This window comes from Lissotriton helveticus, chromosome 6, assembly GCF_964261635.1.
Source record: "Lissotriton helveticus chromosome 6, aLisHel1.1, whole genome shotgun sequence".
Classification (NCBI taxonomy): Eukaryota; Metazoa; Chordata; class Amphibia; order Caudata; family Salamandridae; genus Lissotriton; species Lissotriton helveticus.
In genome coordinates this window covers 683,244,368-683,316,456 of record NC_136067.1, presented here as the reverse complement: position 1 = coordinate 683,316,456, position 72,089 = coordinate 683,244,368, and positions in this window count along the sequence as shown.

The window sequence follows — 72,089 nt, the reverse complement described above, 5'->3', positions numbered from 1 at the left end:
ATTTTGCAAATATTCTTTTTATAATCATAACTTCTATGAAGCGTAACCTCGCCGCTTACATTTTGTTGAAAACATCTGAAAAATCTTAATAGTTACACATTTCGAAGCTCCTGCACAATAGAGGAACAAGGCTGGCCCTTTTTCTTGGCATGATAATTCTTTGCCAAAATATTTTCTTTACAGAATTCTGACTTCATTATTATACTCCTGGCACTCCAATCAATTGTAGTATTGTGCTTGGTTAACCATGGTAATCCTAATATCAGCTGAAATTGTGCGGGATCAGTAAGATTGAACTGTATGATTTCCTTAAGCCCTTCAACAGATATGAGTTCAACTGGTTCTTTATAACTAACTTTTGGACCAGATGACACGTTTGTCCAGTCCACAGCTTGAACAAGCTCACTTTTCATCTTTCTTCTAGCCTTTAGTCCTATCTTTTGAACAAATTTCAAATCACAAAAGTTTCCGGTAGCCCCAGAATCGATCATCACGGAAATTTCAGATAAGGTGTTTTCCTGAAACTTAAGTGTTATCATTAATATTAAATGAGGAGAAGAACCCTACAAAGTGTTAGACAATTGATGGGTCTCTGGAGTTGTTTTCTTGGTTGCACTCATCAGTCCAACTCCTCCTGGTGATGGTGCTACATGTTTTCCTTCTGGGACTGTTTTAGGCTTCTTCAGACATGCCTTTACGAAATGACCACTGGCACCCCAAAACATACATTGGTTATTTTTCCTCCTATTTTCTTTTTATCTTTTGATAAGGGACCTCTTATGGTTTTTAACTGCATTGTCTTGGATTATATGATCCTTTAGAACTTCCTGTTTTAGCTCTGTCATATCTTTGCACATTAAAACAGAACTCCTTCTTTGTCCTCTTCTTTCATGTAGCTGAAAATCAATTTTTAAAACTAGATCTATTAATTCTGATACTTTTATTGGACAGTTTGGTATCTGGGCCAATGCATCCTTTAATGCATCATTCTGATCCCTATAATATACAGCTGCTCTTTTGCTCTCCGGCCACATGGTTTTCACCACCACTTTATTGAACTGTGCCAGATAGGTGATTAGCTCTATAGTTCCCTGTCTAAGCTCTAATAGTTCATTATCTGTGGCTTGTGAAATAATTTGTCTATCAAATATCTGAAGAAGTTCTCTCTTGAAATCCCCAAAATAATATAGAATTGGAACGTCTCTAGTAACCAGTGGCATAGACTAGCCTGCTGCATCACCACTAAGATATAATAGAATGAAAGCCACCCGAGAGTGTGCGTCCGCAAAAATTGATGGTGAACATATAAAATGCAAGGAACATTAGGTCAAAAAAATGGACTTCTGGGGGTCTCCGCTAAAACGTTCTGGAGGCGCCAATGGTATGACGGTAAACAAGGGATGTTCTACATGTGTGGTAATCCTAGAGGCTTGACTAGATGCTGAACTGACCCTCTGTTCTCAGATTGAGGACACCTAAATCTTCCTTCCTGAAGTATCTCACTCAATTTATTGGCTAGGTCTGAGGGTTCTCTTCTAGATATTACTAATTCTTGTTTTAGGGTTTTGTTCTCATCTCTAACAGCCACTAACTTTTTGGGCTAGCCTCTAAAACTTCTCCCAAACTATTTAAATCTAAACCCTCTGTCTTTCTGCTCGGGTGAATGACCAATGTGGACACTTCACTCTGTCAGGACCCCGAAAACCTTCACAGGAGCAGAATGGCGAACATTCCCAATGCCCCTCCCAATCTGCTCCACCAATCGATAACGCCAATTGGCAGTAGGGCACCAAGAGGGGAAAGTAGGGGGGGATAAGAAAAGACTGCCTGTTCCACCCTGGCCTTCTTTCTTCTGGTTGTTGCTCCCCCTCTTCTGACTGGCTATGCTGCCTGTATGCTCAATTCGGTTGTTGTGGTCAGTAGACTAAAAGGGAAAATAACATATATATATATATATATATATATATATATATATATATATAATATATATATATATATATATATATATATATATATATATATATATATATATATATATATATATTCTTTACCACACCATGCTTCGAATAAAAGACGGTGCTGACTCCGTGAATCTGAATCCAAAACGATTTATTACATGATCAGTTGCTGCTTATATATATATATATAAATCCGAAACGCGTTTGTCCTAAATAAACTGCTGCTGAGCTACAGAATCCTCGTGAGTGCTTTTTCTTTCCTGAAGAAGAAAAGGGAAATTGTTGAGCTTGGATTTATATCGCGGTACGCCACCGCGTTTTTGCACCCGACCACGAAGTGCCCCGCCCATGGCGTTTGGAGGAGCTAGATGTTAACAGCGGAGGCACCACTCTAATCTGGATCCAGGGAAGGACTGAATCTTTTCGGCGGAAAGGAACACAGAGACGACCAAGGCGAGCCGCAAGAAACACGGTAAGCCGAATGGTGTGTACTAACCCCTGAAGGAATCCAGTGACAGAGTGGGTCGAGAGGCTCTAGTCTCGCAGCAGTTGTTTGAAAATCGGTTACGTCCTCCGGGCTCGGAGAGAACGTGCCGAATAACTAAAACGCACTAACCATGTACAGTGAAAATGAAAGAAATGAGGCGGCTGCCAATATGTTCAAGAAAAAAGGTACAACAGACCGCACAAATACAAAAGCGAACGTTGCAGACAATGTCTCTAAGGATTTAGTGACACAATTCAACAAACTGGAGAAATTATGTGAACGCGAGGTGCGAAAGTGGTGGGAGGCCACCTCCCTATAAAACTATATAGAGGTATCCAGAGTTCCTAGGGGGTTGAGAATTTATACGGTCCCGGCGTACCAGAACCCAGACCCGAAACTCTTAGAAGCATGGGCAACTCACACGGCAGCGTCCTGTAAAGGAATGTTGGAAATTTTGGTCCAGTTTGCCTGGAGTGATCGTGAGGCAGCTCTAAAAGAGATTGAACTCCTTGAGGAGCAATTAAAGAAAAATACCGATGTTACAACTATGGAGAAACTAAGAGACGGGATGAAAAACAGATTAGCGAAATACGAAACTAAGATTCGCCAACGCAAAGAAGAAAAGTTTGACCGTGATGAGAGAGATTACGCTCTGGGTCGTATTCTCACATTTTCTAAAAAATATGACCAACCTCGCAAAGAAATGGCAAAAAACAAGAATGCCCTAAAAAGAGGGACAACACGAGTGGAAACCTCCGAATCGGAGTTGACAGATGCAGATCAGTCAGGAGATGAGATACCAGGAACCTCATCAGATATTGAGGAAACTCCTTTTCAGCAGGAATTTCAGCTAAGGCAACAGACATGGCTGCGAGGGGGAAAGACCAGACCCCCAGAAAAACAAGAAGAACAAGGCGAGGGGGCAGGAAGAGGAAGAGGTCGAGGAAAAACACCCCAACCAACGACCAGAGTTACAAGAAGCCGGAGAGGCAATCGATGGTAGAGACTGATGATAACCTAACCATCGTCAACCTAACTAATAAAGTGCTGACAAAAACTGAAGAATCAGTACTGAAGTTAGGGTTAACTTTCTGCCCACAAACAAGTTTTGAGTTCACGCAGACCAAAATAGACTTGTTTAAATTTACTCGCGGACTTAAACTTCATAAATTTTTCAAATTGCGACCCACCACAAAGGAAGCAAAACTTCTAAAATCACAGAAACAAGACATGGATCTGTTGCAAATAAATGATCTAATGACTTTGGAAATTTTGGAAAACCTGCGCAGGGATGAGGATCCGACTCAATTAGACACTGAGGAAACTTTGAGTCAGAGGATAAGAACTGTGGGAATAGATCAAGATGCACCCACTAGCGGACTAAAATCCCCCTCCCAATTTTTTCCTATAATGCCACATGATGCCATCGACACCTTTACAGAAGCAGTCACAAAGGACCTACTGAAATTAAAGATGACATCTAAGTCGACCAAAAATTATAAAAATGAAAATCTTAACAAAGACCAAAAAAAAGCATTGAAGACTTTGAAAGGAGACAAAGACATTATATATAAACCTTCAGATAAGGGAGGAAATGTAGTCCTCTTGACACGAAAGTACTATGAAGAAGAAGCGTACAGACAATTGAAAAACTCAGATTGCTATGAGATGTGCACACAAATGACTTACCAAGAAAGCATTAGAAAGTTTCATGCTCTAATTAAACTATGGCACGATAAACAGATGCTGGATGGTGATGAATATTTGTTTTTAAGCACTCCTGAGCCCACCCTACCCACCTTCTACCACCTACCCAAGATTCATAAAAATGAGAGGGAACCACCGGGTAGACCCATAGTGTCTTCACTGGGTAGTCTGACTGAAAATTTCTCTAAATTCCTTGACCATTTTTTGTTTGATGCCGTGGTAAAACTAAAATCTTATGTACGAGATACCACCGATTTTATTTGTCACATTGAACAAATCACATGGCAACCAACTTATTGTATGATGGTATTCGACATAACGAGTTTGTATACCTGCATTAATCATACTATAGGCCTGACAGCCATTAAATACTTCCTAGATAAGAAATCTATGAGATTTGCCACTCACAACTCTATGTTGTTGGAATTTATAGAATTTTGTCTGTACAACAACATATTTACCTTTAATGGGGATTTGTTTAGACAAACATCAGGGACCGCGATGGGCACCTGCTTCGCCCCCAGCTACGCGAACTTGTTCGTGGGCTGGTGGGAGGAGCAGGTGGCCTGGTCGAGGGTGAACCAAGAATGGACCAACAAGACAGTGGCATGGTACAGATACATTGATGATCTGTTTTTAATCTGGGATGGCACCGTGGCCGAGGCAGATGAGTATATAGGAATTTTGAATGATAATGAAGTCAATCTTCAATTTTCTGGAGAAATCAGTACAACTGCAGTTCACTATCTAGATTTGAAACTAACTGTCAAAGATGGGAAGATTAATACCTCCTTGTACAGAAAGCCCACAGCTGGGAACAGTATTCTGCACGCGGACAGTGGACACCCTCAAAAACTCAAAGACAGTATCCCTTATGGGGAGTTTTTGAGGTTAAAAAGAAACTGTTCGGGTGAGGAAGACTTCAATAAAGCTCTTAAGGGCAGTATAGAACGTTTCCAGGCTAGGGGCTATCAGACGACACTATTAGAGAGTACCCGTAGAAAGGTCCTAAGTCTCAATAGAGAAGATTTGTTGAAGAAAAAAGAAAAGACTACTAAAGACACAGGAAAGTTCAGAATGATCACTACCTTTTCTAATGAGTCCAACACTATTAGGAATATTCTGAGAAGAAACTGGCACATATTAAAAACGGATGCCGTTATAGCTACAGATATTCCTACTCATCCCCTCGTGACTTTCAGGAAAGCCCGTTCCCTCAAAGATAACTTGGTCTCCAGTCACCTAGAGAAATCCTCACCTAAAACCCAAACCACCCTCAAAGAAATGAAAGGATTTTTCCCCTGCGGGAAATGCAAAGCTTGTGTAGCAAGTAAAAGAGTGAGATCATACAAGATAGAGGGCATGAAACAAAACAAACAGATTAACAAATTCATGACCTGCCAAACCAGCTTTGCAGTGTATTGTCTTGTGTGCCCCTGCGGACTGAGATACGTGGGGAGCACCATCAATATGGTAAAATTGAGGGTATTAGAGCACATGCGTGCTATCAAAAATAAGGATTTTAGCTATCCAGTAGCACGACACTTCTCAGTACAACATAATAGCAATAGGGATCTGTTGCAGTATTATTGTTTGGACTATTTACCACCAAATATTAGAGGTGGAGATCGTTTGCTCAGATTGAGGAGGCTGGAGTCCCGTTATATTATCGATTTGGGAACTAAAATACCTAAAGGGCTGAACGGTGGGGAAGAGTTGGCTGTTCATTTGAATAAGTGAAGTACTGTGACATATGAGAATGATTTGTGAAACATTGTCTGCAACCATTTCCCTTTTTTAACATGTCACTTAAAGCCGATACACGGCATAATTCTTAGTGGGCAAATAGGACTAGCAGCCTTTTTAGTAAGAAGGCTGCATTGCCGATCCACGGCGAAATTATAATTCAATGAATAGCATTAAAATTGATGATTTTCGATGATGTTGAAATGTAACATAACCTTGGTATCAAAATGGTATTTAAAACCGGGTGTTGTTGTGAAAATTTGCAGAGTTAGCCAGTATATACTGTGCTAAAATGGCGCCCATACTAATCACTGGGACGCCAAGTCCGTCCTTCATATTCCCACCATTGACACGTGACATGTAATGTTTTAATAAAATATGGCCGCCAGTATTTTGATAGAGATTACGACACTGACGAAGGATGTAAATCCGAAATGCGTTTGTCCTAAATAAACTGCTGCTGAGCTACAGAATCCTCGTGAGTGCTTTGTCTTTCCTGAAGAAGAAAAGGGAAATTGTTGAGCTTGGATATATATATATATATATATATATATATATATATATATATATTACCTACTGGCGGTCGCCAGTAGGTAGTTATAGTTAGGACCTAGTTTCCATAGGAAATCCGCAACATTCTATTGGGAATAACTTTGGCCCTGGTGGACGAATGTTTGCGAATTTCTCAAAGAAGATGGGTCGGTCCGCTGCGCTCATTCTGTGAAAGTTTTGGGGGGATTCGTCAAGTGAGGGCTGAGATAAAAGGGGGGGTCCCAAAACATGTTTTTCCCATGTTATTTTCCATAGGACGTTTAGACACGGCTACAGCTCGAACGGCTGAATGGATTTATAAGACATTTGGTAGAAAGGTAGAGTGTGGGTCGCAGATCACGCATTTGTTTAAATGGTGTAAATCCGTTCAGTAGTTGCTGATAAAATTAAAGTTGAAATCAGTTATATATCTGTAAGCGCGCACGGGTGCGCGCACCTATGCGGGTGTGCGCGAGCGGCATTGTGATTTGCTGTTTAACGTCTGTCAACATTCGATTCGGAGGAAATCAGGAAGTGTTGTCCGCCATTTTGTTAGTGCGAGTGAATATATAATACAGAACAAAGGGTTAGTACATGGAAAGGGGAGAAGGTAGAGATTCTCTGGCCGGGTAGGTTTTCTCAGGGGGTGCAGTATGGACCCTGAACGCGAAAAGAACATTTTTTGTTTGTGAAAAAAGTTGCGGGGTGCGCGCACTCGGTCGCGTACCCCTATTTACAAGACTGTGAAAAACTATAGTGGAGAGAATGGAAAGGGAGCAGGGTGGAGACTGTTTGATTTCGTAGGTTTCTTGAGGGGTTTATTAAGGATGCCGAAAGTCTAAAAGTAGCTTTTTTTTTGCAAAAAAGTTACGTGGTTGTCAGGATCCCTCTTCCTAGCAAGTTTGATGCTGATTCAATGTGCTTTAACACAAGAAAATGGAGCGCCAGCCGAGACTGCACGTGGTCCCGTTTGTGGAATGCGAGGAATGCTAGGTTGGCAGTCTAGACTTTTTCCAGCGTGTGATTGGAGTCCAGGTGCAGCGCGCGTCCCTTCGGAACTGCGCACTTCACTGAGAATTCCGGTCGTAGAGGTCGCGCCTGAGAGAGTCTTCGAAATTTAAGGTAGAAGAAAGAAACGTTTTCAGTCAGAGTAGTGTTTATTTAAAACTTCACTGCCTTGACCTTGGAGAGTCACGAGTCAAAGAGGCTGCAGAGCGTTCAAGGCAGAGTTCGTCTTCCAAGTAGAAAACTGAGTTCTGTAAACTGCGTGTCAACGAAGAATCATTTCCCAGAGCAGAGAGTTCCTGTCATTATTCCACAGAAGGACAGAGAGAGAGCGAGAGAATCATTTGGAGTGGCGGAGAATTACAGAGCTAAGTGGAAGTACCCTGTTATCTGTTCGAATTCCAGTGACTTGTATATTTTGTTTAAGCAACATTTCCAATGCAAGAAAAGGTTCATGAACTGTTAAAATGAGTTAAAGGCTGCTCACCCAAAATTAAATTTCATCTGCTGAGTCAGTGTTAGACAGAAGACTTCGAGTATAACCTAGAAAGAGATAGGGACAGTGTTAGAGAGGTTTTTCAGCACAGTCTGAGGAATTTACAAGGAGAAGAAAACACAACTTACCTGGAGAGTGAATGGGGTTAATTCATCTATTCAGGATAAAGAACCCTGTGTTAAAGAACAATAAATATAAAGAAAAAATTATAAGGACAACGTTTAGACAATACTGGTAGGTAGAGAAAACAAGTAGTATAAATAGCACTAACACAGAGCATAGAGCAGGAAAGAAAAAGAATAACACATTTATTATTTTACAGGAGTAAGTGGTAGACCTGTCATCTGAAAACACAGAATAGGCAGATCATTTCAAAACTACACTTCAGAATAGAAGAGCAGCAGGTCGTTACAGATTCCTGGGTAGGTGTTACTAGATAGGGTAATAGAGAAGCCAGAGTAGTCCATAGGTACAGTGAAATTATTATCTTGTATGTGTTTAGTATTCCTAGGGTTCTTCGAGAAGCTGATTGGCTAACTGATTGAAGATTCCTACGGAACTCCAGAGGATCAGGACCAGTCTCTTCTGTTTTATTTCTTTCGTTATTTTATCCAATTTTCCCCTTCCCCCTATCTAATCAGTTAGAGTCATGATATATTTCTGATTCTGATTGGTTGGAAGTGGGAGTCGGAAAGCAAGCATCTTCTGTTCCTGTGCAAGTCTTCAAGAGAATAGAGTTGGTAAGCAAGTGGTCTCTGACAGAGTGAAGTGCCCACGTTGTAAACTTGCACCCGAACAGAATGGTTGAAGGAATTAATTTGCAGACACTGGGGGCGGTTTTAGATAGAATACAAAAGGGGTTGGTAGCGGTAAAAGAAGAAAACCAAAGGTTGAGACAAGAGGTGATAAATTCCAGAAAAGAAACTGCAGAGTTAGCGCAGAATGTTGGGCCATCACTTTTAAGAAAAAGGGAGACTCTCATAACATCTACGGGGGAAACCAGTAAATCAACTACACAGGTAATACATTCCTTGTCTCCGGTCATACCCCTAGCGGCACCAGAGAGGTTTAATGGGGATCCCCAAAAGGCACAGGTGTTCATCACACAATGTTCCTGGCACTTTATGTGTCGCCCTTCTATCTTCCCTGACGCACAATCTAAAGTGGCATTCATCTTAGCATATTTGAGTGGAGATGCGGCCGCATGGTCTATGCCTATGGTATCAAGAGATGACCCTCTTCTACAGAATTATGATGAGTTTAAGAAAGAATTTTTGCGAATATTCGACCGAAGAAGAATATCACAGGTAGTGGACAATGAGTTGTTGGATCTGAAACAGGGCAATAGAGACTTAGTTGCGTATTTGGCCCAATTTAACAAGTTAATTATGGAGACTGATTGGCCCAAATGTAAAAGAACTGCAATATTCTATCGTGGCCTACGAGATGAATTAAAAGATGGACTGGCACAAATACCAAATCGACCCACTGAGATATCTGCCCTAATAGATCTAGTATTGGAATTGGATTTTCGTCAAGGAGAACGAAAGGGTGAAAGACGGCGTGAGTTTTGAAGTACTGTACCCCGTTTTGATAGAGCAAGGTTAGAACCAGGAAAAGGTGCAGAAGGATGCAACAGCTCTGAACCAATGCAAATCGGAACGATAAGGGGACCGCTTACTAAGGAAGAAAAAGAGAAAAGACGAGCCAGCAATCTATGCATGTATTGCGGTTCAAGTGGACATTTTGTGAGAAATTGTCCAAAGAAACCCAAAGGATCTTATAAGCCGAAGGAAAAATAGCTGCACCACCTGTAGAAGGAGTTGCACAGGTGGATGCGAGTCAAGAATCAACTCCACAAGAACACCAATTGGCTAACACCCTGCAGTCGTCTTCCCCACATCTCATATTATCAACGACCATTAAGTTTCGTCAAGAAGTGCGAGAAGGCATAACAGTTATGGTTGACTCAGGTGCAACAGGGAACTTTTGTGATCTGAAATTCGCAAGCAAGATTGGATTGAGAGCCATAGCTAAAAACAAGAGTGAATCAGTCAGAGCCATTGATGGGATGAATTTATCTTCTGGGCCTATAGTAAGTCACACGGAATTGGTGCAGTTAATTCAAGAGGATGGCCATCGAGAAGACATTCATTGTAATTTGATCGACGCACCTCCGTTTCAGTTAATTCTTGGGCTTCCTTGGCTCACTGAGCACAATCCAACTATAGATTGGACTGCCAGAACCATAGAAATGACTTCAGATTACTGTAGGAACAATTGTTTTGGAAACCAGACGGAAAACCCCAAGGAAAATCAGGCTCAAGCTTTATGTTCAGCCGATGCAAGGGTGTGTGTGATCAATACCCAGTCAATACCCCCGGAATATCAAGATTTTAAAGATGTGTTTGATGAGCAGGAAGCGGAACAGTTACCACCGCATCGTGTCTATGATTGTAAAATAGACCTGGAACCAGGGGCGAATATGCCGTGCAGTCGGGTTTATGCTCTGACCGAAAAGGAGCATGATCATTTAAAAGAGTACCTCAACAAGTATTTAGCAAATGGATTCATTCGTCCTTCTCAATCCCCAGTCTCCTCGCCTCTTTTCTTTGTGCCGAAGAAGGAAGAAGGAGAGTTGAGGACTTGCATTGATTATCGTGCAATCAACCGAATAACCAAGAAGAATAGATATCCACTTCCCCTCATTTCCGTCTTGTTAGACCAGGTGAAAGGGGCACAGATATTCACAAAGCTGGATCTAAGAGGGGCATACCACCTCGTCCGAGTAAGAGCTGGAGATGAATGGAAAACGGCGTTTAGAACCCGTTTTGGATTGTTCGAGTACCAGGTGATGCCCTATGGGCTGTGCAATGCCCCGGCTGCCTTTCAGCATTTCATAAACGATGTTCTCAGTGAATACATAGATCAATGTGCAATAGTTTACATTGACGATATTTTGATTTATTCTGTTGATGTACAAGAACATCGGAATCAAGTACAGAAGATTCTACAGAAGCTGAGAGAAAACAAGTTATTTGTCAAACTGGAAAAATGTGCTTTTAACGTCACAGAAGTTGAGTTCCTGGGCTTTGTGATCTCGCAGTCGGGTATTCACATGGACAAGCGGAAAATTCAGGCAGTGCTGGAATGGAAGTCTCCGACTAGTGTAAAGGAAGTGCAAGCATACATCGGTTTTGCAAACTTCTATCGTAGGTTCATTAGTGAGTTCTCCCGGCGAATCCTTCCTCTCACTAAACTGCTGAGGAAGGGAGTACAATTTGAATGGTCCGAGGAAGCAGAGTCAGCATTCAAGGCCTTAAAAGATGAATTTACTTCGGCTCCGATCCTTCTTCATGCAGACCCGTCTGAGCCCTTCTATGTTGAAACGGATGCTTCAGATTTGGCGGTGGGAGGTGTACTTTCCCAAAGGAATAAGGAAACTGGTCAACTACACCCCGTGGCCTACCGTTCACGGAAATTGACACCAGCAGAGATCAACTATACAATAACCGAGAAGGAACTGTTAGCAATAAAGGACGCCTTCAAAGAATGGAGGCACTACTTAATGGGAGCCCATCACGTAGTCACAGTTTACACTGACCATCGTAATTTGAAATTTTTAAAGTCAGCCAGAACCTTAACGCCTCGGCAATTTCGTTGGTCATTGTATTTCGCCGACTACGACTTCGTCATTACCTATAGACCGGGAGCTCAAAACGGAAAGGCGGACGCCTTGTCCCGAATGGGTACAGGAGAGGAAAAAGGGGAAATTAAGACACAAGCAATCATTCCCACTTCTAAAATCATCGGCACAGTAGATTCTCTGAGTGTAAAAGAACAAATTATCCAAGTCATGTCGCCTGAGAAAATGCTGGAGTGGGTGCAACAAGGAGGTGGAAGAGAAATGATTGACGGTTTACCTTATCAGACTGAAGCCTTGTACTTACCTACTTCCACACTACAGAGACAAGCCATGAATGAATGCCATGACCATCTGTTGGCAGGCCACAAGGGAGAACTAAAGACTGTGGACTTAGTTAAAAGGAAGTATTGGTGGCCACACATGAACAAGGACATTGAACTATATGTAAAGACATGTGAGATTTGTGCGCAGGGAAAATCAGAACGGCAAGCACCTAAGGGATTACTACAACCCTTGCCCAATCCTCCTTCTCCCTGGCACACAGTTACCTTAGATTTGATAACTGATCTTCCCACTTGTCAAGGGTTTAACACCATCTTAGTGGTAGTGGATGCATACACCAAAATGGCGCATTTTGTAGCTTTAAAAGGAACTCCAACCGCTAGGCAGTTAGCAGCTCATTTCAGTGCTCAGGTGGTGAGATTACATGGAATTCCTGAGGTCGTGATATCGGACCGAGGAACTCAATTTGTGTCTCATTTTTGGAAGGCCTTTATGAAGAGACTTGGGGTTGAGACACGTTTTTCCACCAGTTTTAACCCAGAGACTGATGGACAAACGGAACGAGTGAACCAGGAAGTAGAGCAGTATTTAAGGTTATTCACGTTGAAACAGGGTGGGGAATGGCTGGACTATTTATGGACTGCAGAATTTGCCTACAATAACGCAAAGAATGTGTCCACGGGTTATTCTCCATTCTATTTAAATTATGGCAAACATCCGAATTCCACCGTGCAAAATGTTCACATCTCAGTCCCAGCAGTTCAGGATTTTGTAACTCACTTACAGCAGGAACATGAAGATGCATCTAAGAACTTAGAGCAGGCTAAAAGCAAGTATAAGAAGTATGCTGATAAAAAGAGAAGAGATTCCCCAGATTTGAAAGTAGGCGATGAGGTGTGGTTAAATACTAAGAATCTTCGACTAAAGGGCAGTCGAAAGTTTCAGCCTAGATTCATAGGACCATATCCAATTGCAGAACAGATCAATCCAGTAACCTTTAAACTGACTTTGCCCTCGAAATTAAAAATTCACCCAGTTTTCCATGTCTCCTTATTAAAGAAATCAGCTGAAGGGTTGCGGAAAGAAGGAGTTCCACCTCCAATTCAGTTGGAAACTGGATTAGAATTTGAGGTCAAGGAAATTGTGGATTCCAAAATTGTAAGAGGAAGACTGTACTATCTGGTGGACTGGAAAGGCTATGGGCCAGAGGAAAGGTATTGGGAGTTACAGTCAGATGTTCATGCTCCTAGGTTGGTGCGTCTCTTTCACCAAAGAAATCCTACCAAACCTAGACCGGGGGGATCCTCTTTGGTGGGGGGTACTGTCAGGATCCCTCTTCCTAGCAAGTTTGATGCTGATTCAATGTGCTTTAACACAAGAAAATGGAGCGCCAGCCGAGACTGCACGTGGTCCCGTTTGTGGAATGCGAGGAATGCTTGGTTGGCAGTCTAGACTTTTTCCAGCGCGTGATTGGAGTCCAGGTGCAGCGCGCGTCCCTTTGGAACTGCGCACTTCACTGAGAATTCCGGTCGTAGAGGTCGCGCCTGAGAGAGTCTTCGAAATTTAAGGTAGAAGAAAGAAACGTTTTCAGTCAGAGTAGTGTTTATTTAAAACTTCGCTGCCTTGACCTTGGAGAGTCACGAGTCAAAGAGGCTGCAGAGCGTTCAAGGCAGAGTTCGTCTTTCAAGTAGAAAACTGAGTTCTGGAAACTGCGTGTCAACGAAGAATCATTTCCCAGAGCAGAGAATTCCTGTCATTATTCCACAGAAGGACAGAGAGAGAGCAAGAGAATCATTTGGAGTGGCGGAGAATTACAGAGCTAAGTGGAAGTACCCTGTTATCTGTTCGAATTCCAGTGACTTGTATATTTTGTTTAAGCAACATTTCCAATGCAAGAAAAGGTTCATGAACTGTTAAAATGAGTTAAAGGCTGCTCACCCAAAATTACATTTCGTCTGCTGAGTCAGTGTTAGACAGAAGACTTCGAGTATAACCTAGAAAGAGATAGGGACAGTGTTAGAGAGGTTTTTCAGCACAGTCTGAGGAATTTACAAGGAGAAGAAAACACAACTTACCTGGAGAGTGAATGAGGTTAATTCATCTATTCAGGATAAAGAACCCTGTGTTAAAGAACAAAAAATATAAAGAAAAAATATAAGGACAACGTTTAGACAATACTGGTAGGTAGAGAAAACAAGTAGTATAAATAGCACTAACACAGAGCATGGAGCAGAAAAGAAAAAGAATAACACATTTATTATTTTACAGGAGTAAGTGGTAGACCTGTCATCTGAAAACACAGAATAGGCAGATCATTTCAAAACTACACTTCAGAATAGAAGAGCAGCAGGTCGTTACAGATTCCTGGGTAGGTGTTACTAGATAGGGTAATAGAGAAGCCAGAGTAGTCCATAGGTACAGTGAAATTATTATCTTGTATGTGTTTAGTATTCCTAGGGTTCTTCGAGAAGCTGATTGGCAAGCTGATTGAAGATTCCTACGGAACTCCAGAGGATCAGGACCAGTCTCTTCTGTTTTATTTCTTTCGTTATTTTATCCAATTTTCCCCTTCCCCCTATCTAATCAGTTAGAGTCATGATATATTTCTGATTCTGATTGGTTGAAAGTGGGAGTCGGAAAGCAAGCATCTTCTGTTCCTGTGCAAGTCTTCAAGAGAATAGAGTTGGTAAGCAAGTGGTCTCTGACAGAGGTGCGCGCACCCGGTCGGGCACGGCGAACAAAAAACATAAAGAAAGATGGAGATAAATTACAAGTTTGAGTGTTTAGATCTAAGGTGGCTCTTAAAAGAGCCCTTGTGTTAATTGAGTTTTTTCTGCACTTATAAGTAAGTTCCGATGCAGAGTCTCATGTTACAGAGGAAAATTCTATTTCCCTCATCCGTGAAATGAACACCATCTCTCCGATAGATGCCTTCCATGTTGAAACGCAAGTTGTTGTTGTATATAAAACCCATGTTATATTCTCTGAGGAAAGCAGAAACAGATTTATTTACATGTTTCCTTGCTTTCTCAATCTGTGGACAACGTTGATTGGACCAATTCCATTTTTATCTTTGGCATATATTTGAATACACCAAGACAGTTTGAGGAAAAAGTGACATCAATTGACGAAAGGTGTCTTTTAGAAGCATTTCCAGACCTACCCCTGTTAATGTGCCTAGATCATTCCCACCACAGTGCACAATTATCAGGTTAGGTTCAGGGAGATGCATAAAAGTTTTCACCAATGGTATCAATTGGTGACATCTTAATCCTCTTTGGCCAATCCACGTAATTTTCACATTTGGTAAGTCAAGGTTAGAAATTCGTCTGTTTGCAGCATATTTTTCACTCCAGTGAATATAACTGTGTTCTACAAGCCAAACCTTCATTTTCAAGGCAGATGCAGCAGTACTCCGATGGGTTCTGGAAGTGGAATGGCAAGTAGATGGTGAAAGTCACAATAAAAAAGTGTGTGAGGTTTGGTGTTGATGAAAAACTGAACATGATTGGTTGATTGTTATACCTCAAGATTCAAGACTACGTTGTATGTTACTGTTTTATTAAAACCAAATCTTCTATTGGTCGTGGAAAAAAAAGAAATGTAAAACAACAGTGGATAGGCAGGTGTGTTTGGAGGGAAATTACCCTTTTTGCTTTGATTTAGAACGTTGAGATATGAACTTTTGACCTGTGCCTTCAGCCAGGTGCAGAATGAGCTGTTACCATGGTAACAGCCAGAGAAGGCAGAGGGTGAAGGGTGACCTTTATGTGTCTTTGAAAAAAATGAAAGGGATAACCAACTGAAATGTTAATTTGATTATGAAATTGTGCGGGAACAAATATGATTGGTTGAAGAGACATATATGAGTGTGTATTGACAGAAAATCTATGTCATTATTCCTTGGTTGCAGTGATAGAAGTATTATTGAGAGCTCTGTCAAATGGCTATCGTTTTGCTACTATCATTGTTCTACATCTTATAAAGCATTGGCAAAGGTGAGTGTGTAACTGTTTCTTTTATGATGTACCGTTAAATGTGGTTTGATCACTATATTTGATTATTTGACTTACAGTCTCTAAGCAACCAAATTTTTGACTTTGTCACGGTTTTATATGTTTTCAACTACTGTTCCATTTCATCACATCACTCTTTTTAAACATTGTTTCTTTGTAATTATTAGTTTTAAATTACGATTAATAAATTTGATGAAGGTCAGTGGACTTCAGTCATGTTTTTATGCTATCCACTACTGTTAGGTCTTTTAATTAAATGTCAGTTAGAGACGGGTCTGCAACGAAATTTGGGGGGGGGAGGAAAAAAATGTTTTTTGCTAGGGGGACATGAATGTTTAATAAGTAGGAAGAGTGAAACTGGAGGGGCTGTTAGAATGGGTAGAACAAGTGCAAGGCGTAATTAGCATTCAAATGGTTCTTTATAGAGATGTGAAACGTTCAGGTGCGGCTCTGTGTGTATCTGGGATGTATGTTATCTTGGGCTTCCACAGCAGACGTGAGTGAGGGGGGAGGGGGCTGAAGTTGTGTGAAGCTAATAGGGGTTGTGCGCCGTTTCTTCACTTTCTTTCAAGTGTGAATTATAGTTTGGATGTATTTGTGGTATACTGAATAAATGGAATATAAAATATGATAAAATAGTCAGAAATTAATTGAGATTTGGGAGCGTTTCCACATAATTTGTAAAGTTGGTTACAGATCAAAAAAAGGAATTAGTAGAGACACAGATAATGCAGGTAGAGAGAGAAATGGTAGATTATATGTCATATCGTCGACAAAAAGTACGAATGCTTTAGGTATTATAAACTTTAAGTTTGAAGAAAAAAGTACAGTGTGGTTTGTGGCCGAGGGATGCACTGGTGGGGGTGGGGTGAGAAGGAGAGGTGTCCCAGTACAATTAAATGAAAACTTGTGACCATGAGGTTGTACACAGGTTCGTGGAGTATATGCCTTCATAAATTGATGTAGAAGACCGAATATACATAGAGGTTTCTGTGTTCCGCCGTGTGACTCTATTTTCATCTCACTCCTGCTTTCCGTATCAGTTGCTTTGTGTTATCTTAGTGTGTGTGTGTGTGTGTGTGTGTGTGCGTTCAGTCTGGGCTGAGGAAGTTTGTTCTGCAGGCAGACACAGATAGTCGCATCAGAGTACTTGGCAGGTTTTGAAAATACTATTTATAAAATTGAGATGGTTTTTGGAAGCGTTAGTCAGTGTATGTCGAGTTTCAGAATTAACACTCGGTCGGCTCCACAAAAGAGAGGGTTTGTCGTATTTCACTTCTTAGTCCCTTTGGTTTTTCACTTTGTTCTCTGATGGCTGGCAAAGAAGTGTTTGTTATAGTGGAGATGAAAGGGTGATAAGTAGAGAAATACGACATAGCGTGTGCTCTGTAGATGCGGGGAGCAGTGATTTTCAGTCTGAGTGAACCACAACTGCGGCGGTGCTTGGTTACAGTAATAAATTATTTTTTTCCCAGAGGTACGATTGATGCCATGGTTCACAACCCGCAAAGAAAGGCTTTACTGCCCGTCGCAGGCCAGCTTGTTGCACTATGAATAATTCAGGTTGACAAAAGAAAATATGAACTGAGTTCAGCTGAGATTACGTCAAACACATGAATACAGTTTTAGTATACAATAATTTCAGTTGTGAATATGGATTAAAAGAGGGAACGTATATAGTTGAAGTATTTATTCACTGATGCAGTGCTTTGAAGCGAAGTTTTTTGTCTAATACGAGTAAAGATATTATAAAGAAAGTAATGGGCATAGTTACTAGTCCATACAACACAAATGATGGAAATGTAGTATGAAGCAAAATGAATAACGTTTAAAAAACATATTGTACAGCCTCGTAATCAAATATATTAAATTATATTGCATGTAAGAAGGTGTCTTTTGATTTTAAGTTCAGTAATCATATATGAAAATGCTAGTGGTTAAACATCACCTCATTAACAATTAGTTCTCTGCATATGAAGCACTATCAAGCTTGTTGTATGGTATTGTGTAAGGCAATAAAAAACGCGCCAAAAGCGAGAACTTGGCTGGAGGTGCATGTATGTTATCTGCAGGGACGTTTGAAAATCAGTATTCAGAACAACTACTGTATTGAGATAATTTTTTGAAAGGTTTCCGTACTCGATGTGACATAAAGGTTGATAAGCAAGGGTAATATCAGTGTAATCATATACTTTTCAGTTATGAATGAAAAATATTTCACATATGTGTGTAAGGCGGAAATTGGAGTAGAAAGGGAAAATGGTGATAAACGATATAAAAAGTCATTGTAACTATACACATTTATCAGGGCACATTTAACCATATTTTAACCAGCCTTGCTTCGAGAATATTTCAAATGAGATAAGATAACATAAGCTAGTGATTTGTTGAAATTAGAGCATCATGAAATGTTTTGAACAAAATCGAGTAGGTGAGGAAAAAAAATTAACTCCACATAAAACAAAAAAATCTCACCAGCACGAAATTGCAATGTCCACTGTTAGTAAAGCCAATAGGTCTGTTTATATAAAAAATAAAAATAAAAAAATAATAAGAAAAATAGGGAGGGAAAAAACAGTCAAGACGTCAATGGCTTGCATAACAGTCATCCTTCCATTGAGTAGGCAAAGTAAGTGGCAACCGCTTCTAAAAGCAAGTCATTGTTATCGTCCGAAAATAAGTCAGCCATCCAATTGAAAAGAGGAAATGAACATACATGCTCTTTAATTACCGGAGCCTCTAGTACCATCAGAGGACAATTCGGTGAATTTTCAATGTAGCTGTGTGCCAAGAAATCTTGTGCCGCTGCGAATATATTCCAATGACCCAGAACTCAATGTATCGCTGCAAAGGCCATAATCCCTCCGTCGGCACAAAGCTGTTCGTGATCAATTAACGGATTCATGAGATGATTGTAATTCACTTCAGGAGATACCGAGTTGCAGAGACATAAGTCCAGGGCCCACATGAAATCACAGCTCAGGCAATGAAATACAGGTTGCACACAGGTGAAATAGGAAAATCGAAATGATAATCCATATGATGCACTCAAAGTCGCAAGTGGTAGGATGCCATAGTACTCAAGCACTTTTTGGCGAAACAGTTCTAAGTGCTCCAGCTCGTTTGCGAAGACAGGACGGACCTCCATTTTGTAATAAAGAAAATAGGAGCTGAAAAGTAGCAGTTGCTGGTAGTAGATCTGGAAGTTCAGAAACATAGGTCAGAGAATATGGAGTGAAGAGTAGCAGAATGACTTTAAATAATTTGAATGCAAAAAAATCAGCAAACCATTGGTTAGTAGTTGCAAAAAAAATAGCCCAGATGTGAAGTGGAGGAGCGTTAAAGATTAAGGGAGTCACCTCAGAAAATTATAAAGGAAGGTCACTATTTAATAAGGTATGCCATTTTCTGCGAGTGTTAGCTAAGTCAATGAGATATGTTTGTGAACAGATGCTCGGGTAGCTTGATTTTGTGACAATAAGGCTGTTGTTCAAGTCTTGGGATGGAACAATCCTGTGTCCTCGCCTTCAACTAGCGACCCCTCACCTCTACCTCTAACCGGTCCCACCCCCACAGTTGTAACTGCTATGTATCTCAATACTAGATCGGCAGTTAAACATCAGCTCGATCTCTTCACCCTACTTGAACTTCACAAACCGGACCTGCTATTTCTCACCGAGACTTGGTTCTCAGACAGCTCTCTCCCCTCCCTGTTGGCAATTCTCCCTCCATCTTACTATGCCATTCGAGCCGACCGCTCTCCCGGCCGGCCTGGCGGAGGGGTTGCCCTGATCGCCCGTAAAGAACTCACGTTTCAACCTCTAATCTTCCCTTCCCTGGGAGCATCAGACTGTTTAGTTGCTCGCTCACTTTCTCTGACTCCCCCACTTACGTGTGTCCTTATTTATCGTCCCCCTGCTTCCCCTCAATTGTTTCTCCCTAACTTCCAAGACCTAATGGCGAACCTGGCAGTCAACCACTCTTCCATCATAGTCCTGGGAGACTTTAACTTTTGGCCCTCTGACCCTGCGGAATGTGCAACTTCCAAAGAGTTCTCAGACTCCCTTCAGTCGCTGAATTTTACTTCAGTTGTCCATGCTCCTACACACAGGCTGGGACATATCCTAGACCAAATTTGGCATCGAGACTGCCCAATCACCTCACTCTCTATTTCTCCTTGTCCCTGGTCAGATCATTCTCTGATCACTTTCTCTCTATCCCTGCTCTCACGCCCTAAGTTTACTCCCGCGAAAAACGTCTGGGCACGATCATGGAACAGTGTTGACGTCGAGGCCCTATCTGCTACACTCTCTCTATCCAGCCCCGACCTCTCCGGGCTGCCTTCTTGTTGACAAGCGGAAGCTATCAGCAGCTGGCTGCGGGCGGGCTGCGACACCATCGCCCCTCTAAAGCGCATCTCGTCCAAACGCCCCAAAGATGCTAATCGATGGTTCTCTAATGATCTGAAGACCCAGAAACTCAATCTCCGCCAAGCGGAGCGCCGGTGGAGGCGGAACTACTGTCCTGCTTCTAAAACTCGCTATACCGCCCTCCTAGCACAATACAAGAAATCTATTCTGGAAACCAAAAAGACTTATTTCTCATTTAAAATCCAGCATGCGGAGAACCGGCCAAGAGAAATATTCCATATCGTTCAAGATCTCGCTTATTCCGATAGAGCCTCACTCAAACCCTCCCCATCACAATCACTCTGTGACTCCCTCAATTCCTTTTTTCTCGATAAAATCACCACGATCAAAGCCAAGACCCCCCCCCTTCCCCGGCCTACATTGACCCTTGCTATCCTCCAGTTACAGCACGTCTTGATTCGATCCCCCCCCTCACGACCGAATCATTCTCTTCCATCCTTCCGGCGGTTAAGTCCGGTTCCCCGCTGGATCCCTGCCCTGCCTATATTCTGAAACAGATTTACACACACTGTCCCTCAACGCCCCTTACGTTCCTCAACAGCTCGCTGTCCCAGGGTCTTGTAACTCCAACGCTCAAATCGGCAGTGATCGTTCCAATATTAAAAAAACCTGGGGCGGACCTTTCAGATCCAGCCAATTACCGCCCCATCTCTCTTCTGCCTTTTTTGGCGAAGGTACTGGAACGTCATGTGGTCAGAACCTTGAGTGAGTTTGTGGAGAGAAATAGCGTCCTGGCGCCGAGGCAGGCTGGGTTCCGCCCCGCTCACTCAACTGAGGCAGTAATTATATCTGTCCTGGACAATCTCCGAGAAGGAATGGATACTAGTCAGCCCCAAGCCCTGGTCCTCCTTGATCTTTCCGCCGCATTCGACACGGTGGACCACACCATCCTACTTTCACTTGTCGAGGCGGCGGGAATCGGAGGGACAGCTCTGCTATGGCTATACTCCTTCCTGAGTGGTCGCACTCAGGCAGTTTGCCTGGGTGAGTACTCAGCTGACTCTCGGCCTATCCAATGCGGAGTCCCCCAAGGATCTTCTCTGTCCCCTCTCCTATTCAACCTTTACATTGCCCCTCTTATTTTCGCTCTACAGCAGCTGGAGGTCTCTGTGTACAATTACGCGGACGATCTCCTGCTTATCTTTTCTCTCTTTTCCTCCCCCGAGTCAATATCTAATTTTCAGCTCATCATGACCTTTATCCAGGACTGGATGAACTTCAACCACCTGAGACTCAATCCAGATAAAACGGAATTGGTGTTGACAGGTGGTTGCTCCAGTCCCTGGTCCTCCTCTTTTTGGCCTCCTGCCTTAGGCTCCCCACCCACTCCTGTCCCTTCTGTCAAAACTCTTGGGTTTAACATCAATAATCAACTTTCCCTACACTCTCAAGTCAGTGCTGTCGTATCCGCAGCCTTCCTCTCCCTTAGGACAATACGTAAAGTCTCACGATTTTTCTCATCATCTGCGCTCAAACTAATACTTTTGGCCATGGTAACATCTCGCCTAGATTATGGCAATGCCCTCTAACATGGCATGCCGGCGTACCTCATGAGGCGCCTCCAACTGGTCCAAAACCAAGCCGCCCGGCTGGTTTTTAACCTATCAAAGTCACATCCTGTCACTCCCCTCCTCGCTTCCCTTCACTGGCTTCCTGTCCGGCAGCGTGCCTTATTCAAGCTTGGCTGTACCATCTTTAAAGCCCGGACCGGCACTGCCCCATCTTTCATTAACACAGTCATTCATGATTATATTCCATCGAGAGAACTTCGTTCTTCCTCTCACCATCTTCTTGTGGTCCCCCGCTTCAAACGGAAGAAGTGGGGAGGCTCCAAATTCGCTACCACGGCCCCAGCACTCTGGAATTCGCTCCCACTCCACTTGAGAACCTGCTCCCAGTACCCCCTGTTCCGTAAAGGCCTCAAAACCTTTCTCTTTACCCAAGCCTTTCCCTCTTAAATTGTTACATTCCCATATTTTCCTGCTCCCTGAGTAGCAGTAGTCATATAGCGCCAAGAAACCGATAGGTGTATGAGCGCTCTACAAATACCTTAAACTCAAACTCAAACTTTGAGTTCAAGGCCGGATTTCGCGGCCAGATGGAAACATCAAGGTTCCCATGCGGGGGTGGATAAACTACATTTTTACAGAGGGGTATATGCAGAGTGACTATTACAGAGTAAGGCTTGTCGTTTAAAAACTCATAGTAATTCACATTGCTTGAAAATAAATAATCACTGCTGAGTGTTAAGGTAAAATTCGGCATTATAGGAGGTACCGGTGTACCTTTGAAAACACATGCAACATTACAGCGCTTCCTGTTAAATAAGTCATGCAATTGGTAGTGCCTGGATGTGAACGACTAATTCCATGTTTCAGTACGCTGATATCTATACAAATATATTTTTTTGCCGTCTCTAAGGGATTAGTAAGTAAAAGGGAGCGACTTGGTTTCATGTTACTAAGAGTTACTGAGCTGGTGGTATGTATTTTTGTGAAAAAAATATGTGGAATTTAAACATTGAAAAAGCGCGAAAGATAGAGTAATTAGTTCAAGGATTAGGCATGTTGGAGGTGCAGCTTCTGACTAAAAAGGGTAAAGTGTCTAGGCGTTGAATGTGGAAAACCAAAAAAGAATCGTGTGTGATGGAAAGGAAACACGGTTTGAATATAAAGGTGGAAAGGGACAGGAGACATGAAGATAGTTTCAGGGCTTTAAGTTTGCCGGGTGTTTTCGGGTGTCAGTAGAGGCAGTTTCTTCAAGTTAGGCTGGGTGTGTTTCGAGGTGCACTTTTGTGCTCTGGCATAGGTAGATTGTTTTTTTTGTCGGCCTATCATGACAGCATGGTGTTGCAGTACTTCAAGAAAAACTGGCAGAGTAAAAACATTGAGTGCAGTACAGACACGTTCAGAAAGTACATGTAGATTATGTGCGGTATTGATATTTTTGACACTGTGTACTTATGAGTAGTGGAGAAGTGACGCAATGAGATGATGCTAGGTGAGTGTAGTGTAGTAACGGAACGGAAAACCTTTAAAGAGAGTTACATTTAGTGTGGAATACTTTTTATTTTTTATGAAACTTAGGTATGAGAATATTGTTGTAGTGTCAGCCGGACTGTAAGTTGAAGTTTGATAAACATTATTGAGAGGAGTAAATTAAGGTTTATTTAACTTGTGCAGCTATCAATCTGTGTGAAAGGCAATAGTCCACAGTCTTGTAAATAGGGGTGCGCGACCGAGTGCACGCACCCCGCAACTTTTTTCAAAGAAATACAATTTTGTTTTCGCGTTCAGGGTCTATACTGCACCCCCTGAGAAAACCTACCCGGTTAGACAATCTGTACCTTCTCCCCTTTCCATGTTCTAACCCTTTGTTGTGTACAATATATTCACTCGCACTAACAAAATGGCGGTCAACACTTCCTGATTTCCTCCGATTCGAATGTTGACAGATGTTAAACAGCAAATCACAATTCCGCAAACTGTAAATTTTTGCAATTTTGAAAAATAGGCAAAATTACAAAACTTAAAGTCCTGAAACTATCTTCATGTCTCCTGTCCCTTTCCACCATTACATTTAATTTACAAACCACGTTTCCTTTTCATCACACACGATTGTTTCTCGGTTTTCCATATTCAATGCGTAGACACTTTTCCCTTTTTAGTCACTTATGCGGCTGTGCGCGAGCGGCATTGTGATTTGCTGTTTAACGTCTGTAAAGATTCGATTCGGAGGAAATCAGGAAGTGTTGACCGCCATTTTGTTAGAAAACACCCGGCACATAATCTACATGTATTTGGGTAACAAATATACTAAGTAAGGTTGTGTAGCAGTGCATATCATAAATATTGCATGTAGTATCCTGGCAATGTGTGGTAGATTATACTGTAAATGATGATTGATTTTTAAAAAATTTGGGTGAAAAATTTGGTAATTGAATGTGTTTAATAAAGAAATATTAAACTTAGGCTTTAGGATATATATTGGATAGAAAATTAGGGAATGTATCTGTTAGGCATGATATTTGGCACAATGGGTGTATGTTGTCTAATAAATATGTCTGTAATATGTTAACTAAAATTCAGTTGTTTATTTTTTTTTAAGAGTGTTTGATGCTGAAAAGCAACAACCTGAAGTCAACGTGAGAGTATACAACGACCAAATTCTTTTTTACAGGTGAGTTGAAATTTTTTTAATGACTATTTATTTTTGTGCAGATTACCATAATAAGCAAGATTTTTTAGAATATTTGCACTGCTTCTCTTTTGCAGGAGGATTTTCTTTTCTTTTTTAAACATGTCTGTACCTGCTTTCACTACATGTGTATTATGATATGGCTGTTGGCATGATGGGCATTTTGATGCATTTCTGTGACTGTACTATCTATTTGCACCCTATTATATGCATTTGCACAGGTGTATTATGATGTGGTCAGTCGGAGGCCGTGGAGGGACTTACGGTGGGGCAGGGAGGGAGGGAGGGGGAGGTGTAGGGTGGAGAGATCTAAAATCTGGCATATGGATAATTGCAGGTAAGTATACAATTGAATTAATAAAACAAATTTTGTAGTGTACACAGCATCGCATTTTGCAATGCAGTGCGCACTACAAAATTCATTTCAATAATTAAATTATGTATTTACTAGAAATTATGTATATCCTGGTTTTTAGGTCCCTCCACTCTACACCTCCCCCTCCCCGTCTCCCTGCCCCACCGTAACTCCCTCCACGAGTCGCGGCTGAATGTGGTTTCATATGGTTATGATGAAATGTTGTACATTAGATGAAATTTACATGTTGAGTATGCTGTTTAAAGGTAAAAGCAACTGCCTCTGTGGGAAGTAGCAATCTGTTTAGTGAATGTTTTAATTGGTATATTGTGAGTCACCCCTTCAGTTTGCATACAGTTTGAATCACAGTTTGTAGTGGTGAACTCAGAAAATAGATCCCTACAAATAAATTAGAAAGTGTATAAATAGTTCTACAGCACACAAATCCTGAAAACAAATTTCACACTAAAATGTGTTTTTACAGCACAATTTCAATTAAAAAAAATAAAAGGGATAGTGTTAATGTCTAGGATCATAGTGTCAGTTTCTTTCTAAAATAAAGAGGAAGGTGCTATCTTAATCTATGTAGTTAATGTCTTAAAAAGTATGAAAATGTATGTAGTTTAAAGATTAGTCACGGTAATTTTTGGTTATCTAATCATGAAAAAGATATAATTTAGTCTTTATATTTTCTTAAAAGGACACAGAAGATAGAAAATAAGTACTAAAATGGAACCTTATTCAGAAAATATAAATGTCCATTTTGAAATTGCAAATGAACTTATAGAAGATTTATTAGAAGGAATATTTGAAGAGGAAAATGGAACAGAAAATGTGGACTTTTTGGACCGCAGTTTTGATAGTGCATACTTAGAAATGGTGGAAGGGGAAGAAGAAGAGAATTTGGAAGAAGAAAATAATATTAATGAAGTATCTGATGAAATGATGCTACAAGTGCTTTTAGAATACAAATTATTTAATGAATAAAATTATTTTTGTTTAAAATAAAAATCTTGAAAACATTATTGTTGTATTATTCGTCGGTATTCTCCTTTTTGAGAATGAGAATAAAAGTTTTTATGAGGTGTATAACAGATTAAAGTTAAAAAAATTAAAAGCATTAGGAACACCTACAATGCTTGAAAATTAGTATAGTATTTATATGCCTGAAAAATTAGATTCATAAAATACGTGTATAATGATGACACAGGTATGGAGTGTCATAAATTTAGAAACAATATTCACTATACGATTTCCTACTCTGTCCAGAGACTGTTTCTTTGTCTTTATTCTAGTTATAAAATCAAGCAGTGGTTATAATTTGTATGTTATATGGTAGTAGGGGTCTATAATATTTTTTTAACTTTTTTCCAAACAGATTGTCATTTATATCACAAACAACAATCACTATGCCGACCAGAAATGAAAAAAGAAAGCTGTATAAAAAGACATACCATTTGAAGAGGAAAGAAGGACAAGATTTACATAATCAACAAAGGACGGAGAAAAACAAGAGTGCTTCTGGTAAGAGCAGCAAGGATTTTTTTAAAAAGTTGTGTCAAAGGAAAAGTCAATTGGATAATGTTCAAAAGGAGAAACAGTTTTCAGTATCTACAAGGAGAAATGGAAGAAAAAAGAAAAATGTGTCTGAAATCAGTGGTGAGGAAAGTATGTACAGTAAAAGACGTACTAATCAGTTTGCGGAAATAAGGAAACGTATGTAGTAGTTTTGAATTTATTAAAAAAGGAAAAAGTTTCTAAAAGGAAATCTGCTTTTTATAAGAAGAAAAAATATATAGAGGAAGTTGTGGATCATGCGTTTGAGACCAAAAAAAATTGTTTATTTTAGTACTTAATAGAATAAATACACTAAATAAGGCAATCAGAGTTTTAAAAGCTAGGAGTAAATGGAAGAGACACATAAATAGAACTAACTTTTGTAAAGTCTTTTCTGGTAAATGGATGCATACTTCAAATTCTGAGCCATTTTTTAATGAAGAGAGTTACTTTCAAAGTAACGATTTGTTGCACGCAGTTGACACCAGTGGTCGAGCGTATGAAGTGAAGGATGGCTGTCCTATTGAGAAAGAGAAAATTGAGGTCAGAAATCCAGAAGGGGAAATAGGTGGAGAAGTTTTACAGGGACGTGTTCATGCTCCTGTTTATAGTTGGAATTGTAGCAGTATTTGCAGTGTACGACAGGATTCAATTGATTTCTTTCGCAATTTCTTACGTAAGTACACTAAGGAAAGTCTAAAAAAGAATTTGTAATGTTGCAAGAATTAGATCATTGCAGAGTGAGAGAAAAAACAGGTTTGCAAGGCCATTCTCTGGCTTGTCTTTCTAAAAAAATATGCCAGAGTGTTTTTCATCACTTCAGGATGTTAGCAGTGCATCATACCAAAATGAGAAAATTAGTGAGAAAGTTGTATTATGCAAAAAGTCCAGCACTTAAACTTAAAGAGTTAAATAGTGCTCGTTTGCATGGATGTGCATTAGATGTGAAGAATATTTGTGCAGAAATTGAGGTAGTTATTTTGGTCGAGATGAAGACAATGTAGAAACTGATATAGTTATAGAAGGAAATGTGTTAGAAAATGTTGGACATTTTAATACTGAAGATTTTGAATAGGCAATAACAAAGTTTAAGGTCATTGCAGGTGAAAAACCAAATTTAACTTGTGTGTGTTGTCGACGCATTCATTACAAAAGTCAAACTAGGTTAGTTGATTTATATTTAAAAAGTGAAGATGAAGATAATACTCAGTGGAGAAAGTTTGCGACTTATTTGCTGGTAGAAAACTATTTTGATTTGGGTTTTGAGCAATGTATTTGTAAATATTGTTATAATAAATTAAATGAAAATAGAATGCCTGCTAGAGCTGTATATAATAATCTTGAATTGATAAATATTCCATTGGAACTGAAGGATTTAAATACTTATGAGACTATTCTGATTCAATGTGTACATCCTTTTCAGGCTATTGTTCGTATGGAGCCTAAGACTGGGAAATTAAATCCTTCAGATTTACAAAGAGGATTAAAGGGTAGAGTTGTATATTTGCCACTTGATTTAAAAAAAATATGGAGACAATTGGTATTGAAAATGTAGAAGAGGAACCTCTAGTTATTCTAGTTAATGGTGTACCTACAAAGAGTAAGAAAATCTGGCAAGATTTAGTGGATGTTAGGAAAGTCAAAAAGGCAACGTTGTATTTAGTCAAAAATAATAAATACTATAAAAATGTGTATGTAGAAGAAGAGGATGTAAGTGAAGAAGAGGATAATGATTTGTCTATTGGACAAATTGAAAAAGTCGACTTGTCCAGAACTGAAGAAATTTATGAACATTACAGTGTTCATCCACTGCATTCGAAAGAAGAAATGGGGAATGCTATTGAGTTATTTCAGATGAAAAAAGCAGAAGGAAGTCCTATTAGTGTATGGGAAGAAAGTTTGGAAGGTCGTTGTTTCCCACAGTTATTCCCAACAGGTGAAGGTGCGCGATATGATGATCGACCTATGCAGATGCCTGCATCTGAGTACCGGACAACAAGATTATATGCAGAAGATCCCAGATGTTGTCAATGTATTCCATATTTGTTTCATCTTCTGTTTGAGAGTGACTTATCTGGTCTTTCTTATGCAGTAAACCATATCTTAAAAAGTGGAGTGCATCTGAAAAATGTTTCAGCAAAGGAATTTATGGATAAAGTGCAACAGAAAGATAGTGTTTTGGATTCTCACCTAATTAATTTAATGGCATGTCAGCGTGGTACTAATGAGTATTGGTACCGTTGTCATGGAGATTTAAAATGCATGCTAAGAAACTTAGGAGCACCAACATGGTTTTTAACTCTAAGCTGTGCAGAGTATGTCTGGGAAGATTTACTTGAATTTCTTCGAGAGGCGAATGCAAATATTGAAAATATAAACTACAAGACACCAGGAGAATTGTGTTCGTTGGATCCGGTTAATGTTTGCAGATATTTTAATCATAGATTTGAAGCTATGATGTCTTTTATTACAAACAAGAAAAATCCACCGCGTGGTGAAGTTCTGGATTTCTTCTGGAGAAAAGAGTATCAAGCAAGAGGTGCTCCTCATATTCATATGCTACTATGGATCAAGGATGCTCCCAAATTTGGAAAAGACTCCGATGACACTGTACTGTCTTTTATTGAACAATATGCCACTTGTGACATACCTAACAGTACAACTGATAAGGACTTAAGAGGAAAAGTGTTACGGTTTCAAAGACATCGTTGTGGAAAATATTGTCTGCGAAAATTCAAATCAAAGGATAAATTCTATACTAAAGGTCGTTTTGGATTTGCACGACCGGTGCTTTCAAAAGGAAGAGTCAACAATTTGATGTCATCTTTGTGACATAATATCACAAGAAGATCACCCAAAAATACATACAATTTAAGAAGAGGTGAAGAGTCCAAATATATAAATGACTACAACCCAGTCATTTTGACCATGTGGAATGCTAACATGGATATACAATATGTTGCGGACAACTCTATTGCTGTGGCTCGATATGTAACGTCTTACATCATGAAATCTGAAAAGACGGAACTGAAGGAGATGTGGGAAGATATTTCTCATGAAAAGAGCCTAAGCAAGAAATTGTATACATACAGTTTGAAGATGTTATCTCATCGAGAAATTGGAGCATATGAATGTTGTGATCGATTATCATCAGCAAGTCTTTATGCGAAATCTCGAAGTATCCTGTGGGTGAGTTTAGGTCTTGCAGGAACACGAAACCGTGTTTTGAAAACTGTGCAAGAAATTGAATATTTAGCACTGAAAGAACCAAACAGTACAGACATTCTGAAAACAAATATGTTGGATACATACTATCCAAATAGAAGTACTATGCTTGAAAACATTTGTCTGTATGAAGTACTTGAAAAATACACTTTTAAAAGGAATATTAGAGAGAATGTTGAAAAAGGTATATACGCTGTAATTGGACAGGAAGGATGTCTGGTGAAACAAAGAAAAGGACACTTGATTAATCACCAAAAACTGAGTTGCGAAAATCCAGACAAAAGAGAATTTTACTATTTAGCTCTTTTCCAACTCTTTAAACCATGGCGTACTGAAGAGGAACTACTTGGAGACTTTGTTAGTTATGAAGATTCCTTTAACACATCTAAAAGTAGTATAGAATGTCCTGTTTTTAGTAATTATCTCAAAATGTTGAACGATGAAATAGAGCAAGAAGCAACAATTGCAGCGGAGATTGCTAGAGAAAGTTCACAAGACACTCAAAGTTCTGCATCGTTGAGTCAGGATCCACTGGGAGAACCAATTATCCGAAATGAAGCAGCCACTGCCATGGATGAGGTGGAAAGAGCAATGCCGCAAGCTCAAGACCATATAATAAACTTAGAAGAATTGGAGCAAAGACAGATATATGACGAAGTGACAGAGCACATTGAGCATGGTTTTCGTCATGACAAAAAAGAATGCTCATGTATGTCATTTGAACCTATTCGACTATATGTAAGTGGAGAAGCTGGAACAGGGAAAAGTTTTCTTATAAAATGAATTACTACATATCTACAGCAAAGAACTCAGTGGCATATTACCAACGTTAAGCGATATTTATCGCTAACGATGCTTAGCAACTAATTTTTTAACGCTAAGCATCGTCAGAAATTATCGCAGATAAACCTTGCTATTATCAAGGTTTATCGCAAATGCGATAAAAAACGGCCGCAATGCATGAATATCGCTGAAAAGTCAGCGATATTCATGCATTACCGAGCTAATGCTCTTAGCCATGTTATCCACCTCCCATTGGATAACATGGCTAAGAACTGCTCAGGGCAGGTGTTAGTTTTTGGAGATATTCGCGCTTAGCGCGAATATCTCCAAAAGTTGGTAATAGGAGATAGCGATGTTAGCGACTGTTTCCAGTCGCTAACATCTTGGCACGCCCACTTTGCATGTCATTAGTGATAAATATCACTGACATGCAAAGTGGGGCCCAAGATGGTCGCTATCTCCTACTAGCTGTCGCTAACTGGTGTTAGTGACAGCTAGGTAATAGGGAGATAATTTTATCTCCGCTTTCTTGGCTTTTAAAGCCAAAAAAGCGGAGATAAACCCCCTTGATAATATGCCCCTCATTCACCACTGTCTTGTGTTGTTACTGCTCCAACTGGATTGGCAGCACATAATATTAAAGGTATTACTTTACATCGTTTACTGATGCTGCCAGTTGAACATGAAAATAAATTACAATATCACAAGCTATCTGGAGACGCTTGTTATGAAGTTTCTAGAGTCCTTAAAGAAATGAAACTTATCATTATTGATGAGGTAAGCATGGTATCCAATTTAATGCTTGCTTTTGTACATTTAAGAATGCAACAGATACTTTAAACTGACTATGATGTTTTATTTGGAGGGAAACATGTCATAGTTTTTGGAGATCTACTGCAACTAACTCCTGTGAAAGGACAATCTGTATTTGAAACTGTTACACATGAAGGCACCAGAAAGTGCCTCGGCAGTATTGGAAATGTTAATATATGGTCACATTTCAAATATACTGAACTGATTCAAAATATGCGACAGGCAAAGGATACTAAATATGGAAATATTCTTCAAGATATAAGGATTGGAAAACTAACTGAAGATGCGAAAGAAACTCTACGAACTCGATTACTTTGTAAGTTGTTTCCCAATGAAGATAATGTACCTGAGAAAATATATAGTAAAGAGGTAGAAGATAAGTCAGTCATATGCTTGATGCCAACTCTAAAAGAATGCTCAGTTTTCAATGACAAAATGTTGAAGTTGGAAAATCAAGAAATTAAGAAACTGGAAGCTAAAGATAAAATAGAGCATGAAGCAAGTACTATTGTTTTGTCTGAAAAATTAAAGTTAAAATTGGATACTCTTCAGAAATGTATATCTAAAACTGCTGGCTTAGTATGTATGTTTAAATTGTCTGATTATTTTACGAAGAAATGTACTTGTAGAAAGAGGTTTGGTGAATGGAGCAATGGGTAATATTGTTGGTTTTGTAAATTACCCAAATAGAGATGAGATTGAATTTTTACGAATAAAATTTGATGGAATTGAGGAAGTTCAACAATTCAGTCGCTGTTCAAGTCGTTTTTTACTTGTGAAAGACTTGTATGTCCGTCGGAAACAATTTCCAATTTGTTTGGCATATGCAGTGACTATTCACAAATCTCAAGGTTTAAATGTGTAGATTGTGCTTTGGTAAATATTGGAAACAGTGTATTCAAAGAGGGTATGGCATATGTTGCTTTATCACGAGTTAGAACTTTATCTGGACTTTATCTAATTGATTTTGATGAGACAAAGATTAGTGCAGATTTAAAATGTGTGAAGGAGTATAATAGGTTAAGAAGAGAATATGCTCCAAGTTTACCTCAATATCCTTTAATTAAAAAGAGTATGGATGGTCAGAAAAGGAGAAATGAGGAACAATGTAGTGAAGTAGTAGAGAAACGAAGAAAAAAAGATGAGGCTGTCATTGGTAGGAGTAAGAAAAAGGTTAGTACTACAGAGATTGTTGGATTTAAATTTGAAAACAGGTCTGGTGTCAACTGCTATGCAAATGTAGTGGTTAATGTGTTTTTTTTTCTAAAAAGTTTACAGCAACAGATTAGAGAAAATCAGGAGCAAACATTTTGTTGTTCCTTAAATTCTGTGTTTGAAAAATGTACCAGTGGTAATAGTGAAGTAGCAAGTGTTTCAGAAGTAAGGAATGTTTTAGACATATGTGCAGGACTAAATCAATGTTCTCAGAATATTCAGCAAGATTGTCAGGAATTTATTATGTATATGCTTACAGTTTTGGAAGAAGAAGGTGTAGGTATTGATAGTCTTTTTGGCCTTTCTTATAAATGGGAACATATTTGCGATAATTGTTCATTTTCAAGTAGTACTGACATACACACAGAAAGATTTATATATTTAACATTACCAGATTGTAAAACAGTGTCCTTTAATAAACTAGTTAAAGATGCGTATCAGAACATGGTCTGCTCTCAATGTAATTCATAAATGTTATCAACCATATTTATCCATAGATATGGACAGTATGTAATTTTAAGGCTTCAACGAAGCAGAGCTGACGGAAGTAAATTGTCAACTTCAATTAAAAATGTTGTGGCTTCTCAAATATCTATTTCTAGAAGAACATTTGTAACTGTAGCAAATATTTTTCATGAAGGGCCATCAATATCATCAGGACATTACATAGCTTATTTGAAGTGTCCAACTGGTTGGACGCTCTGCAATGATAGTCAATTAAGTTTTAAGAAACGTTTGCCTTGTGAGTTAACAAATTCTTATCTGATATTTTTGCAACCAAAATTTCAGTAAAATTACTTGGTCTAGTCAGATTAATACTGTAAAGATATGAAACTGTGTTGTTTAGAAATATCATGTGATTGAGGGTGTTCAAATCTAGAAATGAAACTTTTATGTGGCAAAGTGATAGTATCAGGTAAGGTTTCCTTAATGTTTATGGTATAGGACATGTTGGAATTAACTCATACTATTTGGCCACGTGGAAAAGAATGAGATATCAAAAGGTGGACTTGAGATAAATGTTTTTAGAACATACTTACTCGGAAGTTTGTTGAGAGGTACAAAAAAAAAACGAATTAACTCATACTATTTGGCCATGCAGAAAAGAATGAGATATCAAAATGTGGACTTGAGATAAATGTTTCTAGAACATACTTACTCGCAAGTTTGTTGAGAGGTACTCAAAAAATAACGAATTAACTCATACTATTTGGCCACGCTGAAAAGAATGAGATATCAAAATATTGACTTGAGATAAATGTTTTAAGAACATAGTTGCACGGTTATTTGTTGAGAGGTATTTAAAAGTAACTGGTATACTTTAATTAGTTTGTAATTGTGGAGTATGTGCTGTGCTTACTCAAGAAATTGCGAATTAGAGAAAAACATTTAAGACATGTTTTTTTCTAGGTATTTATATTATGTATAGAGATCTTGTACGGGTTTTTTTAAACACAATCATTTTGATTGTGGTTTTTTTTCCCCGCTGTTACATGATGATTACTATTGAAATCACTGTTTATAGTGAAAATCAATTTATCTGGGGACAGCAAAAATAAACCATTTAATATGTTGTCTAAGTTATTTTGTTACATTGGATTCAGAAATATGTATTATAACAGATTTCTGTATTGTCTTCCACAGATATTACATTTATAAGGTAAGTACAACTAATCATATCTGAGAGTTTCGTGTACCTCTCTCTTATCCTTATTTCTATCATCCTCTTCCTTTGTTAGTGGTGTTTAGACATGGTTATTCCCTTTAACTCATGCACATTTTGCATTTTTAAATTTTCTATCCTGTTTCTCTTACATCTTTTCTGTTAGTATTCTATTCAGTCTATCTAACTCTTCAGTTTGTTACTTACGTTGTTTTATACTGAGCCACCTTTATTGACCCTGTATCACCTTTGTTTCCTGAATCTTAATTTCTTTGTCTTACTGTACCTTACAATTTGTTCCCTTACTCTGCTTTCATTAATTATGTTCAATTTCCAAACTTAAATCTATAGTTTAGTTCTCTCACCCTACTTCATTTCTCTTTATCTGTCTCTCTTACACTCCATGTCTGTTTCTATTCCATTCATCTTCTGTTACTCATCCTTTTTCACTCTGTTTCTCTTAGTGTTGTTCCTTTATTTTATCTATCTCTTTAAGACATTTCGGTACTCTTAGTCTGTTTATTTTACAGACTGTTTGTTTCATGTATTATCACTGATCATACTCTCATTTTGTCTCTCACTTTCCTTTCCTTTAGACAGTCATTCTTTGAGTGCTATTATTTCTTTCAATTAATTCTTTTATTTATTGATTTATATACTACATATTCTGTCTCGGTCTCTTTCTGTCCCTCAGTCTTCTTTTCTTTCACTTTCTGTTTCAATCACTTCTACTTTGTTTTGTTTTATGAAATGACACTATAACCTTATTTTTACTTTTCTTCCACAGATACCATGTTTTTTAAAGATTTTAAGTTTTTCTTTATTACTATTTCTTAGGTGAGTATAAAAAATAAAAATACTTTTTCATCACTGTGTCATTTTTTGAGTATCCTGGTCATACCAGTGTCGTGTTTTATGTGAGCACTTCCATGGAGGATTGGCTGCACGGTCACAAGAAGCCTCTTAAAAATTAATTTAAGAAATCAGCAACATTTCAGTGAGTCAGTTCACTAATGCGGATGTGTCAAAACATTGCAGGTAAATGATATGTGTTAAAGAACTTTGGGGCATATTATCAAGGGGGTTTTACTCTGCTTTTTTGCCTTTAAAAGCCAAGAAAGCAGAGATAAAATTATCTCTCTAGTACGTAGCTGATGCTAACACCAGTTAGCGACATCTAATAACAGATAATGACCATCTTGTGACCCGCTTTGTTTGTCTGTGAAATTTATCACTATTGACATGCAAAGTTAGCATTGCAAGATGTTAGTGACTGGAAACAGTTCCTAACATTGCTATCTCCTTTTACCCACTTTTGAACATATTTGTGCTACGGTCGAAAATGTCCAAAACCTAATAGCTGCCCCTGAGCAGTTCTTAGCTATGTCATGTAATGGTAGGTAGATAACATGACTAAGACCAATAGCTCGGTAATGCATGAATATTGCTGACTTCACAACAATATTTATGTATTTGGACCGATTTTTATCACTTAGGATAGTGGTTCGCAAACTTTGTTCACCTGTGGTTTCCTTGACCTACTCAGCAGTTTACAGTGGCTCCCCACCATTTTTTTTAACGGTGGGTAGGTGGTATGTACGTCCTGTTATTTTCCTTAAAGTAATTGGGACACATTCTTTCACTCATCCAATCATCCGTTCACTGATCCAGCCATCCGCTCTCTTATCCATCCACCCCTTTACTTCACTGATGTATCCATGCTTTTGTCCATCTACCCCCTTTCACTTACTAATTAATCTTTATAATCACCCTTTCAGTTATCCATTCTTTTACCTTTTCACTTATCAATGTATCTATCCCGCATTCACTTGCCCATCATCTTCCCTTTCATTTATTTATCTATCTATCCTTTCACACATCCATCCACTAAATCACTGATCCATCAGGTGCTCTTTTACTCATGCATCCATCCTTTAACATATCTATCCATCCTTCTAGCCATTTATGCACCTTTCCAGCCATACATCCATCTATTTATCTTTTCTCTCATCTATACTTCCACTCATTCATTTATTCATCCATCTTTTCTTTGATTATCTAACTATTCTTTTTTCATTCATCCATTCATCCTTTCAGTAATCGATCCAGCCATTTAGACATTCCAAACTTATTTACTCACCCAGCTTTGTACTTTATGACCTGAGTCTTTCTCTGCAGAGTTGCAGGGAGAAGAGGCCTGTGAAGAACAAACTACAGCAAGGGGTGGGGTGCGGTGGGGGAGAGTTCACAATGCCTCCGTACATAGGCAGACTGAAGACGTAGAAGTTATCAGTCAATCAATCAATCAATCACAGCATTTATATAGCGCACTACTCACCCGGCGGGTCTCAAGGCGCTGGGGGGGGGGTCTGCTACTGCTCGAACAGCCAGGTCTTGAGCTGCTTCCTGAAGGCGAGGTGGTCCTGGGTCAGGCGGAGGTGGGTCGGAAGGGAGTTCCACGTCTTGGCGGCCAGGTGGGAGAAGGACCTTCCTCCTGTGGTGGCTCTTCGGATGCGGGGGACGGCGGCGAGGGCGTGGTTGGTCGATCGAAGCTGGCGTTTGGGAACGTAGAAGTTGAGGCGGCTGTTGAGGTATTCTGGGCCTTGGTTGTGTAGGGCTTTGTGTGCGTGGGTGAGGAGCCGGAAGGTGATTCTCTTGTTGACCGGGAGCCAGTGCAGGTCTCTCAGGTGCCCGGAGATGTGGCTGCGGCGGGAGATGTCCAGGATGAGTCGTGCTGAGGTGTTCTGGATCCGCTGGAGTCTCTTCTGGAGTTTGGCGGTGGTTCCGGCGTAGAGGGAGTTGCCGTAGTCCAGACGGCTGGTGACGAGGGCCTGGGTGACCGTCTTCCTGGTCTCGGTGGGGATCCATCGGAAGATCTTACATAGCATGCGCAGGATGTTGAAGCACGACGAGGAGACGGCGTTGACTTGTCTGGTCATGGAGAGGGAGGAGTCCAGGATGAAGCCCAGGTTGCGTGCGTGGTCTGTGGGTTTGGGTGCGCTGCCCAGGGCGGGGGGCCACCAGGAGTCGTCCCAGGTGGAGGGTGAAGATCCCAGGATGAGGACTTCCGTCTTGTCCGAGTTCAGTTTCAGGCGGCTGTTCATCATCCACTTGGCAACGTCTGTCATCCCTTCGTGTAGGTTGGCTCTGGCGGGGTCGTTGGTGAGGGAGAGGATCAGCTGGGTGTCGTCGGCGTAGGAGATGATGTTGAGGTTGTGCTGGCGTGCGATGGTTGCGAGGGGGCTCATGTAGACGTTGAAGAGTGTTGGGCTGAGCGAGGAGCCCTGAGGGACGCCGCAGATGACTTCGGTGGCCTCCGATCTGAACGGGGGAGGCGGACTCTCTGTGTCCTTCCGGCAAGGAAGGAGATGATCCACTCCAGTGCCTTCTCCTGGATTCCGACGTTGCTGAGGCGCTGTACTAGGGTATGGTGGCAGACAGTTTCGAAGGCTGCGGATAGGTCCAGGAGGATGAGGGCCGCTGTTTCCCCGTTGTCGAGCAGGGCTCGGATGTCATCGGTAGCTGCGATCAGGGCGGTCTCGGTGCTGTGGTTGGCCCGGAAGCCAGACAGCGAGAGGTCGAGGGAGCTGTTTGTCTCGAGGAAGGCGGCCAGTTGCTTGTTGACGGTCTTCTCGATGACTTTTGCCGGAAATGGGAGCAGCGAGATGGGGCGGTAGTTCTTGAGGTCGGTGGGGTCGGCTGATGGCTTCTTAAGTAGGGCGCTGAGTTCGGCGTGCTTCCAGCTCTCCGGGAAGGTGGTGGTGTCGAAGGAGGTGTTGATGATGTCCCGCAGGTGGGGTGCGATGACAGCGTCGGCCTTGTTGAAGACGTGGTGAGGGCAGGGGTCTGTCAGAGATCCGGAGTAGATGGAATTCATTGTGTGGACGGTGTCTTCGGTGCTGATCGGGGTCCAGGCATGGAGGGTGGTTGTGGGGGGCGGTGGTTCGGTCGTGGCGTGTGTCGGTTGAGTGCTGAAGCTGTTGTGTATGTCCGCGATCTTGTTGTGGAAGTAGGAGGCGAGGGAGTTGCAGAGGTCTTGCGAGGGGGTGATGTCGTTGATTCCGGCGTTGGGGTTGGAGAGCTCTTTCACGATGTTGAAGAGTTCCTTGCTGTTGTGTGCGTTGTTGTCCAGTCGTTCCTTGAATGCGGTTTTCTTGGTGGTGTGGATCAGTTGGTGGTGTTTTCGGGTGGCGAGCTTGAGGGCAGTCATGTTGTCTGGTGTTGGGTCTCTGCGCCAGGTTTTCTCGAGTGCTCTGCAGTTCTTCTTGGTGCTCTTGAGTTCGTCGTTGAACCATGGTGCTTTCTTGCTGCCGGGTCGGCTCGGCGGGGTCTTCAGAGGAGCGAGGTCGTCTGCGCAGTCGCTGATCCATTTCGTGAGGTTGGTGGCCGCTTGGCTGGGGTTCGTTGTGCTGGTGGGAGGGTTCATGCTCAAGGAAGTGGCGAGCTGGTCTGCGGTGATCTTGTTCCAGCTTCTGCGGGGAACCTGTTGCTGGTGATGGTGGAACGTGGTCCTTCTGAAGCTGAAGTGGACGCAGCTGTGATCCGTCCAGTGGAGTCCGGTGGCGTGGCTGAAGGCGATGTCCTTGCTGGAGAAGACGGGGTCGAGCGTGTGTCCGGCGTAGTGGGTGGGGGTGGTCACCAGTTGCTTGAGTCCGAGGTTGGTGAGGTTGTCCAGCAGGGTGGTGGTGTTGCGGTCGTTGTTGTACTCCAGGTGGAAGTTGAGGTCCCCGAGGAGGATGTAGTCTGCGGAGGGGAGGGCGTGCGGGCTGATGAAGTCGGCGATGTCTTCGCTGAATTGTGTGCGTGGTCCCGGGGGTCTGTAGATGAGGGTGCCTCTGAGGGTGGTCTTGGGGTTGGCGTGAATCTGGAAGTGCAGGTGTTCGGCGGGTGCGAGGGTATCGTCGGTGTCAGTCGTGATGCGGATGGTGTTCCTGTGGATGATGGCGATGCCTCCTCCTGTCTGGTTGACGCGGTCCCTCCGGATGATCTTGTAGCCGTCCGGGATGGCGATGGCGATGTAGGGCGCTGAGGAGGCGTTCATCCAGGTTTCTGTGAGGAAGGCGACGTCTGGGGCTGTGTTGTTGAGCAGGTTCCAGAGCTCGACGGCGTGTCTGTGGACGGAGCGGGTGTTGAGCAGGATGCATTTCAGGTGGGTGCTACTGGAGTTCGGCTTGGTGGGTGCTGGTGTGGCGTGGGTCCGGTTGCAGGTGAACTTGCAGGAGTGGCAGCTGAAGGGTCCGTGTGTGCGTCTCGGTGTGGCTCGGTAGCAGCCCGGAGTTCGGCCGGTGTTGAGTGCGTTGAGTTCGGTGGCGTTGTAAGTCCGTCGGGTCGGCTTCCGTCGGTGGGGGCCAGGGGTCCTGGCACTGGGCGCGGTCCAGGCGCGGACGAGCGCAGACGGCCTTACCTTTGGCGCACCTTCGGCGCTCATTCGGTGCTCCCGCTGCGCGGTCGCTCTGGGGGCGTCATAAGAAGGAGCCGGGAGGGCGGGTCAGCTGGGTGGCGGGAGCGGGGGGGCCAATGGACAGGAGGGGGCGGGGTAGAAGGAGGACTGTGGTGGGAAGGGGGGCTGGGGCGGCTCGGTGGCAGGGAGCGGCACCCAAGGTAGGTGAGCCGAGGGGGGGGAGCAGGGGGTAGTGGCGGCAAGGCAGGAAGGCAAGCGACAGGCAACACAGAGGTAGGGCAGCACAGGTGTCAAAGGCTGACACGGGGGGCACACAGAGGCGGCACTGGGGTCAGCAGCGAGGCGGCCGGGGGGAAGTCCCACGAGGCGGCAGCGAGGCGAGGCAGCAGAGCAGGGTGCAGGAGCAGCGGAGTGGGGGTGACCTCGCCTGAACAGGCTCAGCGGTCACTCAGTCATACATGATGTCCAGTAACAGGATGTGAGGTTACTGTAAAATGGTGTTGTTTCCATGGCTTTAAGCACTGTTAAAATTTAAAAAATGGAGGAGTCTTTTCAACGGAGGTGTTGGATGTAATTCCGAGGGCAGTTTAAAACACCTAAGCTACAAATATGCGTCTAGCATAATGTTGTGCTCGACTGGTGTTATGTTGTATGTGCCATTGCATGCAGATATGTAGAACAGCAGCTATTTTTACACCAACAACAAGCAAAGACTATTGGCTTTGACAATGGGTGCTAGTTCCTTTAAGTACAAAAGCAGTAACCATGGCATTGTTGAATATATTAATGAAAATACTGCTGTTCACAAATGATGAGAGAATGAAAGAACGTTAATCTGTTTTTTTAATTTTCTTTCATAGCCTTCTTTAAAGGAAGTGTTTTCTAATATGGCATGGTGGTGGTTTTACTTTTTTTATCTAAGAGAATGCCTTCTGTTCGTTGAGGCAGGAAGAGCGCTATCTGCTTTAAAAACCTTGACTGCCATATTCTCATTCAGTAAGTGCCAATGAGTTCCATAGAGAATTTCAATGGGCGGGAGGGGTGTTCCTGGAGCAGTGAAATCCAAGGCCGTTCCAGCAGCAGTTGTCAGCCTTCTCACAGGGGAGGAGCGCGCAGCTCTCTGAGATGGATACAGTTACACATAACAGGGTAGTGATGTCCATGGAATTTACGGACGGTTGGTCACCCTAGTGTGCGCCGTGCCCTTGGCACCTCATTGCGGCTCACTGGGGAGCCGCGGTGCACAGTTTGGGAATCACAGGTTTTAGAAGTAAACCTTGATAATTGCAAGACTACTAAGCGATAAAAATCGCCGCAGGTCGACGAAAAAAATATTGGAACTAAGCCAACATAGTGATAATTATCGCTAGTTATTTAGGGTAACCAGATTTCTAAAGGCAAAAACCGGGACATTTCAGAAAAATAGAAGAAGGACTATGATTTTACTTCTAGTGATGAGAATGCTCGTTAGCAGAGAATTACAGAAGAGGCAGTAAGAACATAAATAAAATGTAATTTTTAATCTGTGTACGTTGCCTGTCAATTACATTGCATTGTGGAAACAACAGGTAACTTTAACTGCTTTGTAAAACATAAAAAATATTTCTTTCCACTTTCAGTCGACTGTCTCTAAAAACGGGGAGATGAGCCATATTTAATGAAATTTGCTGGGATAGCTGGTTAAAAGAAGGGAAACCGTCCTGGCAAAACGGGGACGCCTGGTGAATCTATACTTGTTGTTAATATGCCCTGAACATCGTATATTTGACTTTCGCAGTGTAACTACGTCATTATTCATTTGAATATATATGTGATAGTACCCCTGTAACAGCCAGCGGCAGTTAACATTACCGCGTGAAAACAAGCGTTGTTTGTATGCACTAATGTGTGCCTTGTAATTAGGAGAGGGGGTTGATTTCGTTTTATTTTCCACACCTCCATGTTAACGCTGCCAAATGCTTCATCAAAGCAGGCCGTGGCAGTAGTACGATAAACAAGTTTATTTAAACTGTTTTTCTAACAATAGCCGTGTTCGTGGTAGTATTTTCGCCTGCAAACACATTTTGCTTGTGGTTTAACGTACGCCTACTTTGCATGTCATTAACTGTCTGTGCGGCACACATGCAAAGTGCTCTTACGGCAGGCGGTGTTATGACGTTGTCACAAAGGTGTTGAGGAATATTTACAAGGATACGGAAGACATTATCGCCGCCCTTAACGGCATGAAGTTGCCGATATAGGGGCGAAAACGGCGTTCATAATATGCTCTATGAATTGCAATCGAACGTAATGTTAGATATAAAGACATATAACATACGTTTCGATTGGAATTTGTAGAACATAAGGGCATATTATCAAGGACGGTCGATACATTTTCGCCGCTTTTATCAACAGGAAATTGCCGATAAAGCGGCGATAATGGGCTTGATAATATGCCCTATGGAAATCCTATCGAAGCCCATGTGAGATGTGAAGATATCTAACATGGGCTTCGATAGGAATTCCATAGAGCATATTATCAAGTCTCTTATCGCCGCTTTATCGGCAGTTTCCTGCCGATAAAAGCGGCGATATTGTATCGCCCGTCCTTGATAATATGGCCCATATTATGAAGGCGATTATCGTCGCTTTTTTAGCAGTGTTCTGCCGATAAAAGCGACGATAAATTATCACGTCTTCTTCATAATATGCCCCAAGTATTGCCGCATTCTTTAATAATTGTTCTGAAAATGCGGCGATACTTTAGCTTATGAATAGAGCTCTTTTTGGTACAATGAGGTAGTTCTGAAAAGAACTTTTTTGGGGGGAGTTTTGTAGTTTTTTTTTTTTTTTGACAAGTTTTTTTATTGTTTATGATTTGTTAAACTGGAGCCGAAGTTTTGAACTGTAAAACAGGAACATAAGAAGTTGTTAAAAAATTAGCTACATTCGAAGCTTACATGGTCATTAATTCTTCTTTCTACAAGAGTGAGGCTCTGCTCCCCGTACACAATCAATCCATCACACTTGTTGCATTTCATATGCACTTTCGACAAAAATGGTTTCAACTCCAACTGTGCAGTAGATGGAGATGTAGGTCATCTTCTCGATGAAGTACTGGCCACAGCTGGTGGTAGTTCTGTTGCCAGAGCTCTTGTCGCTGCCTGTGCATATTGCACAGGATGGACTTGGCTCACATGTCTCTTCATGGTATGAATCGAAAAGGAATACTTTTTGGAAGCATTTCCTCTTGAAAGTACTGCGTCACAAATTGTGCAAGTTACTTTCAGAGCATTTACTTTTTTTTGATCCTAAGGATAGGTAAAAATTTGCCAGATGAAAGATTCTTTTTTTTTTTTAAAGGTACACGAAAATTTTCTTCAGATTCCGAAGATGAATTGCGTGCGGCAGCCATTTCAGCAAAGTCTGCGGAAAGATGAAAAAGGTTTTTCTCCTTTCAGCGCCAAAAAGATAGTGAGGGTAGTTGGTGGTTTCTGGAAAATTGCAGAATAGAAACTACTATTAACCAATAGGAAGTGTTCTTTTCAAGTCACATGATTTGACATGCGCGTATTAGGACGTATATGCGGTGACGGAATCCGGACATGTACGTCATTTGGAAGTATCTGTCTAATTTAATGAAGTTTTAAAACGTGAAAAGGAGGAAAGGTAGACATTCTCTGATGTTGTATACCTTCATATGGGGTCCCAAGAACAATACCGATAAAGTATAAATCCTTTTTTTAATCTTTAAAAATACCGGGGTGCGCGCACCCGGTCGCGCACGACAGTACAAAACTACGTTTTCCAACATTTAGTGACAAGTCTGAAAATGTTAAAAAGAAGGTAAGGTAAAGACTTCGTAAACCTCTAGAGATTTATAAGGAGTCCCTAAACAATTCTGACAGTGAAGAAAACTTTGTAATCCGATGAAAACATTTCTCGAAATTCTATGATAAAACTATAGAATACATTGAAAATATAGTTAATAATTCGCATTTAAAAAACCTTTGAAATTCACTGAAAAAACTATAAAATTTAAACAGTTTATAGTTAGGAAGTAGCCTTTAAAAAAACCTATGAAATTCACTGGAAAAAACCATAGGTTTTACACGTTATAGTTAGGAAGTAGCCTTTAAAAAACCTATGAAATTCACTGAAAAAACCATAGGTTTTACACACGTTATAGTTAGGAAGTAGCATTTAAAAAACCTATGAAATTCACTGAAAAAAACCATAGGTTTTACACACGTTATAGTTAGGAAGTAGCATTTAAAAAACCTATGAAATTCACTGAAAAAACCATAGGTTTCACACCAGTTATAGTTAGCTGGAAGTTTTACTCGCATAAAACCAATGAAATTCCCACGTTATAGTTAGTTGGACTCACTATAACTTGCGCGTGCAATGCACTGCTGATGACGTCACATATTACATCACTCATGACATGGTCAGTGACATCACTCATGACATCACTGATGACACCATCCTTGTGACAGAGTGACAGACCTCCTTTCACTGTAATGTAACCCTTGAAACACATATTCAAAAATAGAAACTACAATTTTCAAAAAAATGGAGATACCCATATCAGTTACAACAACCAATTCAATAATTCCACCATCTATATACACATCCACTCATTCATCAACAGTTCTATATAGTCACTCATACATATACTCACTCATCATATGTAGTGATACACCTATACCTCCTGTTACACACCGACAGTCATCCAAAAGTTACTCACACACATACTCACACATGCAAATAAACTATTGAACATCCATTTATTTGCATATAGAGCTATACACACACTACCACCTTACTTCTAAGGAAATTTACACATATTTATACTCTTAAACAATCACTTATAGAAACACATACTTATTTAAACAGGAACTCTTACAATCTCATACTCTCACATATACTCACTTACATACATCAATATTCACATATACTAGATTAAAACATATGTAGTTACTGATAAAGACACTAGTGAGACAGTCATTCACTCACTAACACACACATATACACACTCATCCACCCATACAGTCCTGCGCATATGCTGTCTTCAAAACACACACAGAGAGTCAGTTATTCATGCATCTATGTGCTAAGTAATACCCCCACCAAACCATATAAACACTCATATACTAAAACAAACATCTAATAACCCATATACATACACACGTAGCTACTCACCAACCCATGCAGCCACTTATACAGAAAGTGAAACACTAATCCTTATATTTAAATATTTAAACATTACTCTCTAATATATGTATTGCCTAAGATACACTTAATAAGCCAGTTAACCAATCAATTAAAAAAAATAATAAACATCTAAACACTTATTTAAACATTTATTCTTCCATCAATTTTTACATATACATATATAACACATATTTATTTCTCGGAAAGACACACATTCACTGGATGGTGTCATCAGTGATGTCATGAGTGATGTCACTGACCATGTCATGAGTGATGTAATATGTGACGTCATCAGCAGTGCATTGCACGCGCAAGTTATAGTGAGTCCAACTAACTATAACGTGGGAATTTCATTGGTTTTATGCGAGTAAAACTTCCAGCTAACTATAACTGGGGTGAAACCTATGGTTTTTTCAGTGAATTTCATAGGTTTTTTAAATGCTACTTCCTAACTATAACGCGTGTAAAACCTATGTTTTTTTCAGTGAATTTCATAGGTTTTTTTAAATGCTACTTCCTAACTATAACGTGTGTAAAACCTATGTTTTTTTCAGTGAATATATATATATATATAGTTCAAGTTCAAAAGACCTTCATTCGAATTCCTTAAAATTCATAAAAGTACCACAATAAAAACATACATTTACACAACAAAGACAGGTATAAAAATTCATAAATTGTTAAAAACTGATGCATTTCTCAAAAGACAATCTTCAAGGGTTTTCCATTGTTTTACGTACACAAGTTATAGTTCTCAGGAAAGTGCTAGTGCGAAAAATTAATTCATCTGTATCCAGGAACAATAACATTGAATAAGATTCCCCTAACGAAAGGGGTCTATATTTTCTAAAATACGGGGTTAAAAACCAATTAATATATTTTAAGTAAAATTTGCAGAAGAATAGAAAGTGCAAATCATTCTGTTTGCTAATACCATCACATGGGCAAGGGTTATAATCTTTTGTATGCTGATAGCCCAGGGGAAATCCCAGCAGAAATTTTATTGAGCCCGCCCTAAGCCGGAACAGCAGTGATCTCTCCCAATTCGTCATGGGTAAGGTGAGGTATTGTGCAAGATTACGTCTACTTAGATCATTTTTCTGATAAATCACAACAGTTGATTTGAGTGTTTCTCTTTCCATTCGATCTGAGCTATAAAGTGCATACAGTGCTTGTTTGACCTCGATTTTATCTTTAGATTCAATCTTACTGGGATCGGAGAATAGATCTTCCCTGTTCACATCGCTTAATGTTTTTAATACATCCGCGAGCCAGGGGATTGACATGCCGTGATCACAGTTAAGACAGTCTTTTATAATATTTTGAGTTAAAGTTGCTGAATCATTTCTCCAGATCCTCAGCCAAAAGAGAGCTGGTCTAGATCTGATAAAATCACATACATAGGGGAGGTTAAGTTCCTCATGGCAAATCAGTTCAGAGGAGGAGATTGGGGCACCCAGGATCTTCCTACAAAATCGGCCTTCTTCACGTTGGATGCCTGGGCTTTTTCCCAGTCCCCAAACCTCGGCCCCGTATGTGGATACTGGTAGGCACTGTAGCTTAAACATTTTTAAGATTGCTCTAGTGGCACCTATTTTCTTTGGTCGGGACAAACTCAGAATAGAATTGTTGGCCTTCGAGAACTTGCTCATGGCGTGGGCCTTGTGCCCACTCCATGAGCCGTTCGCAGCGAAGACCAAACCAAGATAGGGGAATGAGGTTACAGATTCCAGTTTGTCTGTCCCTATATGTATGGTATTGAGTTTGCGTTTCCCGGGGCCGCATGGCATAATAAAAGATTTTTTAAAATTGACGCGCAGGTCTAGGCCCTCCATGTACTGGACGAAACGAGTAGACGGAGGACGTTGGGTGTTCGTCCCATCAAGACCGCGTCGTCAGCGTATAATAAAACTGGCAATGGGAGCCCCTGGATAATTGGTACATCACTAGTCACTTGTTTTAGGGCTTTAGCCAGACCATTAATATAGATGATAAACAACAGGGGTGCTAAAACGCACCCCTGTCTTACCCCTCTGCCTATTTTGATGGGTCTCGATACTGCTCCGCCCGCCCCAATCCTGATTTGTGTTTTGAGGTCAGTGTGGAGGTATGCCAGGAAATTTACAAGAGCCGCATCCAGTCCATAATTCAGAAGAATTGCCCATAATTTGGATCTATTCACAAGATCAAAAGCAGATGAGAGATCCATGAATGCAAGGTAGATAGGGGACGATCGAGCAATGCTATACTTGTCGATGATCAATTTCAAATTTAAGCATTGCTCGACAGTCCCTACCCTGCTTCTGAATCCCATCTGACACGGGTCTAATAGACCCGTATCTTCGGTCCACTCTACCACCCTATTATAGATTATTCGTCCCAAAATTTTCAAAGAATTATCCAGAAGAGAGATCGGGCGGTAGTTCACTGGGTCCGATCTCTCCCCCTTCTTGAAAATTGGGACTATGATACTAGTGGCCCAAGTATCGGGCATAGGGACTGTGGGGAGGCTGTTAAAAACATTAAGGAGGATGGGTGCCCATAGATCTGGGCTATACTTAATTACATCTATGGGTAGGCCGTCAGGCCCTGGTGCCTTGTTTCCAAGGCTCTCTTTAATGGCTATCACCACCTCATAAAGATCTATTTTTAGGCCTTGGAGCTGGCCACAAGGAGAGCCCGGTATATCTTCAGATGAGGCAGCATATATTTTGGAGAAATGGGCCTCCAAAGAGTTGCTAGTTATATTACAACTAATTGGGGTTAACTGTTTGCCCCTTTCTCGCGTTTTTTTGACAGCTGCCCAAAAAGGTCCGCTGTTTTTCAGGTTAGCGCACCGAACCAGCGACTCCCACTGTTCTGTTAATAATTCGGCCTTCCTTTCGGCTGTCTTTAATTTATAAGATTTCCTGGCTGCCTGGACCTCTACTAGATTCCTTGGTTTGGTGGTTAATGCCCTGCGCAGTTCCCTATTTGCTAGTGAACAGGCAGAGTCAAACCATCTAGGTTCTTTCCGCTCTTTTGGTAGTGGGACTGACAGAGAGACTTTTATTGCTGAACACAGTTTCTCGAAATCCTTGATTATCCTGTGACAGTTCCCATCCATAGTTAGGCAAGAAGTAATTAAATTAGGGTGTGCCCTAATTGCGCTTTGTAGTACAACCCCACTATCAACTCCTCTCCATTTAAGGCGCAGACCATCGCCTGTAGGTGTGATATCTCTTGCCCCGTTTATTTTTTCATAAACCTTGTTGCAACCTAGTTTTAACGTGACATTGAGGGGATTGTGGTCACCAAACAAGGTTTCAATCACTGTAGATTTTATCACACAGTCTAGTAATTGGGGGGGACATGAAAGTAAAATCAATTGTAGAAAAACAGTCCCGCCCTCTCAACGTAGGGGCATGGAATTCGCTAGAGGTATGGCATGTATCCATGACATTACTTAAAGTGTGCTCAGTTAGTATATTAGCTAGTTCAATACCCCGGCGTTCGGCCGGGTCTGAGTGATTTCTTTCCTCAGTGCTGCGGTTACTGACAATTTTAGCATTGAAATCCCCCCCAATAAGGATCCCTGTTTCCTCCCCAATTACAAGACTCGTTTCGAGGTTCCGTAAAGTCTTAGAGAGTGCTTCAAAGTTTTTGTTAGGAACAAAAGAAAAATCATTATTATAAAAGTTAATTAAATAAATCCGGGTCTTTCGTTTGAACTCTAAAATTTGAATGTTCGGGTGTCCTCTTGAGAGATCTGTGATTGTACCACCGGCCAGTGTCTTAATGCCGATAAACAAGCCTCCCACTGCACGTCCAAAGTCTGGTTTGGGTGCTGTCACACTGAAACATTGATACCCTTCAATATATAGATTCTCCACTGCCCAGGTCTCCTGGAACATGATAATATCTTTGCCATCCAGTATCTTAATCCATTCTGGGTCTGTCAATCTTGGCTCTAGTCCTGCGACATTCCAGCTAAGAATGGATAGGTCACGATGTTTGGTATATATGATTGATTTGCTACTAACATTCTTAGCTGTGTTCAGAATAGGGGTAGTTAAAGTCGAAGGTACAGCCTCTTCAGTAGTTGCAGGTGTAATAGTGTAACTTTGTGCCAATATTTCCTGAGTTATGATAGCTAACAGCCGGGATGGGCATTCCTCAATATCTGCACTTACATCTCGACCTTCATTGCTACTCCCCTTTATCCCCAGTCTGTCCTGTTCTTCTAGATTTGAGAAGGCATATTCAAATCGGTTATAAGTTGGAATGTTATATATGGGCCTTAACTCATTGTAACCTGAGTTAGGATTTATATTGGGACTGAAAACTGGCCTCTCACTATAATTATGCTGAGGTATAATAGGGAAGTGTGGATATGGTGTCGGATATCCCTTGGATTTAGCCTGATGACACTGGGCGGCGCCGTTCGTGTGATTGAAATCTTGGTTCAGTTGATGAGATGGGTATAAGTCCCTGATTCCAAGATTTCGCTCCTGAAGATGCGTGGCCGAGTTGAACATGGGATTAGAAGCTGGGGCTAGATGTCTATAAAAATAACCCAGAGGAATCAAAGTTGTGTTAAATTCCCAAGGTGAAGGTAATGGTGCATTGGCAAGGGTTTTTTGGGCCCATTGAGGGGACCTAAAATTTATGACAACACAGTCTCCCTCAAACTTTTTTCTCAGTGGACCCACCCACCCGACTCTTTGTGTTTGGATGATCTCCCTTGCTCCTTCCATTGGGAAATTACAGTTGGTGGATAACCAGTGGAGAATCCTATTATTGAGAGTTGTGTGGTTTTCCTCTTGGTCATTTTTTAATTTAGGCACATTGACCAGAATCAACACATATGCCCCGCATTCAGGAGGGAGATTCATGCGGGTGGATATCTTCTTCCTATAATTTGTTGTGTTAGATTCAAATTGAGCTGTGGGGCCATTTTGGGGGTTGTTATTAAGTTGATGGTTTGGAACCCTTTTACTTTTATCAGTGTTAGGGTCCATCCTTGACACACTGGCTGTTTTGGTAATATTCAAATTAGGGGCCTGTTTGGGTAGGGGTTGATTTTTACTAGTACTGGGTGCGGGCGCAGTTAAAGTGGGTTTGTTATAGCCCACAGTTTTTGGATTGGTGTTAGTATTGGGACCACTATTTTTGGCCTTAGTGGAGCCTAGTGTACCATTAGCAACTTTGTTGGTCGAGATCTGCCCTGTACCCAGTTTCGATACACTGTCGTCCAACACTTTCAGCCTTTTATCCAGATTTAGGATTTGTTGGTTAATTGGACCTAAGAGTGTGGACAATAGTGTCTCCATCCTCCCCCAAAATGCCTCATTTCCTGACGCTGCAATGACTTCTGTAGATAAAGTTTTTGCTGCCATAATTTCATCTTTCCCCTTAATCCTTTCCTGTTCTGCGAGGGCAGGAGCCCTTCGATTGTGCTTGCGCCCTCCTTTAGTTCTATGTGTTTTAGGTGGGGATACAGTATCTAGGTGCTTCATTTTTCTTTTGGCTTTTTGGCCCCTGGTTCGCACGGGGATGCTGTCACTTTTGTCTCCCTCAGTTATTGATCTGTCAGAGACCACTTGCGAATCATAACCATTTAGACGTAGGTTATCATTTACCAATAGTGCACAGGAGTCTTGACTAGTGTTCGTATCGAGCCTGAGTAGGGTTGGAGTTGATGATAACCTGCTGCCTGGAGTAAGTTGTGGCACTGGGGCCATATCCACAATTAAGCAGTTCTCATTGGGATCTGTGCCTGGTAGTCCTGCATAGGAGGCAGCAAGTAATGAGTCCACTGAGTTATCATGATTCAACAGAAGGGGGGGCAGGCTGGATGGGAGTGAAAAGCGCCTTTCTGTATTCTGAATGGCAGTCGCAATGACGTCAATGGTTTTCTGAAGCATTTTATCAATGGCGGTCAATGTTGGCCGCGGGGTAGTGGTGGTTAATTGGTGGGCCAGTTTAAGGGAATCTTTTGGCCTAGTTACTGCCGGTGTCTTTTTCCCCATGATTAAACAGTTGTTATATAGGCGGTATGGTGTAATATGTCACTGACCTGACGTGTGTTTCACCGGTCGACAAGAGGAACATCCAAAGGGGGGTGGCCCAGCCCGGCCTCCTCTGGCCTCTGACAGCCGCAGACGGCCCCGCCCTTGTCCCGGGCTTCTCCCGGCCCGCTCCCGCGCGCGACTCGCGGGTGCGAGGGATGTTCCGTGCTTTATCGCGGCTCCGGGTGCTCCTGCGGCGTCACTCCCGCGCATACAGACGCAGGGGCACCTGGGAAATGGAGTCCCAGCCCGTGCGGCATCCTCGATATGGCGGTGTTGGCCGTTTCCCTCACGGCGGTACAGGAGTGGTGGCGGTGTTGGCCGTTTCCCTCACGGCGGTACAGGAGTGGGTGCTGGGGCGCTGATGCTAGCCCAAGGTTCGCTGGCCGTTTACCTCACGGCACCAGGTAGGTCTCCCAGGGAGCTCAGGGCGCTCCGTGCTTTATCGCGGCTCCGGGCGCTCCTGCGGTGTCACTCCCGCGCCTACAGCCGCCGGGGCACCTGGGAAATGGAGTCCCAGCCCGTGCGGCGTCCTCGATATGGCGGTGTTGGCCGTTTCCCTCACGGCGGTACAGGAGTGGTGGCGGTGTTGGCCGTTTCCCTCACGGCGGTACAGGAGTGGGTGCTGGGGCGCTGATGCTAGCCCAAGGTTCGCTGGCCGTTTACCTCACGGCACCAGGTAGGTTCAGTTTTTCTTCCAGATATTAATAACTTAACCCTACCTTTAGCATATGTGTATGGTTTCAGAGTGGATCAGGAAAGTGCCACTCTTCTGTGATATAATATGTATTTCTTAGATCTGTGTAAGCTTAGTAGATAAATCTTTCTCTCTTTAATTTCAGGAATTGAGGAAAAGAACATGTTATATGGCTGGTAGGGTCATTCTCGACATTGCTAAGTTAGCATGAGCTCTGCTGCCATGATGCTGCCTTTGTGCACTTTACTACATGACTTTGTTTTGCAAGACTCTGCTTTTGCCTTTCACATGAGAACTGTCTGCTATCTGCATTCTCTGCTTATTCCTGGAGTTTAGTCTAAACACAATGTGCAAGGTCGATAAACATGCCCCTTGTTATTCTGTTCTGGTCAGTCCCTAGCACCTAGACAAAACATGCTAAACACAGATGCACTGCTGGAGACTCTTGCTTTGATATTACAGGGATGCATGTTGTTCACACACACTTGGGGAAAGATATTTCCTTGGAGAAGAGCTATGCTGTTCCTATGATGTAAATCTATCATCTGGGCTCTAAGGCAGAGGTCTTCAAACTGTGGGGCACGCCTGGTGGGCGTAGTGGGGAAAAGGGAATGTGTATATATAGTGTTACAGGTCCTCTCCTCTAACATAAAGCACTGTGAATGTGAATATGTAAATCATTATTTTAAAACTGTATACACAGTATAAGATATGGTGCTGCAGAATGGTTTAGTCAGAGCCACGGGAATTATGTGACAGGGGAGCACCAAATTATGCAGCAGTGTTGACAAAACTATGCAAGAATAAAATGCACATAATGCAGCATATTTTCCATACAATTACTTCATTATTTTGTACTATTTGGACAAATATTTTACCTCATTAGTATTAGTTTAACAAATACAGAAATAAGCAGGTGAAAGGGGGGCAGTTAACCTTTGTGAAGGGCCTTCCACTGCTTGGGAACACGGCACCACATTTTAGTAACTTTTGTTCCTTTTGAGTTAGAAATATTTTTTTTCTAAAATCTGCAGCTTCTGTACCAGGTGATGGTTTATGTGGCAAATGTGGAAGATCCATAATTATGTGAAAAGAGACACAGAATCATATAATTCCAGTGTCTCTGGGTTTAATGTTTATGACAAAACAAGGGCTTTCAAAGCATGTCTTTAGTAATAGGTAATCAGACTGTACCTAGTGCACGCATTTCTATAAGTATCCATTAAAACTATATTTTCCAGAATCCAACACTCTTATGTCACTTGTCATCATGAAACTTCCAGTGACTCCATCAATTAAGGCTTACACTGGGTCCCAAGCAGGCCTTACACTTGGTGATTAACCAATCCCATCCAATTAAATTTCTTTCTGGTAGCAGGCACCTTGGTTGCTGTCACACCCTCAGTTTCACAACACATGAGAGCCCCACACTCAGCTTTGCTCAGCTTTACCACTTCCGCACGCCCAAGTCTTGCCATAAAGTTTTGGAGGGGGGCCCGACTTAAAAATATTTTCCTTAAGGGGGCTCAGAGCAAAAAAGTTTGAAGACCTCTGCTCTAAGGCATGGGGTCTGCTGACAAAGCCCAGAGATCTTCTTTTTTATAAAAAAACTTCAACTTACCAAGGGGAGGGTGGTTAGGCCTTATAGTCCTTTTTTCACTGTCTGTATATGATGACATGCCCCTTTATATTCTATGGTATTGTAACAAAGCTTACCATTTTAGGATTATGTATTTTGCTGCTGGTTTTGGCTCGTATACTGCATTATACAGCTCGCTAGTTAAAATAAACATTTTGAACTATACAGTGACTCTGACAATCCTTATTGTGGACAAGTACGAATGAGTGAGCGAAAGGGTATGTCTTGCTACCGTGATACCTGAGAGAGTCGGGAGTGTTGTGTTCTGGGTTGTCTAATTATTTGTAGCTTCGTGATTAAATAGGAGAATGAATGAGACACTATAGCTAGTGAGATTTGGGATTTTGGGCACTAAGGTGATAGAAAGGTACAAACCCTATACCCATAGTTTTGGGTATGTGCAGAATCACGGCAACATGGCACCCAACGTTTTATCTGGTTCTTATCTGAGAGACTTCCGAGTAGTGCTTGGGCTTGTCCACAATCCCCTCACTTCTGTTTCCGGAGACAGCTGTGACAGTGTAGCCTCCTATATTGTTATATTTTATAGGTTTTTCAAGCTTGAATTTTAAAAGGTCTTTCTCTTTCTTTTAACCCTTTGTTGCTCTGCCATACATAAGTTGTTATTCTCTATTATTCATTATGGTGGTTGCCATTACGCCTCCTAACTGCGCGCCGCTCAGGGCTTATTTGAATACGAACGGTGTACCTGATGCAGGTGTTGCGCTTATCTTTGTTGTAGAAGTGGATCCAGCTTTCCGCTTTGAGGTGTTTTAATCTTGGGTCATCATTGCAGCAGTCGATGGGACAGATAATTTGTTTCACGATTATACTTCCATTGCGGCTCCGCGGAAATATAGATCGTATAGAACTCTTAAGGTTCCGCTCACAGCTTGGCAACACCAAATATGTTTTATTCGCACCCTTCCTCACCCAATAAAACTGGTCCGTTTAGGCCCCCTATCTATAGATGGGACCCCTTGGCCTGTTTTAGCTGGGTATACCTCGCACCCAACTTATCTCACTGCTACAGTCATAGAGCTACGCGTATTACATACTTCATTAATACCTATACATAGAGCTGCTATTCAGTTCATGTTGCGTAACTTCCAAGTGGGACCACCTGGTGTTTCTGTGCAACCACCAGTGTTATTATATACTTATTTCGTGCCACAGTAGGTTAACAGGGTGCGGCTAAATGACATCCCATTTGCATTCACGTTATGCAACCCACTGAGTTGTTCTTGTAACGCGCACGCTTGAGTTAGCGGGTGTGACTCCATTTTGCATTTCGCAATCCGTATTAGGCTGTGTCTGAACTAGGCCGCGTTATTCATTTTGCTTCCCTCAGCCGAACACTGTATTTAGGTATTATTTTCTCTTTCGTTCAAGGTTTCCTTCTGACTTACTAATGAATAGGTCATTCCGCCTTCGCATACCTATCCATGAGTGTAGCTCTGCTCCCAAGTTAGAAGACGATGTGACTCGACACAGCAACCTTGAAACTGTGATAGTGTGTACCCATCTAGCAGGTGGTAGCTTATCCTTCTGTGCCTCCATTGTTTACATTCGGAATAAGCCTGCAACTTTCCACTGTGGGCGTGGTTGTAGGTTCCTGGAAGAATGGTTATGCGTTGCAGACTGTTGGGGGGCCAGTCCCTCGGCAGACATCTTAGGTTGCAGGTCAGATTGGACTCCTCTGCATAGTATTACTAATAAAATGCTGATTTGTATTCTCTACTGTCTGACCGACTCTTCATTACTTGGGAAGGCATAGCTGGTGGTTGTAAAGAACCTCGGTGGCCCCTAAGGGCCACTTCCTTCAGTCGGCATCCGAACAGGGCCCTGCAAAGTGACCCAACTCACCCATAAACGGGTGACAGGGTCGGGGTAGCCTCTGGTCTGTCGAGCAGATCGGGGATCCCCACATGATAAGAGCCCTGTTCTCTTGGCTGCCCCGCCCATCGGATCGGATGGTTCCTCGTCTAGTGGTCACCGGCTGGGGTCCTGAGAAGGAGAAACCTTGGATTTGACCATTTGGTTGGAAGAGTCAGCAGTGGAGAATAACCTTGCTTAAACTGAGTGCACCTGGTGAGTGATTTGCTTCTTAAAAAAATGGCACCATTCTTGATTGGCACGAGCCTACGGGCTGTGTCTTGGCACAGTCTCTGGACTAACTTGGTGCAGTTTTCAGATTTCAGGGGGGACACTTGAGAGGCGCGTAGGTAATCTGCCTTGTCTGACTCTGCGAAACTAGCAGGTTTTTCAGCTGAGATAGCCTTCCCTCTGCCCCCCCCAAGTCTGAGAGACCCGCAATAGGAGTCTCTTTTTCTCCTCGCCTATTTTAGTTTGAGCAATTGCCTATTGTCGATGTTTGCAATTAGGCACCAGGAATCTAGGATTGGATGCACATTAGTGTGTGTAGACCGTCCATTTTCCTTTTTCTGGTCCTGATGAAAACCTGGGATTTACCTCGTAAAGGTTGAAACATGTAGACCATTCACATAGATACTTACGGTCATGATCACCCACCAGTATCTTCTCACTATTTTTAATATTGTCCAGTTGCTTGTGAATAATTTTTTTTCAATAAAGTTATACCAGGACAATTTTTAACATCACCCTTTTTTTGCACCAATCACTAAAAAAAAACAGCTCCACTGTAGTTCAGGTGTCGCAGCACACCCTGGTGGCACTCGGTCATCAGGGTGGACCCCAATGATGAAGCATGTCACCAACCAGGTTGGTGAGTGAGGGTTTTTTTAACAAAGGGTTAAAACTCGTTTTGTTCTAAACACATCCCATTCAGAATCTTTCTTAGATTCCTATGGTGATACTGCATTCTTGTTACATTTTTGCAGTTTTCAGACTGCCTTGCTTGAGCGGCACGAGCCAACAGGCTGTGTCCTGGAATGGTCTTCGGACTGTCTTGGTTTGAACTTGGTGGGTCTGCGGACTCTTAAAGACACAGAGTGTTTATGAACAATCTGCCAAGCCAACTGGAAATTCTGCTTACTCTTGAAAAGGTCTGGGGCTGAAGCCTGTCTTCTTGAACTTGGTATAGTCTCTGGACTGTAGGGTGCGATCCTCTGACCCTTTTGGTTTGGTTTTCGAACATTCTTTTTTTATTTTATTGGTTGGTGTTATATTTGTCTTTTGGGGACAGTGCATGTGTCTTATATTAAGATGCCTTGTCTAAGTAAACTGGGGTGTTTTGGATGTTGGTGTTGTTCTACTGAGGCTCGATTAGAAGAGTGCCCACCTGCGCCTCCGGAGGGTACCCCAAATTTGATGTATACGTCAAGCACGGCATTGGCCCTATTATGTTTAGTTTGTTATAGAATAAATATATGAGGGACAATGCTGATTTACAGTGTCCGCTTACTGTCAAATTCGATGAACAAAAATTAGCATTTCTTGCAGGACAAATTGTTCGCCTAAAAGAGCAGGCAGTCCATGTTTGATTCCTTAAGAGTATGGCAGAAGAAAGAAAAGCAATGGCGTATGAGAGCAGAGAAAGAGGCCCGGAAGAGACAGACTTAAACATTCTCGCAGAAAGCAGTGGCCTATGATAGAGAAAATATAGAGAATGTGCAGATAGGAAGTTTCAATTGCAGAGTGATAAATGTTATGTTACTAGAAAGGAGGGTGATGCTTTCGTTGAGGAGTCATTAGATTCTCGACCCCCACCTTGGTATGCCCCTGAGTGCACATATCCAATAGTTCCGACATCGCAGTCTCTGGCCCCTGGTGCCATTCTTCCTAGTATTTCAGTTTCTAGCCCAACTGCTTCGTCCGAGGCGCACCTGTTTCTCCTATAACACAGTCTCCATTTATAATGGTACCTATTTCTTCATCTGCTCTTTCTCCCTTAAGTGGGACACCCCAAACACTCCAAAATAGCGAGGCACAGGTGCGTGGGATGCATGAAGTCAATTGGGCTGCAGCGCGAGACCAAATGGAGAAAGTGTTGGTGCGCTCTGCTGTGGGTGATGAAGAAAAGCAAATGGTAGTGAATCAGGCGGCTCAGTGGGCTCGGAATTTGATCTATAGTGTGGAAGATGTGTGGAGTGTGATGAAAGATTATGAGCCATTCATATAGCAGCATGCTCCTAAGCATATGTCAGCTATGCTGATAGGATTGTGGGAGCACTGTTTTCAGGGTGTTACACCGCAGATTATCTTTTACATACAGAACAGGGTATATTCTACAGGTATGGCCCTCAATGAGGTTTTTAGTAATGTAATGACATTGGTGGGTTATCGGGGCAGATTGCTCCAAAAGGTTCCAACAGTAGTGACACAGTGTCCCATGAGGGAGGTCCATCCCATTTACCATCCTGTAATACCAGAAATGCGCCACTCAACGAATACTGTAATTAGGCCACAAGTCGCTGCTCGGTTTCAGAAACAGTAGATTTATACTCCTTGGAAGAGGAGTGACGTAATATCCCTTAAGGCTCAGTTGCTGGACCCTCCGAAAATTCAGACTGGGTACTACAAAGAATTGACAGAGGTGGCCTCCTCCACGGTGAAGACGTTATTCTGATATTGAGTTGTTCTTTGGCCTGTAGGTACCAGTAGACATATGGAGGCAAGTGCATGCACAGGATCATGTAGTGGAATTGAGTGGAAATGGGATCAGATTAGGACATGGGACAAGGAATGCAAGCCTGGCGAGAAGCCGAAGGCAGAGTTATTAGCCTTGCTTGGAGGCATTATCACTTATATGCATTCCCTTATCCCGCCGAGACGAGTGGATTGGGACAATTTGACTGTAGTCAAATATACGAGAATGTGTCTGATTTCTTTACTAGGTTTAAAGGGGTGTTTGTAGACTTTAGTGGTCAGGATCTGTAGTTGGAGGGGGTTTTCTGTTGTTTGTCAGCAGGTTTGTTAATAACTTGCTTCCTGAGATTGTGACTAGGTTGCCGGCTTCGGAGAGTACTTGGAGCATCTCCTCCCAGTCAGTAATATTGAGTAGGGCACAGTACTACGAGCATAGGGAGAATGAGGGTAAAGAGAAAGTGGAGGCAAGTTCAAAGGAGTTGAGGATGAGGGTGTTGATGCAGCAAGTAGCAAGGGGAGATGGAAGAGGCAGAGGTTCGGGTTCCGCCCAGCGGTTACCACGGTCTAGCAGGGGTGATGCTTCGGGAGCACCTATTGGGCTTAACCAATGTGCGTATTGTAAGCAGGAGCGACATTTGCGGAATGAGTGTCCGGAGTAATTGCAGAAAGATGAGGCCCCGAGAGGTCAGGGTTTTAGAGGACATGGAAGAGGAGGAGGAATCCGAAGGGAGATGCAGTCAGAGAATACATCGAATATTTGAGAGAGCGGGAATTATTTTGACGGCCCCCGAAGAAAGCAGTGCTATCATGATGACTATGACATGGACAAAGTTTTGGGGATGTCTCACAGCTAGGATAGCCAGGAACAGGGCGAGGGACCAGTTCCGGTGCCTGTAGATCAACGCGAGCCCTATGTTACTGTGGATCTGCAGGTCATGGCTAAGACATTTTTGATTGATATAGGTGTTATGAATAGCTCTGATTCACGTTCGCTGGACCCAGTGGCAGCTCTGTCTGGCCAAAATAATGTGTCATTAGGTTTTCCAGGAATGCCGGGTGTCAGCCCCATTTGCAAACCTCTTACTTTGACTATTGGCCCCTTCACGGTTGATTCGCCATTTTTGTGAACGTCAAATTGCTGTGAGAATTTGATGGGATTGGATTTGTTAAAAAGATTACACGTGACAATTTTTTGTTCTCCAGACGGCATTTACATGACTATTAGCCCACAGGTGGCACGTGCAAAGCAATGCTTCGCAAAAGATGCCCCTCTCCCACACAGATGTGGGTTTGCTCTAGATCCCACCGGTCCCTCACCAGATCAAAGACAATGCCTTATTGCCCCGTATTCCCCAGTACAAGATATTACAGGCAGGAGAAAAGGCCTTATTGCAAATAATACAGGTTTGGATTAGGTCTGAGTGGTGAATGCGTGTAAAAGCCCTCTTCTTCCTATTATTAAAAAGACACCCTTGGATTCTTCTGATACTCATTCTAATGTTTATCGCTTTGTGATAGACCTTAGAGAGGTTAACAAAATAGTAGTTGCTCAGTATCCTGTAGTTCCAGACATTACCACGTCCTTGACAATGATTCCCCCATCAGCAAAATTATTTTCAGTGATCGATTGGAAGAATGCTTTCTTCAGCATTCCACTCCATGCAGATAGCAGATATCTGTTTGGATTTGCAATAACCTGCAGGAGCTTTAGATTCTGTTGCGCTCCCCAAGGCAAAACTGAAAGCCCCAGTATATATATTCAAGCGTTGTAAAATCAATTGCTTTCTTTGGAAATTCCCCTTGGTAATGTGCTATTGCAGTACGTTGACGACCTCCTTCTGGCTTCTGATACTGAGGATGGCAGTAAAGATGCCATGGTGAAATTGTTGTTGTATTTAGCCAAATATGGACACAAGGTGTCTCTTTAAAAATTTCAATATTGTCAACAGGAGGTCACCTATTTAGGTCACCTACTATCAAAGGAGGGTCGCAGACTAACATCTTAACGCATAGCTGCTATCACTAATATGCCTGTTCCTAAGACCCAGCGTGAGGTGCGTGCCTTTAATGGAATAAACTTGTATTGTCGTCACTGGATTTCTAATTATTCCTCACTAATAAAACTACTCCTTTACATGACAACCAAAGATGTGCAGACACCCCTGCCATGGACATCTGCATGCCAGCAAGTTTTTGAGCAATTAAAGGTTGCGCTTTGCTCCGCTCCTGTGCTTGGTACTCCTGATTACCAGAAGCCTTTTGTGCTCTATGTACACGAGGCGGATGGTTGCGCGCTTTCTGTTCTAACACAGGGTTTTGGTGATGAGCAGAGACCCTGCCCTTACTTCTCTGCTATTATTGATAACCTCGTCAGAGCCCTACCGAGCTGCCTAAGAGCTGCCATATCGGTGGCAGTTTCTATCAGACAATCGGCGGGGTTTGTCCTTGAAATTAAGGTAATAGTACCTCATGCTGTGGATATGCTTTTGAATAAGACAGAGACACAGCACCTTACTAGTGCATGTCTGACTGGATATGAACTGAGTTTGTTTGCTCCGCACATTACCATCAAACAATGTGCTACTCTGAACCCAGCCATGGTACAACCCCTCCCTTCGGAAGAAAAGGACAATGATGTCCATGATTGTTTATTTCGGACTGAAGAAGAAACGAAGGGACGGGTAGACCTGACTGATATTTCCTTACCTGACCCCTAAGGGGAACTATATGTCGATGGCTCTTGTTTCAAACTACCGGATGACACTACCACTGCAGCGTACGCAATCACCTTTCACTCTGTAGTTGAGACATCCCGTATCCCATACCATTCGGCCCAAGCTTCAGAGGTAGTTGCCCTTCTTCTGGCTTGTGAGTTGAGTGAGGGACTGACTGTCAATGTCTATACTGACAGCCAGTATGCCTTTGGGATGGCCCATAATTTCGGGCACCTCTGGGCAGAGGGAGGGTTCTTGACCTCACACAGATTGTGCATACAGAATGGCCCATTATTACATAGACTATTGTGAGCACTGACACTTCCCGATAAGTTGGCAATAATAAAATATAGTGCCCATAAAGCAATAACAGATGATGTTGGGAGGCGAAATGCGTTTGCAGATCAGACAGCAAAGGAGACAGCTAGATCGAAGATGAAAAAGATGTGTGTGGCAGGTCCCGCTAGGTGAGTCTCCGACAATGGAATGTTCAAGGACACATTAGAAAAAGTCAGGGAAATGCAGAGTGAGGCGCCCTAGATGAATTGGCAATATGAGAGGAGAGTGCAGGGCGTTTGGATGAGGATGGGTGCTGGACTGACTTGTCCAGAAAACAGAGTTGGTTGCAGCCGGACGCCTACGTACTCACTGTGGTTACCATGGCCTATGGCCCAGCACACATTAGTGCCAAAGAAATATGTAAGCTACTGGACCCAGTATGGCAGAACTATAACATCTCTAAGGTAGCCACGCATCTAGTAAAACACTGCATTATTTGTATGAGACATAACCCTGGGAAAGGCTCTCCTACACCCTCAGGTACCTTTGCACCGCCTTCCTTCCCTTTCGAGGTCCTCAGATGGATTTAATCTAAATGGAACGAGCGAGCAATTTGAAGTATGTACTGGTCGCGATTTGTTCAATCAGTAAATCGATTGAAACTAACCCAACTAAAGAGAATACGGCTGTGACGGCGGTGAAGGCACTCCTAAAAGAGTTCTTTCGAGCTTCAGGTTGCCACGTTTGATTTGGAGTGACAACGGAAGTCACTTCAATTCAAAAGTCATTAAATTAGTGTGTGAGGGTCTGCACATCAACCAGAAGTTCCATGCAGCTAACCACCCTCAGTCAGCGTGTTTCGTGGAGAAATATAACGGGACCCTTAAATTGAAGTTAGCAAAGAAAGTACAGATTTGCGGTGGCCAGATGCTTTTCCTTTGGCTTTGTTATAAACCAGAGCAACAGCGCATTCTAGAACATGATTGTGCCCATACAAGGTGGTCTTTCGATGCCCCGCTAATGTCTGGGGTGTTCCAAGACCCAAGAGCTTCTCCGCGATAGAGTACCCCCAGCTTGTGGGTTATCTGTATGAATTGTCTAAAGATCTTCGTTCTATCCATAAACAGATTCAAGACACGCTGCAGCCAGTACCAGAGGGGCCCGGGCATCAGCTACAGCCTGGTGACTACATTTTGGTAAAGAGACTTCCAGAAGAAGAGCTGCCTGGAGCCTTTTTGGAAAGGGCCACTACTGGTCCTCCTTGCCGCCCGCACTGCAGTGAAGCTCGACGGGTGAAAACATTGGGTGCATGGGATGCATGTCAAAAAGGTCCCTCTCCCACTTCCCTATGACCAATGGGTCATCAACGGCATTGCTGACCAGGAGGGGGAGCGGTTGTCCTGTTTCGCTCCCTTCTCTGACACCCATTGAGAATGGCGCAGACGGACGAAGAAAGCAATGCAGCCTTGCTTGAGGCGGTCCCCCCAGAAATAAGAGCTGCCCCAGGTACTCCCACTTCTGATCCACAAGAACGTGAGTCTCAATGCCCACCTGACCCAGCGTTTCACCCCCTTTTTGTTGACAGACAGTGCCTGGAGCCACCAGGTATAATCTACACCCTCGGCGAAGGGACAGTGCATCAGAGGGACAGTCTAGGAGCTAGGGAAGGACTTGAGACCAGGTTTTAGGTACCCAGTCCAAGGTACCAGCGATAGAAGAGGCAAAAGACATTGGTGCACTGGCCCAGACACTGGACAGGATTAGTTGAGGGTGTCTTCTAGGGAGGGAGGGTGCCCTATCCTGAAAGAAGAGGATTTTGTTTTTCAGCAAGGGCTGCAAATGACCAGCTCCCCCGAGGGAGTGCTTCATAGCACCGTCGTTGATGAACAATGGGAATCTGCCAGTGAGGCTCTGAAGGACACTGTGTAACTTGTGCCCCTCTGATTCTGTTGTAGTACTAGTGGCTCCAGTTTGTGATTTCTCATCTGATAAATATAAGTTGCTCCTGAGATTTTATAAATGTATCCATTTGGTCGTGCTGTTATGGAAGAACAGCCCTTAGCGTCCCGCCACGAAGCAGAGTGGTCCTGGTTGGTCTAGCTGGTCCACTAGGAATAAGATAGTAGTAGTGATATTCTTTCTCATACTCTTGATCGTATGGTATTTAGAAGAATACCATCTAGCCCAGACTCTGATAGGGACTTCACCGGTTCCCCCTGAGCATTTGTTTGGTACATTGGCTCTTTACAAAGAGAGATATAGACAGGCATACGTTGAGAATGCGTTTATCCAGATGCTTCATCAGGTACACAACACAACCAATACCACAAACTGCTGGGTGTGTGGGTTACTCCCCTCTGTCATACATAAAAATGATTTACTGGTGTCCTTATCGTTTTTGTACTTAGGTAGTTGTGAGGCATTGTTCCAGTTGCTTTCCATGGTTTATATTCATTATCATGCTGACCCTATGGACATGACGGAGTCTAATTATCAAGCAGGGTTACACTCCTAGGATAGGACGATATGAGGAAAGGAGGGTACTTTACGTCCAGATGCTTGCATGAACGTCTTCAAGAATAATAAAATGTCACGTGGTTGCAAGATGAAATGCTGGACTTTCAGGGATTCAATGTTACTGAATACTTCAAATGTTTCCATGCAAGAAATATCACTGAAAATGAAATTATGCCTGTACCTATCATCCATACCTCAGCTAGTTTCTGTGTTGAGGGTTCTGGGAAAATTCCAGTGGGACTAAGCAGCTGTAATTACTCATATAAATTGAACACTACTAGTAGCCCACCTTTGCTCACACCCCCAAATGTATACTTTGTTTCTGGAGTGCATGCTTACACCTTGCTCCCTAGAGGGTGGTCTGGCCAGTGCTATCTCTCTTTTCTTTTACCTCCCATTTACATTGCACCGTCTACCTATCACAGAGACCATAGACTACAACAAAGGAGTACTCACTTGTCCCGAGTAAGAAGAGTTATCAATATAGCAGACATTGATCAGACTGATACTACTTTACATCAATTCACGGTTGCCATGAAGGGTATTCTGCCTTTCTGGGGACCTATGGATAACAGTATTCCCTTAGAACAGGTTGAGGTATCCCCTTAGAACAGGTTGATGCATTCACGTATGTGGGAATAAACCTCCAATGCAATTTGAGCTGGAAAAACCACATTGATATGGCTGCCTTAAAATTCCACCAATTGGCAGGTGTAGTGGCCTATAAACATAAAGCCTCATTGACCAAGCCCATCACTCCAGCCCTAGAAATATACAACATGAAAGTGATCAGTGCCTCTTTATACGGTTCGGAACTTTGGGGTTTCTCCAACTTGAAACAATTAACTCTGGCAGAAAATAGTTTTTTTCGCCGTCTGATTGGGGTTCCCCAAAGTACCCCTACCGTAGCATTGGCAAGGACCTGGCATGGCTACGTCCTTTACTATACTGGAGACGCCTCATGACCACCCCTGAACTTGTGCATTATGCAACTGCCCTAAAGGATATCATCAGGGCAGACTGCTTTCACTCGATTTCGTGGTTAAAAGAAATAAGAGGGTTTCTCAGTAAACTGGAATTAGACCATCTGTGGAATTCTCCCAATGGCGAAAGCTTTCCATCAAAGGCTACATTAAAGAATATGTATTGGGAAATTGTATGGTCGTCCACTCAATGTACAGGTTCTAATACTAATTTAACAGGACGTTACTTGAATATCAAATCTGTACCAACTTGTGAGTCTTACTGGGACATTATTGAAAGACCATTCGATAGAAAACTGTATTTTCAATTTAGAATTGGGACGCTTCCTACAAAGGCGTTTACCCGTAAATGGTCAGTAAATCAGGACGATAAATTTCCCTATTGTAAAGATTCGATATAGAATGCGGCCCACATACTGTTTGTTTGCCCCTTATATGCTAACCCACGACGCAAATGGATAAAACCAATGTGCTTAAATCTAGGAACACGCATGTGTCTAGAGGCGCTAAGAATACTGGAATCGGACTGTACACCTTATTTGGCAATTGCTGTTGCAAAATTCCTAGGTTGGTCATGGACTATCCGCACCCGCACTTTACAACAGCTAGACACTGTTGGATGAAACAATTGATATTGTTGATTTGTTTGATTTTATGTATCCTAATCCGTAAAATGAAGGCACTACGCTTAATGAGCTTCTTAAAAGATAATGATTTTAATATTGTTGTAGTATTTATTGTGTAGGGTAGTATGTAAAATTGCTTTTATGGCTGCTGTCGAATAAAGTTTTTGAAACTGTAACTGTAACTGCATAACAGTCTTAGTCTTTGTTGCCTCACCAGAGTTGTGGAGGAGGTTATCAACACTACAGCAGGTATCCTCACTAACATTACCGCTGAGCTGCAGGCTACTAGACTTGTTGCTCTTCAAAACCAGATGGTTTTAGACATCATCCTCACAGATATGGGTGGAGCTTGTCACATCATCGGTAGCAGTTGCTGTGTTTACAGATTCCCGACCATGCCCCCCTAATGTATGCTCTGCTTTCCAGAAGCTACATATGCTTTCATCTGATATCCACCACGACAATAGTTCATGGTCCCTGACAGGGTGGTTCTGGGGTCTGATATGGTCCTGGGGTTGGAAGATACTACTTTTTCTAATAGTTATAGCATGTGTCATCTTCACGTGCTGTCTCTGTGTCAACTGCCTTCCAGAATGCTGTACGTATTGTGTGATCAAGCTCACTCCTACCCCTAAATTGCCAGAACAAGATAATAAAGCCTCCACTATGATGATGCAAGATGTACAGAATATGATGTTGATATATGAGGGCATTTTTTAATATTAAAGATGTCTGATCTTCAAGTGCTGTATTTTCTTCCCTGCTTAGAATTGTAAAGACCCTACTGGATAGTGCCAATCAAGCATTTAGCCTCCCCTGCTAAAAGTATAGTATTTTAGGTTTGAAAAAACATATTCTTAATATATACTTATTTCGTGCCATAGTAGGTTAGCAGTGTTCAGCTAAATTACATCCCATTTGCATTCACGTTATGCAACCCAATGAGTTATCCTTGTAATGCGCAAGCTTCAGTTAGCGAGTGTGACTCCATTTTGTATTTCGCAATCTGTATTAGGCTGTGTCTGAACTAGGCCCCATTATTCATTTTGCTTGCCTCAGCCGAACACTGAATTTAGTTATTATTTTCTCTTTCTTTCAAGTTTGCCTTCAGACTTACTAATGACTAGGCCATTCCGCCCTTGCATACCTATCCATGTGTGTAGCTCTGCTGCCACGTTAGGTGAGGCTGAGACCCGAAACGGCAACCTTGAAACAGTGATAGTGTGTACCCATTGAGCAGGTGGTAGCTCATCCATCTGTGCCTCCTTTGTTCACGTTCGGCCTAAGCCGGTAACGTTCCACTGTGGGCTTGGTTGGAGGTTCTTGGAGGAATGGTTATGCCTTGCAGACTGTTGGGGGACCAGTCCCACGGCAGACATCTTAGGGTGCAGGTCAGATTGGATTCCTCTGCAGAGTATTACTAATAACATGCGTATTTGTATTCTCTACAAGCAGGTGGTTCTAAACAACCCGGGTGGCCCCTAAGGGCCACTTTCTTCACACGTGCACCCTGTGGTGTGACCATCAGTAGGTTGATGGTTAATTCCGTGATGGGCAAGCGTCTCCAAAATAAGGATGAACTTCCTATTGGCTTGCCGAGAAATTTGGACAACACAAAGCTGTTTTTCAGAATATCACATCTGTGGAGAAACACAGGATTTTGACAATAAGTCAACCGAAAGATCTGATTCCAGAATTAGCTGATTGCAACACTTGGAGTAAAGTATTTGCAGCGGTATATTCAATGTGCTTTGGCACCCCCTCACTGACCATTCTCCCATCTGTAATAAAACGTGTTCCGGATGAACATGGGGTCGAAGCGGCCCTGGAGTTGGGAATGAGACTGGTTGGGATGTTAGAGATTGTTTGCGATATGATCATTGCAAATGTTAACAGGGATGTTGTAGGCTTACAAGTGGCGCAATGCTTGGAAGCTGTGGCAGATGCAGACAAGCAACACAAATTGCCAAAGATCATTGCTAAAGCATATAAAACCATAGGGCACAATAGGCTGGTAATCAAACCATTTACTCAACCACAAACTCAAACTCAACAAAAGGCCCAGACTGATAAATATGGGCACCCGTACTTTCCTAAAAAGAACTGGAGAAATAAAAAACAGGGGCAGCAACAACAGAAGCAGGGTTCGCGTGCTGGTTCACGAACACCCGAGTCTTCTGAGAGTACTTATGCCTTGCGCAATAGTATGAAAATTAAGACTCCTGACAGATTTAAACTCAATCAATAAATCAGGGAATTGTAAGCGTGCTACTCACCTGAGGGTCTCAAGTTGCTGAGGGAGGGGGGATCGGCAAATCTGTTTAGCTGAAGAGCCAGGTCTTGAGGGTCTTCCTGATGTGTTCAGGTAGGGGGCGCGTCCAGATCTTGGCTGCAATGTAAGAAAATAATCTTCTGCCTGCTCAGGCTCTGTGGATGCACGGGGTCTCGGCCAGTGGGAGGTTGGAAGATCATAGGTTGTTTTTGGGTACTTCGAAGTTGATTCTGTTGTTGAGGTATTTGGGTCCGTTGTTGTGTAGGCATTTGTAGGCGTGAGTTAGGATTTTGGAAGTGACTGTTTTCTCCACAGGGAGCCAGTGGAGACTTCATAGGTGTTGACTGATGTGTTTATGTCGGGTTCCCGATTACGAATCTGATGGCGGTGTTCTCTATTGTCTGGAGTTTGTGGATTAGGGACTTGTTGATGCCGGCGTAGAGTGTGTTTCCATAGTCCAGTCTACTGGTAATGAGTGTGTGGGTGACTGTCTTCCTTGACTCAGGGGGGGATCCACTTGAAGGTCTTGCGGAGGATGCAGAGGTTGTTGAAGCAGCTGGAGGTGACAGCGTTGACCTGTCGGTTCATGGTGAGTGATGAGTCGAGTACAATGCTGAGGTTCTTGGTGTGGTCTGAGGGGGTAGGTGGACTTCCAAGGTGGTCAGCCACCAGGTGCTGTCCCATTCAGAAGGGGTGATACCGAGGATAAGGACTTCTGTCTTCTCTGCGTTGAGCTTCAGGCAGCTGTTGGTCATCCAGACTGCTTTCCCGCCGTAAATGCGCCGGGTATGCCCAGATGTGGGTCCTAGGCTCACTGTGCCACTGGAATCAAGCTATCCTGGCTGAAGAGGGGTGAACCCCCGAAAGGGGTCCTAGGATGCTTGTTTCCGGTCCAGGGAGGACCTGGCTTGGCAGTTCGGGCTGGACTGTTCCCATGAGACACAGGGTCAAGACTGATTTGCATATGGCCAGATCTAAACTGGGGTGGCATGTTGAGCAAAAGAATGATGGATTTAACCCAGATATCTTGACTGGGGGTGAATGTTTCGATTTGTTCTGCATTCCGTCCATCAATTGTGTGTCTTTTGCTTTCTCGCCCTAAGTGCGCCAGGCATGCCTAGACATGGGTCCTGGGCTCACTGTGCCATTGGAATCAAGGTATCCTGGCTGCAGAGGGGTGAAACCCCGAAACCGGTCCTAGGATGCTTGTTTCCGGTCCAGGGAGGACCTGGCTTGGCAGTTCGGGCTGGACTGTTCCCCTGAGGCACAGGATCAAGACTGATTTGCATAAACTGGGGTGCATAATTTGGTCTAAACTGGGGTGGCATGGTGAGCAAAAGAATGATGGATTTAACCTAGATATCTTGATGGGGGGTAAATGTTTTGATTTGTTCTGCATTCCGTCCCTCAATTGTGTGTCTTTTGCGTTCTCGCCCCAAGTGCACCAGGTATGCCCAGACATGGGTCCTGGGCTCACTGTGCCACTGGAATCAAGCTATCTTGGCTGAAGAGGGGTAAAAGCCCAAAACCAGTTCTTGGATGTGTGTTTCTGGTTCAATGAGGACCTGGCTTGGCAGTTCGGGCTGGACTGTTCCCATGAGGCACAGGGTCAAGACTGATTTTCATATGGCCAGGTCTAAACTGGCATAGCATGGTGAGCAAAGGAATGATGGATTTAACCCAGATCTCTGGACTGGGGGCGAATGTTTTGATTTGTTCTGCATTCCGTCCATCAATTGTCTGTCGTTTGCTTGATATTATGAGGATGCATGTTGTTCACACACACTTGGGGAGAGATCTTTTCTTGGAGAAGAGCTATGTTGTTCCTATGATGTAAATCTACCATCTAGGCTCTAAGATATGGGGTCTGCTGACAAAGCCCAGATATCTTCTTTTATATAAATAAACTTCAACTTACCAAGGGGAGGGTGGTTTGGTCTTATAGTCCTTTTTCCACTGTCTGTATATGATGACATCCTCCTTTATATTCTATGGTATTGTAACAATGCTAACTGTTTTAGGTTTATGCATTTTGCTGCTGGTAGTGGCTTGCATACTGCATTATGGAGCACGGTAGTTAAAATAAACATTTTGAACTATACAGTGACTCTGACAATCTTTAATGTGGACAAGTACGAGTGAGTGAGCGAAAGGGTGTGTCTTGCTACTGTGATTCCCGGGAGAGTTCGCAGTGTTGTGTGCTGGGTTGTCTAATCATTTGTAGCTTCGTGATTATATAGGAGAACGAATGAGACACTATAGCTAGTCAGTCTTGGGATTTTGGGCACTAAGGAGGTAGGAAGGTACAACCCCTTTACACCGAGGTCCTGTTTTCCTGCGCATAGTTCTGTGTATGTGCAGAATCCCCGCAATGAACAATTACAACAACAATTACTCAAGCAATTTATACTGTATTTTTCTACTTAAAATACTAAAGATACACTTAGCTTGTAGTGAGTAGCTGTAGAGACGATGCAACAGTAACAAGTTTTGAAGATGACTGGAAAAACTGCTCTTTTTGGTTTCACAAAGAGCTCAGAATGCAAAGGAATACATTTTCTCACCGATAACTGCGCAGCGGAGACACTAGTTCAAGCTACTTCTGCAATTTCTTAAACTAAACAATTCAGTGAACTGGCAACTAAACAAGTGTAAAAATAATTTTTAAACATAGGCAGGAGACTTTTAGAAACAGAAACTTAACTCAAGATTACCAACCAGTTTTATTTACTTTTTAACTCAAAATTTCACTGAGGAGGGAGGGCTATTAGAGTTCGGCAGCTGCTGAGTTGAGACACTAATCTCATCTCAGACACTGCACAGTTACTTCAAGGAATGCTACAGAGAATAGATGGGAAACTAGGAACGGCTCACAAGCAAACAAGGAGACTCCCTAAAAGCACACTAGTCTCCTGCAGCACACCATAAATAATCTCAAGACACACAAGAAACTAAATGTCACCCACACATGATGTTTTAACCCTCACTAAAATAACTAACACCACAGAGCTTAAATGAATATTTCCTACCAGGTAAATGCCTCAGTGAAGTGCATGGAGTGGAATTCCTGCATCACAAGCATTCCACTCTGAGCTACAGAGGGAAACACTAGAAACACTAGACCAGGGTTCTTCAATGTGCATTTTGGCAGCCGTGTTGGAGTTCCTCTTACTCCACTTTAATCTCCTGGGGCCTCATCGTCACTTTTACGCCTCCGGTGCGTCACTTTTTGTGACGCACCAGTGGCATAAAAAATGCCCCTTGTTAAGCCATATTTACAAAGTGACGCATCTAGGTAGATGCGTCACTTTGTAAACGCCTGCGCTACATTATACCTGCACCAGGTATAATGTATGTAAGGGGGGCGTTTTGACGCAAGAAAGGGTCATAGAAGTGACGCAGTGAAATCTATAAGATTTCACTGTGCCATTTCTTGGCCGCTAATGCATCAAAATCTTACGCCTGCTTCATGGCAGGCGTAAGACTAACGCAGGCACTACAACATGGGACTTGCCCATGTCAAAGTACACATTGCTGGAGTTGCGTCATGGAAGTGACGCAGTGAAATCTATGAGATTTCACTGTGCCACTACTAGGACTCAAATGAGTCAAAATCTTAAGCCTGCCTCACAGCAGGCATAAGACTGAAGCAGGCCCTTTCAAATGGGGCTTGCCCCATGTGAAAGGACACATTGCTGGAGTTGCGTCACTTTTGTGACACACTCCAGCAATGCGTCACTTTTGCGCCTACAGATACTTCAAAAATACTGACGTATCTGTAACTCCTTGTGCAATGATGCATCATACTGTAAATATGACGCATCATTGGTGTCGCAAGGAGGGCGCAATGAAAAGTGGCGCATCGCTGTTTTCACGCAGCGATGCGTCACTTTTCATAAATGAGGCCCCAGGAATTTGATGTAACCCCTGTTGCAATGCAAGGAGTTCTTTGAAAAAGGGTTGAATTAACTGTTTTAGTTCTGAGTCTTAGTGTCTTGGGAACACCAGGGTTTTACGCTCTACACTCTTCTGTTCATCTGCGTGATAGAGCTCCTCACTGAATGCATCAGACAGAACAGGAACAGCAGAGACGTGGCAGTGCCAGGAAGGAACGGGAATGGGGAAGTGAAGTATTCCCTCTACATGGACAATGTCTCGGTCTTCTGCGCGGAAGCACAGTCTGTGAAAGAGCTGGAAAGGACTTGCAGTGAGTGTGGAAATGCATCAGAAGGAAAGATCAACCGCGCCCAGTCTGAAACCATACTCTTTGGCCAATGGACCCCACCCCAGACCCACTGCTATCCCTTAGCAAGCAGGATTTCATGAAGATCCTTGGAGTATGGTTCGGCAGAGAAGGTGCAGTGGAGAAAACATGGGGAGAGAGAGTGGCAAAGATAGAGCAGAAGCTGGGACTCTGGAGCCTCTGGAAGCTGATGATCCCAGGGAAGTCTCTGGTCATTCGGAACAAGACCCTGCCAGTGCTTCAGTATATTGCTCAATTTTGGCCAGTCCTTCCTCTGGAGCTCCAAGATGGACAGAGTGAAAAGGGAGGTGATATTCAATACCTGAGGCAAGGGAGTGATGGGCATTGCCATCATCCTGAGAGGAATTTATTTGTGTCACTGTATGAGGAGCACCCTGAGGACAGAAGATTAGAGACATGCTAGCTTTCTGATGGCAAGCGTCTTCTTGTTGCCAATGTGGAGAGACCTTGGATGAGCAAAATGGGCGAGCACCATCTCCTACATCTGAGACACCCTGTGGTCCTACAGAGAACTGGAAAAGTTAATCAAGGGGTTTGGTCTGGAGGCTGCCGGCCCAGCTACTTGGACTCTGAAGATCCTCCAGCACCAGATACGTGCTAGGGACATCATTCAACCAATCAGCGCCCTCCTCTCAGCCACAGTGGACCACATGTGGGAGAACATCACCTCCAATCACTTGACCAGCCTGCACAAGGAGATCAGCTGATTGGGCATCCAAGGCAGACTGCCAGTGAGAGCCTTCATACACAAAAGAGGGTTCAACCAATGC